The sequence below is a fragment of the Silene latifolia genome, chromosome 9 (genome assembly GCF_048544455.1).
Source record: "Silene latifolia isolate original U9 population chromosome 9, ASM4854445v1, whole genome shotgun sequence".
Taxonomy (NCBI): Eukaryota; Viridiplantae; Streptophyta; class Magnoliopsida; order Caryophyllales; family Caryophyllaceae; genus Silene; species Silene latifolia.
In genome coordinates, this window is record NC_133534.1 from 199,599,122 (window position 1) to 199,671,210 (window position 72,089).

General features: G+C 38.1%; 2 protein-coding genes and 1 long non-coding RNA gene across 4 annotated transcripts; 1 reads left to right on the plus strand and 2 right to left on the minus strand.

Moving 5' to 3' along the window:
• Positions 1–28,355: 28,355 nt before the first annotated feature.
• Positions 28,356–29,345, minus strand: LOC141602092 (uncharacterized). Its single transcript, XM_074422404.1, has one exon. The coding sequence runs from the start codon at positions 29,343–29,345 to the stop codon at positions 28,356–28,358; it is 990 nt and encodes a 329-aa protein (XP_074278505.1).
• A 13,185-nt stretch (positions 29,346–42,530) lies between these two features.
• On the plus strand, positions 42,531–43,654 carry LOC141598449 (uncharacterized). Of its 2 annotated transcripts, XR_012523520.1 has the most exons (4): positions 42,531–42,590; positions 43,211–43,280; positions 43,386–43,482; positions 43,598–43,654. It is a non-coding gene; the product is annotated as an uncharacterized LOC141598449 (long non-coding RNA). The 2 variants fall into 2 exon arrangements; XR_012523519.1 differs by lacking the exon at positions 43,598–43,654 and having other exon boundaries at positions 43,386–43,586.
• A 2,397-nt stretch (positions 43,655–46,051) lies between these two features.
• Positions 46,052–53,302, minus strand: LOC141602093 (uncharacterized). Its single transcript, XM_074422406.1, has 4 exons — positions 53,040–53,302; positions 52,579–52,957; positions 51,891–52,362; positions 46,052–46,068 (listed from the first exon to the last, which is right to left on the minus strand). The coding sequence occupies exons 1-4, from the start codon at positions 53,300–53,302 to the stop codon at positions 46,052–46,054; spliced, it is 1,131 nt and encodes a 376-aa protein (XP_074278507.1).
• Positions 53,303–72,089: the final 18,787 nt, after the last annotated feature.

Here is a 72,089-nt window from a genome sequence, read left to right on the forward strand (position 1 = left end):
GATTCGCCACACTTGAAGCATCCTCTATTAGCAAACGTATTCTTTGACTCGGAAGTTTTCTTATTGTAGGACTTGTTGTTGTTGAACGATTTTGCTTGCTTATTTCTGAAAATTCGTTTATTAAATTGTTTAGCAAACAAAACGGTTTCGTCCTCTATTTCTACATCTTCTTCTTTCTTAGCAGAAGCTTGTAGAGCCATGCTCTTATTATTACTGGACTCGGCCTCATCGTCATCCAGGATGAGTTCATGAGCCATGAGAGCACCAATAAGTTCTGAATAAGGAAGAGAAGTCAGATCTCTGACTTCTTCCATAACCGTGACCTTGGGACGCCATTTCATGGTTAGACTCCTAAGTACTTTTCTAGCAATATCCTCGGAGTTGGAAGTTTTACCAAGATTTTTGAGCTCATTGACTATAGTAGAAAATCTTGCTGACATGCTATCAAGTGATTCATTATTTTCCATTCTAAAAAGTTCATATTTTTGAATCAGCAGGTCAATGCGATATTTCCTTACAGCCGACGTTCCTTCATAGGCCATCTCAAGAACATCCCATATTTTCTTGGCCGAAGTGCAAGAAGAAAAACGATCGAATTCAGTCGATGTCATGCCGTTTTGTAACAGGCTTATTGTAACACCCCGTATTTTATTAAGTTGGATAAAATTCTTTTAATTGCTATTTTGAATTTAATTACATCATTTAACGATTTATATATATATGCTTAGCTAATTAATTAATTTCATCATAATTCGATACGTTAATTTTAATAATCATTAATAAGTTTATTTAAAGTTGATGCTGTCGTTTCTACACCAAAAATAAAATACCTAGATTACTGCTAACGAAGTCAGCGGCAAGTAGGGTCGATCTCCACAGGGAGGCGGTGTACTATCTATTTGTCTGTTTATCTGTCTAAAGTCACGATGGGGGTTTTGAATTGATTGTGAACTAACTAGAGACTAAAGCGAGGGAAATGAATAAGAGAAATTAACAGAAGAAAAGGGAGTATGCTAAGAGTCGGTCCACCGTGGCAGCTATCAGATCTATTATATCAGGAATATTAAGGCGATTAGACTATTGATAAGAAGAGCTATGGTCGTCACCTTTCGGTCCTTAAACCGCCCTAGAGTGTAAACAGCTTAACTTTCGCCCTCACTGCAATACCCTATTGTAATTAAGCAAGCCTTCCCTTCCAATCTTTCGATCTAGGTCGGGGTTAACTAGAATTATTGGTCTTTCGCATGCATTCATTCGACTAGGATAACGATTAAATTGCCTAATACAATTCCTATCGCAAGGCTAATCTATTTAATACAATTAAAGCATGCTACCACGGCTTCCCTAATCCTAACATACTAGGGGGAATTAGCTAGACATGGAAATAAGGGGAACCGGAAATAAATAAATAAAAACAATAAACATTAAATTAAGTTAAAGAGAGAAGAGAGGAAAGAATTACTAAATTGATGGATCCGGAAATGAAGAATAAAAGTAACAGTGTCTTCGAACCAGAGAGAAAAAGAGAGTATATAGTGTGTGAGAGAGTTTACATCGACATACTGACTCCTTATTTATAAGAAAATAAGGTTTATTAAACCTAATGACGGAATTAAACCTAAAAGCCCACCCGTAGCAAAATCCACTCGATCGAGCACTTAAGGCTCTCGATCGAGTGATATTCCTTAGCATTCCTCTCGATCGAGAACAATTCCTCTCGATCCAGAACTTCTTTCCCATTAATCACTCGATCGAGTAGAAGTAGCTCTCGATCGAGCAAATGGGCTCTCGATCGAACAGAAGTAGTCCTCGATCGAGCACTTCTCGACGCGTAATTCCGCTTCGCGCACCAAACTTCAAACGGCTGCCATTTCTTCGTTACTTGGGCAAACAGGGCGTGGTTGGTGGCGTTGGAAAGCTAAAAAGACAAACTTTCATCTCCAATTGGAATCACCTGAATATCTGTTGTAGAACTCGAGATATGGCTCTTACAAGCAGGAACTAGCAAATTGAAGCACTCTCTTGGCTCGCCTAACTTCCTTACTCCAATGCGCATCTCAAAATAGCTTCATTCCCGCTCCAAATTCACTCTTCCTCCAAATGCATGCTAAAAGGATGGTAAAAGGCTTGATTTCACTACTTTTGGGTTCATTCCTGCAAATAAGACAAAACAACCCAAAGTAGCATATTCGGGGCATTTCGTAGCATAAAACCACGATAAAAGCATATAAATACGTGCATAAAATAGACCAATAAGACTATATAAAATGCACGTATCAAATCTCCCCAAACCAAACCTTTACTCGTCCCCGAGTAAACTAAAATGCAACTAAAGGAACGGAAAAAGATAACTCAGAGCTAGCTACAAATGCCCACTTAAGCCAATTTAATGCAAGCAAACTAACACCTATAGCAAATAGTCAAACGCAAACGAGTTGTAAGATGTTTATAAATAAAGCTGAACCGTCGACCTTGCAAGACCTTTAATAATGGACTCTCACGGGTCACTCTTCTCTCATGAAGCAAAGGGTGAACATATATATGTAAGAGAGAAAGAAAAATAGTCGCTCACCTAGACTACGACCCACGTAAACATGCATGCAACTAATATATGAGACAATTCTAGCTACCGTATATACATTCCAACCAAACAAGGTCCTGTCACAGCCGAGGGCTTACAAAAATATGGTAAAGTGAGGCAATGGGTAAGAAAAGGCAAAACATTTATGGGAATGTGGAGGTATAGGCGGCCAAGCTAGTACCTAACAAAACCATATGAAACAAATCCAATTCTCAACTCAATTATGAAATAAGCACAATGCCCTTCATTTGGCATAAAACTCACCAAACCAAACCAAACATACTCCTCAAATAATGTAAGATAGAACATAGGAGTAGAAACCGTCAACTAACAACATCTTTTTTTCTTTTCGATTTTTTTTTCTATTTTTTTCTTTACTCACGGTTTCTTGTTTTCTTCTTTTTTGAATTTTTTTTTTTTTTTTCTTTTTCACGTCATTTTTTTTCCATCATCCTCCTTTTCTTCATAAAATACCAACTCCGATTCAATAGAATATGCGCCAATATTTGATACAATGAAATATATACCGCAAAACAACAATCTAAACTAGCTTGACAAGGCAGGCTAAATTTGGATGTAGCTAAAGGGTCAACTGGCAAATTTGGCTAATGTGGAGTTAAATGGGTAAAAATGAAAGAAAGGGAAAATGTAAGCACCTCCCTGCATGTGACACCAACCACTAACCCGAATGTATGACGGCAAAAAGCAATTGAATTTCATATATGTGCAAATTGATGAACATGTTATGCAAGGAGTAACTACACACAATCCTACATGAAACTGGTCATAAATGACACCAGTTTATAAGGCTCTAAATCTTAGAAATTATAAGTAGGTTGCCAAAATTTCAGGTCAAGTCTATTCGTTCAGCTAAATTTAAACATTAACTCGTAGATATGCAATAAGACAAAGCTAGTAAGATAATTAATTCAATGCAAGGCTTAAGCAAAAAGACAAATATAGAGCAATTTCATCATTGAAATCTACCGTTCCGACTCAACCTATATGCCAAATTAGACGTGAATTTTTTTGAATTTTAACAATTTTTCAAATTTTTATTGAATTTTGAATTTTTAACAAGAATAAACAACAATGCAAACATAAAAATTAAACGTGATAACTGAAATGCAGTAAAACAATATGCATACACAGATATGGATGCATAACCTCCCCAAACCAAACTGTACAATGCCCCCATTGTACCCAAACATGGAAAGGAAATGCAAACTGAAGGAGAAGAGAGAGTAAATGCGGAAAAACTCACAAAATGCGCGAATAAGGGGACCTCCCCAAACCGACCATGAAATGGGAGGTTGCTAAGGGCCCAGGAAACCGTCTCAGGAAGCTAATCCAAGTCAATAGCACTCGATCAAGAGGAATAGTGGTCGATCGAGTGAGTGGGCATCCAAGAGCAGCTCGATCGAAAATAAACTAGGTCGATCGAGTGGTTTCTTACTTTGCAGGTACTCGATCGAGTAGATATTAGCTCGATCGAGAGGATTTGGCAGCACAAGTGCTCGATCGAGTACAAAAGGTACTCGGTCGAGTACTTCTCATCGTATTTCTGCAAAAACGCAATAAGAACAGCCCGCAACTGACAAAAACAAGCATACCGAGATAGTCTATGGTATAAAAACCATTTATTACAACTGAAATAAAATAAAAAGCAAAATAAAATCGCCGGGTTGCCTCCCGGATAGCGCTAGCTTCAGTCAGGTCCCAGCTCAACCTTCTTTTCTTCGAGCCACTCAACTAATCACAATCAAAACAGCTCAAAGCGCGCAGCAACCTGTCAAATAGCTGCGCATGTGCTACACAACAGCATAAGTAGCACCAAAGTGGAATACAGAAATAGGAAATAAAAATATAAGACCGTTTAAGTCTAACAAATTTCCTATGAGCGCTCCTAAACTTATCCACAAAATAAAGGAGCGCGGGAGCGATCGTCAATACATTATGGTTTAAATTCAAATTAGCAATTTTGAGATGACATGTACGGTGAAAATCAGTTAAATTATATGTCCACATGGAAGGGGGTAAAGCATTAGAAGGACATGCATGAATCAGACGAGGTAATATACAAACAATAATAAAATTACCGTTTACTACCTCAGGTTGGTTGCTCTCAACGGAGGAATCACTGACAAAGGAATGTAATACCTCATCTGTGCTAGGAGCAAATTCTGACTCAGCTGCTTCTTCATCAACCTCCTCAGTGGAATCCATCCCGTAGATCGCAGCTTCAAGTGTATCCGACTCGGCTGTGAATAGGGGAGGTTCACCGTAACCTTCATCATCGTCAGACTCGTCATCCAAATCAAACCAGAATGACGAACCAAAGCTCCCAATGGCCAACTCAGTCGATCGAGCAGAATAATCACTCGATCGACCAACTTCCTCCTGAATTCCACTCGATCGAGCAGCAATTTCACTCGATCGAGTTTGTTTCTCTGGAAAATCACTCGATCGACTAGTATAAGTCACTCGATCGAGTGATTCCTCCTGTACAGCGCTGAAATCCTCGTGTGGGGCAATGAAATGTGATAGAAACTCGTCGTCCGAGTCATAAAAGTCATCCTCAGCATTGGGCAACACGGTTTTTTCATGGGAAAAACCGTTCTCAGCAAGGTATACCTCTTCTGGTTGCCAATTATCCGACTCAGCTGTTAACTGAGCAATTTTAGACTCCAGCTCAATGATTTGAGCATCCGCACGTCTATCACTCTCTTGCCTCACTCGATCATAATTCTGTATTTGAGATGCAAGTATCTCCATTAAAGACCTCGATTCGCAACCTCTTCTTCTTGTATCTCACCGCTAACCGAGCAATGTCGTTTCGAGCTTTTCAAGTCGCGAAGAAGTGCGTCTATCATGATCTTGCCTCTCTCGGTCACGATCTTGCAATTGAGATGCAAGTGTCTGCAGTAAGGATTTCAGCTCCGCAATCTCTTCTTCTTGTATATCAGGAGGATCTTGTTGCGGTGGCCATTGATAGGGTGGATGTGGCGGCACAACTACGGGCATTGTGCTCAGAGAACCACATCTCCGTAGAGATCACCGGTTGTTCCATATAATGGGACATCGGTGATGGGTCAAAGGTACTCAAGCCTTCCTTTGATGTCTTTCACCTAGAACTGTCTAGGTAGTACCTGTAAGGCCTATCAAAACAAAGACTCAAGGAAAAAGATCGGGAATGGCCTCAAGGGAAAAATCCCCTGAGGCTAAAAACAGATAAAATTAAACAAATAAATAAATAGATTGCCTCCCCGGCAACGGCGCCAAAATTTGATGCTGTCGTTTCTACACCAAAAATAAAATACCTAGATTACTGCTAACGAAGTCAGCGGCAAGTAGGGTCGATCTCCACAGGGAGGCGGTGTACTATCTATTTGTCTGTTTATCTGTCTAAAGTCACGATGGGGGTTTTGAATTGATTGTGAACTAACTAGAGACTAAAGCGAGGGAAATGAACAAGAGAAATTAACAGAAGAAAAGGGAGTATGCTAAGAGTCGGTCCACCGTGGCAGCTATCAGATCTATTATATCAGGAATATTAAGGCGATTAGACTATTGATAAGAAGAGCTATGGTCGTCACCTTTCGGTCCTTAAACCGCCCTAGAGTGTAAACAGCTTAACTTTCGCCCTCACTGCAATACCCTATTGTAATTAAGCAAGCCTTCCATTCCAATCTTTCGATCTAGGTCGGGGTTAACTAGAATTATTGGTCTCCTGCATGCATTCATTCGACCGGATAACAGTTAAATTGCCTAATACAATTCCTATCGCAAGGCTAATCTATTTAATACAATTAAAGCATGCTACCACGGCTTCCCTAATCCTAACATACTAGGGGGAATTAGCTAGACATGGAAATAAGGGGAACCGGAAATAAATAAATAAAAACAATAAACATTAAATTAAGTTAAAGAGAGAAGAGAGGAAAGAATTACTAAATTGATGGATCCGGAAATGAAGAATAAAAGTAACAGTGTCTTCGAACCAGAGAGAAAAAGAGAGTATATAGTGTGTGAGAGAGTTTAGATCGACATACTGACTCCTTATTTATAAGAAAATAAGGTTTATTAAACCTAATGATGGAATTAAACCTAAAAAGCCCAGCCCGTAGCAAAATCCACTCGATCGAGCACTTAAGGCTCTCGATCGAGTGATATTCCTTAGCATTCCTCTCGATCGAGAACAATTCCTCTCGATCCAGAACTTCTTTCCCTTTAATCACTCGATCGAGTAGAAGTAGCTCTCGATCGAGCAAATGGGCTCTCGATCGAACAGAAGTAGTCCTCGATCGAGCACTTCTCGCGTAATTCGCTTCGCGCACCAAACTTCAAACGGCTGCCATTTCTTCGTTACTTGGGCAAACAGGGCGTGGTTGGTGGCGTTGGAAAGCTAAAAAGACAAAATTTCATCTCCAATTGGAATCACCTGAATATCTGTTGTAGAACTCGAGATATGGCTCTTACAAGCAGGAACTAGCAAATTGAAGCACTCTCTTGGCTCGCCTAACTTTCTTACTCCAATGCGCATCTCAAAATAGCTTCATTCCCGCTCCAAATTCACTCTTCCTCCAAATGCATGCTAAAAGGATGGTAAAAGGCTTGATTTCACTACTTTTGGGTTCATTCCTGCAAATAAGACAAAACAACCCAAAGTAGCATATTCGGGGCATTTCGTAGCATAAAACCACGATAAAAGCATATAAATACGTGCATAAAATAGACCAATAAGACTATATAAAATGCACGTATCAAAAGTTAGTTCGCGTTTATTGAAGTTAGTTCGAGTTTATTTATTTAATAATTTCCGTTTCTTTACGAGTCCTTATGAAAGTTGTTTTAAGTGAAACCGAGATGGATTTTGGGAACAAAACCGTCCAATTAGCTATTTTGAGCTTATTTCACTAAATTAGCAATTTTTATTAATATCCGTTAGTTTCGTAAAAATCGCTAATAATTCCGATTCAAGCTGATATTGTATTATTTACGTTAACTAGCTGAGTTTATTTTATTTTCATTCATTAAATTTATTTATTATTGAGTATGTTTTATCTCGAAAAACTTTACTAAAATCGCTTCTATTTAAGTCGAAACGGTTTTAATAACTATCGAAGTTTCTTAACGACGAAGAAACGTACGTATAATAAATAGTAGGCTGGCAGGCTGCTGCCTCATTTTGATTTCGGCACGCCTCTCTGTTCTTCAATGTTCTTCTTCTTCTTTTTCCCATTTCAATTTTTCTTTCGTAAAATTGATTTTCGGTCGTCCGTTTCTCGTCCGTTTTCGACGATTTTCGTTCCATAGCATTCCTCTCGTCGTTTCCGTCAATCCGTTGTAAGTAAAATTCATTTTCGTCATGTATTTTTACAAACCCATTTATACTTTCAGCTTTATTTATTATAAGACGGTTGTATGTACTAAAATAGACGGTCTGGTAGAAGATTTGTTAGTCATTAATGATTAGTTCAATCGGAAAAAGGTAACAATGATAGGTTACTCGATATTACTTATAAAATATGTTTATTTCGAATGCTGGTTAGTCTGTTTTATATTTGAGACGGGGTATAATTATATATAGGGATCCTTATGGATGTTAATTAGTCAGTTGTATAGTTGAGACGGTGTATACTGATATGTGGAGATGATTGAGACGGTGTATACTGACCTCTAGGGATCATTTGGGATGCTAGCTAGTAAGTGGTATATTTAAGACGGTGTATGCTGACATGTATGGATTGTTTTGGGTGCTAATTGTTGTCTTTTATAGTTGAGACGGTGTATACTGACATGCAGGGATTGTTTTGGGATGCTAATTGGGATCTTGTTTAGTTGTGGTATTGTGCAGTAAATTAGGACTGTTTTTGAGTCCGCTTTGCAGGTACTTTGGGACATTTTTGGCACTGTTTTGACTCGGTTTAGGACTGGTTTAGGATTGATTGAACTCTGTTTTGGTACCAGTTTTGTGCAGCCTTCAGACTATTTTGGGACAGTCGAAATGGAGGCCGTGTGGGCTATTTTGGCCTCGGTTTTGGGAGCCGTGACAGGCTGAGTTGGGCTCAGTTTTGGGACGGCTAAAATGGTGCTTTATGGGACTGTTTCTAGGACTGTTCATAAAATGGTTTATGAACATAAGACAGTAGCTAATGAAAATGTTTACATGTTTTGATTTAAATTAATTCCCGTCTCATATTTTATATAACGATAATTCGTTAATATCGTCCTTTCACATATTTATTTTAGGTGGCTCATATGTGGTTGAAGATGAAGAGTAATTTTGGGTTTTAGAAGCTGTCTCAAGGGTTATTTGTCTTTTTGCTAGCTTAAGGTAACTATTCCGAGTTACTCGACGAATTAATGTCACATTAGTAGTTAATGTTGTGCTTGTTGTTTGTTAAGTGTTTAGGTGATTGATAATGTGTTACTTTCGTTTTTCACATGATAGAAATTAGAAATAGCATGAGAATAATATTGTGATAAATTTTGTGATTTGGGCCAAAGTAGGCCAAGACTCTGAGCTGGGCCAGATTGACCGAACGAGTTTGGTCAAACTAGGTTTAAACCGGTCAGCCTCGATTTGACCGATGACCCGTCGCGGGACTCGGGTCGAGGGTTTGTCTTTGAGGTAAGATTGGTTGTTATTGGAGGTTTTATGTTATGCCTTGATATTTGTAATTATCATTTCACATGTTGGTTGTTGGATGCTTTGGATGCCTTATACTTGAGTCTTCTTGCCTTGTTGCCATTTTAGCTTGTTCTCATGAATTATGAGATTAACGGTTAGCTGGAATTTGGATTATTATTGATATTGAGGATATTGTTGGATTGTCTCATTTGAATAGACATTTATATAGCCTTTCACATGATAGAATGTTAGCATTTATGTTGGTAAGTTGGACTCTTTGCCCTCTTATGGTTAAGTGGGTGTCCTATTTGTCTTATGTGGTGTGGGCTAAAATATTCAAGCTGGGACCTAGATTGGTTTTATTTAGGTCCTAGGTGAGTATTTCGGCCTTCATCATAGATAGGTCTTTATAATCTTTGACGAGTGTATGTTCACTGCTTAATAGCCTTTGTGTTCCTGACTTGGTGGGTTTATATCCAAGTTGGGGCATGACCTCGTTACTTATTTTGAGAGTAAGTGGTCAGCTTAAGTACTAGCCAACCCTTTGGTGGACTCCTTAGGGTACTCACTTGGTTTTATAAAATAGTGGGTCTTGGGTGCGGTGGTGTGTATCCGCATGTCTAGGTCTGCGCAGATTTAGGACTAGGGTTGTGTTGTGTCTTGGCCATGTTTTGATAGAACCTCTGAGCCAAGATACCGGTTCGATCACTTTCCCTACCTCGTGGTATAGACTCGAGTTACAGAGTGACTATTGACCGTGCTAAGAACTTTTGCCTGTCTCTAGATATATTGTCCTTTCTTGTTTGATGATTCTATGAATCATAGAAGGTGAGATGCAAGCCGGCTATGGTTGATAGAGTTTGGATTCCTGGATGTTATGTGATTCACATGATAGTGTAGTATGAGTCGGTCTAGTATTCGCATGCTAGGACTATGTGTTGTTATATTGTTGTTCACATGATAAGCACTATTGTCTAGCATCTATATGCTAAGGCTATGTGTGATTCGTATTCATATTCTTATGTTTACATGTTATATTAATTACGACATTTCTTGGCTGGGAGAACTCGGAGTTACTCCCCACTGACTGTGGCTTTCGTATTTGTATAAAATGCGATTGACAGGTAGGTGATGCATATATGGGGTACACGGACGAGCTAGCGAGTAAAGTAACCCTGGAACCTAGATTGGTTTTATTTTATTGTGATCCTTAAACACTTTTTATGTCACATACATTTTAGGGACATATGTCTCCCTCTTTACATTTGGTTGTATATTTTGCTATTCGCGACTTTAGCGATGGTTATGTTATGAAACTTCTATTTAGACCTTGTATGTTTGTCACCTTCCAATTTGGATATCTTTATAACAGGTTCAGGTTTTAAAAATTACAGGTTTTTACCCAAATGAACCTATTACAAATATATCCATGAAGTTTTATTCTAGAATTACGTGTTTACTTTTCCACGATAAATGAGGGTGTCACACTTATCGCTTTCGAGTTTTTCTCAGCCTTCTTGTAATCAGCCTCAACATAGTCTTCTTCCTTTTTCTCATAGGTAGTGCCTTCCGAAGATGCGACCAAAATTTTATGTGGTCCGTTCTTTATAATCGTCCAGCACTCCCAATCATGTCCTTTTATGTAGTGTGTCATCATGTTTTTCCAAAGTCCATAATTCTTCCCATCAAAGACGGGACACTTAAGATACTTGGAATCCATTTGACACGTGTAAGGCAGTGGAAAAAATAAAATAAAAAGATAAAAAGATAGACGGATCTAGCCTCTTTGCGGTTAGGCAATCAAGAGCACGAGGCTCTGATACCAATTGAAGAGTCTATCACACCCGAAATACTTGAGAAGGGGGGGGGGGGGGTGAATTGAGTATTTAAAAATTATGCCTACTTTTTATTTTATATCAAAGTAATTAATTACTTAAAGTTTATTGATTAAACTTTAACTAATTAACTAGATCATTATTAACGTAATGAAATGAACAAAAACGAAAATGCAAAGACACACGGTTTTGAAGTGGTTCAGCTTCACACGTCGAAGCCTACCTCCACTATTCTCGATTAATAATTTTAGTACCTTTCTCCGGATTACAAGATTATCAACCCAACTCGTATAGCTAACTCTAGCTATAACTCAATTTGAATATCACTAGATATTCGGTTTTGACTATCTTAAGTTACTAAGAAAGTACTTGATTGTTCTTCTAGGTGTTCACACAATTGAACGAGTAAGAAACAATATGAAGCACTATTATCCAATAACGTAACTTAAAAATTATTTGATTAAAGAACAACACAACTTTTCAAAACAATTTTCGATTGCAAAATAATGATAAACTTAATTTGTTTGCAACGATATTTTAAAGCCCAAAGTTGAAAAATAATTTGAAAGAATGAATAAGTGCTTGTATTTATAGTAGAGAGGAGATCTAGGTTTAGGAAGAAACCCCTAGATGCCGTGTGTGTGTCGTGAGAGGCAAGAAAGAGATTATGTCAAATCTTCCTTAATCTTGGAAAGTAAGAAGGAATAAAAATAATATAAGAAGATAAGAAATCTCTAACAAATATTATTTTTATCTACGTTTTTTTGGTGAAATGTAAGTTTCCATTAAGCACAAACAAAGGTTTTACAACCTATCAATTTTACATACTAACAATTTCAAATAGGGACAGACCCCTATTTACATAAATCAATGCTCTCTAACCATGATCTAGTACAAAGATCTAACTGACTACTGAGCACATTAATTCTCAATTTTGCACTACACTTAGCCTGATGGAGAGCAACAGCCGGTATGGGTAAATATAACTCCACCCGAGCCCTGTTCCTCATCATCCAGATATGATAATAACAGGCCATGAAAGCACACAGCACAATCCCTTTTCTAGCTTTGTCCCATTTCTGATTCCATACCCACTGCAAAATATTCACAGATGGGATATTAATCTGACACAACGTAGCCATTCCCTGCAGAATACTCCTACTATAGACACATTGCTCAAACAGATGCAAATGTGTCTCAGTAGTACCTCCACAGAGCAGGCAAAGATCATCAGGGCTAATACCAAGCTGAAACAGCTTGCTTTTAACCTGCATAGCATTCCTGACCATCATCCAACAAATAAACCTATGTTTTGGCACACACCACCAGTTCCAGATAGCCTTATGCCAAACCACAGGCTGAAACTTCACACGTAACAGCTCATAACCACTCTTCAAGGTGTACCCCTTAGTATCCAACACCCACTGCCCCTGAACATAGCTATGGCTCATCTTGTCTCTGACCCTACAAACAGATTTCCACCCCCAGCTCAGATCTCCACTGGGTTGATAATCAGGCCAAGCTTGTCCCTTTAAATAAATCTGGCTAACCCATTTAACCCTACAGCATATCTGGATTAAAATAGATCCACCACACTAGCTTACCAATAGCAGCAGTATTCCACACAAAACTATCTCTAATGCCTAGCCCACCTTCATGCTTTGGTGAACAAATTTTCTCCCAACTGACAGGAGGGACTCTGATATGATCAATGGTCCCATCCCAGAGAAATTTTCTGCAAATGGAGTTCAGTCTACACAATACTCCTTTGGGAATGATAAAAATATTCATCCAATAAGAATACAAAGAAGTGAGGACTGAGTTTATCAAGACCAACCTACCAGAATAAGAGAGGTGTCTAGTGCCAAAGCTCGTAATCCTAGCATTGAGCTTTTCAATCAACACTTGACACTGAACTCTGGTCATTCTACCAGCAGTAATAGGAATTCCCAAATACTTAAAAGGCAAACATCCTTCTTGGAACCCTGCTATCTGCAAAATATCAGCTTTAACCCCCCCCCCCCCAGGCACACCATTGAAATAGGCATTAGTTTTGGATGGACTCATCTGCAAACCAGATGCCCTGGAGAAAGTGGCAAAGGCTCTCAAAAGAACCATAATAGAGGCTGTATCACCCTTACTGAATAAGAGGAGGTCATCAGCAAACATTAAATGAGAGAGCTTAAATTTACTACAAAGGGGATGATACTTGAAGCCCATATTTTCAGTTACATAAGAAAGAACTCTACTCAGGTATTCCATAGAGATTGTGAAAAGGAGAGGGGACAAGGGATCACCTTGCCTGAGCCCCTTTTGACCCTTGAAAAACCCAAAGGAATTTCCATTAAGAACCAAGGAATAACTGGCAGTCCTAACACACTCCATAACCAAGAAAACAAAAGGCTCAGGGAAATCCAAGGCAGCCAACATCCCTTCTAAGAAATCCCAATTGACTGAATCATAAGCTTTCTTCAAGTCAACCTTCATGAGAAACCTAGGAGAGACTGACTTCCTATTATATAATCTCCCAATATCCTGACAGATAAGAATATTTTCTACAATACTCCTACCTTTGATGAAACCCCCTTGGTTATCACTAATAATATCAGGCAACACCTCAGCAAGTCTATTACAAAGCAGTTTAGAAATGCACTTATAAACCACATTGCAACAAGAAATAGGCCTAAACTGAGTCACATTTTGAGGCATTGCACACTTAGGAATGAGGGTGATGAGGGTATAATTGAGTTGCTTAAGCATCTTACCAGAGTGGAAGAAATATTGAATAGCCTTACACACAGACCCCCCCCCCCCCCCACAACATCCCAAGCATCCTTAAAGAAGGCACTTGAATACCCATCAGGCCCAGCAGCTTTATGCCCAGGAATAGAAAACATGGCCTTCTTAATTTCATCATCAGAAACTGGAGACATAAGTAACACCCTATGATCAGAAGAACACACCTTCCCCATTCTGACAACATTTTCACTTAGCTTTAACACATTCTCAGAGGTCCCTAGAAGCTTGACATAAAAATCCAGGAAAGCATCCTGAATCTTTGGAGGCTCCTCACACACATGCCCATAGGAATCCTCAATTTCTATAACTTTATTTTGAACTTGCCTGCCTTTAATGATGCTATGAAAATACCTAGTATTGTCATCTCCTTTGTCAACCCAGGTGGCTTTAGATTTTTGCACTAAAAACTCATGACAGGCTTGCTCCAAATATCGAACACTGCCACTAGCTTCCAATTCTTGTTCAATTAACTGAACATTCATAGGATCACCCCTGAGTTTTAACTGGATAAACTCAAGGTTCAACCTAGCTCTAGCAGTGTTATTAACTACATCATCAAAATTATCCTTATTGAGCTGCTTAAGGGGCCATTTAAGGCTTTTTAATTTCTTGACCAGATTAAACATATGAGAACCACCCCAATCCTTATGCCAGACTTGACTAACACAGTTCTTAAAATCAGCAGCCTTACTCCACATATTATAGTATTTAAAGCTCCTCCTTGGTTTATCAAAATCCCCAATAGTTTGCACCACAAAGGGAGTATGGTCAAAAGTACCTTCAGGATAGAAATGAGCATAAGCTAAGGCATTATCCTGTAGCCAAGAAGAGTTCACTAGCATTCTATCCAGCCTACTAAAAACTCTTGAAGAGGGCTCCTGCTTATTGGACCAAGTGTAGTAAGATCCAATGGCAGAGCAGTCAGTAACCCCACAATCAGCAACACACCTCTGGAAATCATCCATCTCTTCAAAAGTAGAATTACCACCTAATCTTTCAGAAGGGACCAGAACAGTGTTAAAATCCCCACAAATGACCCAAGGACCCTTTAAACTTCTATTATAAGCACCTAAATCCTCCCATAATGTCTTCCTTTCAGTCACATCATTGAAAGCATATATCATGGTACAGAAAAAAGAATAACCAGTGCCTAAGTCTTTAACCTCCATATGAATAGCCTGAGAACTATAATCAAGAAAATTAACACTAAACATAGTAGGATTCCACAACACCCATATTCTACCACCTTTATGATAAGAAGAATTAGTAGACAAACTCCAGGAAGCACACAACTTATTCCTTACATTATTTAGAGACAAAGGTTTAACCTTTGTCTCAAGGAGACCAAATAACCCAATCTGATGCTGATTCAGGAACCACTTGATATTGTTTTGCTTAGATGGGCTATTCAATCCCCTGATGTTCCAAAATCCAAAATTATACATTACCCCCAGAGGGAGGTAATGCACTACCATTTAAACACACCACACCAATTCCAGTAACAAGAGTAGCAGTATTCAGTGATTCAAGGAAAGTATCCTTGCCAAACTTTCCTGAACTCTGCCCCTTATCAATCAGCTCCTGCCTACTAAACCTTATGATCTTTTTGGCTGGAGTATTGACAACATGATATTTCCCATTCCTTTCCCAGGACACTTGAAACTAGTTGGGTTTTTCCAGAGGTGTAACCAGACCAGTCTCAGTAGGAGAAACATTAGAGACAGGCAACACCACAGGAGCATTTGGACGCCCCTGTGAGACCTTTGGCCTCCATTGCTTCTGAACCTCCTTATTCTGCTGAGGCTGGCTAGGTTTTGCTTTCCTACACTTCTCAGATTCATGACCCACTCCCTTACAGTGCTTGCAAAGGGTAGGTTTCCATTCCCACATAACTTTAATGGTGACCACCACACTATCTTCATCCATAAATTTCACAGACCCAGGGAGAGGTTTACCAAAGGGAACTTCTAGCATCACCCTAGCAAACCCTAACCTAGTCTTGTCCTTAGTAGCCACATCCATTTGAACAAACTTACCCAACAAACCAGCAATTCTAGGTAAACATTTCCCCCAAAATTTTAAAGGTAAATGTTCAAGTCTGACCCAAACTGGAATCTCCTTAACATCATCTTTGTTTAGTTCAACATCAGGACTTCAGGGGCGTACAATCAAAGGTTTATTGTCAAAAAAGTAATGTCCTTGCTGCAAGACACGATCTTTCGCAGCTTTCGTATTAAACCTAACAAGGAACACCCCATTGGGGAGGAAAGATACCTTGTCAATTGGAAGATGCCCCCAGATTCGCTTGATGAAGCCGTCCACCACCTCGACAGGAGGATTAGCCCCTAGAATGAAGCAAAACACAGAATTTTGCCAATACTCTAGTTCATCCTTTACGTCCTCAGCAGTAAACCGCAACAAATCCAAAGGCTCCTCCTCAATCACAGTTAATGGTGATTTGCCCTTACGCTTCTTCTGAACCTGCCATTCCTGCTCCTCCTGAATGGAATCCAGATCATAAGGTTGCACACCAACTATTTCATTCACGTTCTTAGTCTTCTGCACGTCATCCGCACTAGGCCCTCCAACTACAGCACCCACTGGGATTTCTGGCACAGAATTTTTGGAACTTGGAGCATGTTTCGATACAGAAGAGACTAGAGGAGGGAATTGTTCAACATCTGAACAATTAATCGACATATTTTTAGAATTTTTAGTGGAAAATTAAGGATTTTTGATTGATGTTTTTGTAAGTTTTAGGTTTTAGGGTTTATCGTTCTAATATCGCACGCTCTCTCTCTATCTCTAACATTCTCTTGTCGTTTTCGGTTGTTTATTATTTTTATCTACTTTAGTTTTTATCCAAGTAAGAAAAAGATCTTAATCCATTTACTTATTCTAATAATATCTTACCAAAAGATATGGAATAAATATAAGGAGATAAAATATATTTAACAAATATTTTATCTAAGATCTTTACCTAAACCCTAGATCTCGTGTAGATTAGGAAAGGAATAAGATCTATCTTTTTTGTATTTTAATCCAACACTATTTTAGATAAAAGATACAAAATAAATAGAAAGAGATAAAATATCTCTAACAAATATTAATTTAAGATCTTTACCATAAAACCCTAGATACTATATAGATTACGTGTGAAGTATATAGTAAGTAGGAGATCTAATTTTAACCTAATAATATCTTTATATAATGGAAAAGAATAAATCAAATAATATATGAAGATAAAATATCTTAACCAAATATTATTACTAAGATTTATTCCAAAGCTTAACTTGCACAAAGAGTATTCGAATAAGGAGGAAAAACGGCTCATAGGCCGGCCACCCAAACTGAAACCCTAGCTAAGATATTAGGTTAGATAATTAGGGTTTAGATATGAATTAAAGGAAAACCCTAGATAGCATGACAACTCATAAGTTATTTTACTAATCAATAGGATAATCTCAAACTCATTTGATCTAATCATGTCCCAAATCTCACTCTACTATAAACATACTTTTCTTTAAAGATTTTATTATTTAAGCTTTGAAAAATATATTTTAAAAACATTAAAATCGTGTTCTTCATATTGCAGCTCAAAGTTATAGTAGAATCACCTATAGCTTTAAGTTCAACTAGTAAAGTTATAACTAAAACAGCTATAACATTACTTGTCAAAATTACTTCTAAAATTACCGTTATCGAATGATGACCTATACTAGCTAATCTTCCTGGAGATCTTCAGTAGTAGAATCATCTCTTCATCTTGATCATAAGCTCTTCATCTTGAGCTTGTTATAGACTTGATCAAGCCTTTTGCTTGAGTGATCATCATACTTGAAAATTGTTACAGTTTCTATGACGCTTTAAGAATCTTCAATGTTATAGCTCAAGCCGCTATAACATTACTTGAATGATGCTTCACAAATCTTCAATGTTATAGCTAAGGATGCTATAAACAATTACTTGCTAAACTTGTAACCTAAGTCAATCTAACACAGACTAAACAAACGATTACGAGCAGGAGTATATATAAAACGAAGCACACACTTGTCATTATCAAAACTTAATCATATATCTATATGGTCCAACATCTTTGCTTATAGTTTCAATGATGTTCAACTTCCCTACAATGAATTTGTTTTGGATCACTTTACTCAAATTTGAACTGAGTTGTTACATATTTTTGGCAACACTTTTATAGGTAATTGGTAATCAACATTTAAGCCAATTATTGAAAATATGCTTTTATGAAACAAGTACAATACTTTTAAGGTAACCTTAAAGTCGTAACTACCGTTCTACATTGCAAACAACCCTCAATATGGAGGACTTGTGCCACTTATGATTCAAAATTTTCAATTAAGGATGATTACTAATTTATAGAGGCAACACTAATAATAATGACATGATTCTAGTCTAACAAACGGCTAAATCTTCATAATATATTTTTATTTATCATTAAATTGCAAATGTACAACAATACTATAGTTCATAAAGAACATTTGTGACCAAGACACTACAGGATAAGGGATAGATGGCTAACTAACTCAATGATTAAAAAGAACAATCATAATAGTTACGATGAACTGAAGTAAAATAAGATACTAAGATCTAAAATATAGATTAACAACTATAGTTATTTTGGTTACATTTGTTGTCCTTATGCTTTTGGTGCCAATCTCCGAATTATATAAGATTCTCCCTTTATATATGTAGCATCTCGATCCAAACCTAGGGTTGGGAGCGTTCACTCATGATAGCTAGCGAGGTTGTATACATGGCCCACAGATCAACACGGGTCTTTTCCAACGCATCTTATGTAACACCCCCATTAATTAGGAAGCTAAGCCTTTAGCACGGCGTTCCCGAGGTAATCAGTATAACTCAAAAACTAGGGAGGCAATCATTATAAATAATTTCAAACGTTTAGAGAAATATAATATAAGTCGAATACTTCCAAAACCAAATACTAAAGTTATACAAACCTAACTATAATCCAAACCAATACTCAAAATCGTAGCGAAAGTATCAAAACTACTAAGGCTAAGTGATGACGCTCTATGTGAAAAACAGCTCCGAGCCTCTGACCCGCCGACATTGAAAACTACTAAACCTCTCAATCAACTGGTCCCCATATGACAAGAAATATCATATGTTTCACCATAGATTCTGAAAACATTAAAAGATCAGTCTCAATAATACAAGTGTTCATGAGATGATATGTGTATATGAATATCAATGCAATAATGGAACGCATGAATCATAAGTCTCCTCCAAACACAACTCCAACTCCACTCCACTCGGTGCGGCATCAAAACACCGCAACCAGCCCGTCGGACCATAGTCCGAAAAGGTACCTGTATCGTAACACGTTGTACCGAGCCTAGTTGCTACACGGACCGCTGCCAGATTTGGATCGCAACACGAATCCCCCTTGTCAAGTCATAAACGGGCACAACCTAGCTCCTTAAAGTAGGAAACTCCAAGGAGCGACCCGAGCGTTAGACGTTCTTTCGAACCGCTTCACGTATCCTCAACGCCACAACACAATCCCAACTTCACCAATCATCCACGAACACCCACATATAACCAATATGCATCACAATATGCCAAGTATGTAACACCCGCGCTTTTCCTTATATTTTAAATAAATTTTTAAGTACTTTTTTATTTAATAATTATAATTTAAAACCTATTTTTATAGAATATTGCCGTAGTCGTATAACGGTAGTAATAGTGTTGATTGTAATAATAATATTCTCCGTCTTGAGTTATAGTAGGCTTGAGACGAAAATTCTAGTAGAAATCGACTCATTTTGAGTTATTGGGCTAATTTTGACTCATAGGCCTTTTTCCTTCTCTTTTCTCTTCACAAACCCCACCTAAAGCCCACAACTTCATCTCCTTCACCCCTAATTTCTAAAATCCCACAACAAACACAGCACCATTGTTGAACCATCTCCATTCAACCCTAAAATCATCATATCTCACTCAATTCTTCACCAATTTCGTTCTTTTTCACGCCATTCTCCTCCTTGTCACGTCCTCCTTCTTTCTAAGTAAGAAAGTTGACGTCTTTCCTCATATTTCGAAATTCTCATCTTACAAGATTATGGATTCTTGACTTAACTCTTTCATTTTTGTGCTTAGGGGAAGATTTAGACAACCCGGAAGAGGATAGCTACATTATTTACGACTCATTAGAAGATTGAAGTTCAAAAAGGTAACGGTGATGGGTTACTCGAATTTTATGTTAAAATTGTGTGACTTGTGTAGTATTAGACTCATATGAATGTTAAATTTGGTGTCTTTCATGATTTGTGGTGATTTAGTGTTGGGTAGAATACTTGTATGATATTTCTCATATGTTTAAGGTGTAATTTCATGTCTTGTTATAATATGGTAAAATATGAGACTGTATTAATGAAATTCCCTCATAATTACATGATTAGGTCTTGTATTAAAGATTCATAATCATCCCTATATGCTAGTTTCATCTTGAATGTGGTAGTTTTTCCAAGTATTCATCATATTAGAGAAGTATAAGATGATCGGATTTAAGATGGTTGAATTTGGAAAACTTTGGATGGTTATTTGTTGGGTTTTCGTGTGCATTGAGTCCCTGCCGGTGGGCCGGCAGCCAGCCTCCCTAACCGGCAGCGTCGCCTTGTAATTCTGAGTTGGAAAAATTGGGAAAATAGCCTTAGTATGTCTCTGCCGGTGGGCCGGCAGCCGCTCCACCAACCGGCAGAGAGTCCCTTATGATTTTGCTAAGTTCATATATTAAGATGTATGTCCCTGCCGGTGGGCCGGTAGCCGGCGGTAGTGAGTGTATGAATTTCTGGTGTCATTTATAATGGGGTGTGTTTCCTGCCGGTGGACCGGCAGAGAACACACATTAAGCATTCTTGAGCGTGTTTACCATAGCAGGTGGACCGGCAGTCGGTGGACCGGAAGAGAACACACATTGAGCATTTTGGCTTTGTTTTGACTTGGCATGTACCATGTGCCGGTGGGCCGGCAGCCGGTGCCCACACCGGCAAGGAATACCTGATTCTTATTTCCTTCTTATACTCATATATGCTTCAAATGAATTATTTACGTTATGTTTATATAATCATTTTTACTCTTATTTGTGACTCAAGTATGACGTTTTACATTGTGTGACTACTTGCCATTCCTTATTTACCCTTTCAGACCTTTGGTTATGGATATGTGTGCCATGTTTCCGGATTGGGTTATCCTTCCGCCTTTCTTCGGACCTTTGGTTATAGCTATGTGTGCCATGTTTCCGATTTAAGGTTACTCGACCTTTGGTTACGGATATGTGTGCCATGTTTCGAGTCTCGGATACGATTGGTATATCGTTTGTCGAATCGGGTGACGTCCATCCCGAGAGTCTGGATCCAGGTTTAGACTAGGACCGTATTATTATCATCGTCCTACCAAGAGGTTGAAGTCTAGGTGGTTGTCTTGTGAGTTCATACTAAATATATGTCTTACACTTGTTGAGTCGAGTCAATATGAAATTGGTTGATTTAGCCATTCCACTTTCTTGTATGCATATTTATTTTAATGTATCATGCCTATTTCATTATGTATGTATTATGCCTATCTCATCGTGACTTTCATTTATATCCCCTTATTCTTTATCGTTCAAATATGTTGTATCATCAATATGTTTAATTAAGTGCTTGTTTACTTGTATTTTGACATATTGTGGATGGGAGAACCCTGAGTTACTCCCCACTGACTGTGGCTTTCATATTTATATGATTGACAAGTTTGTGACGAAGCTTAAGTGGGGGAGACCGTGTGAGCTAGCGAGTTCTTACCCTGGACCTTATTTAGTTATCTATTAGACTCACCTCTTTTATTTGTACGTATTCGTGGGATATATTTTCCCCAAAACGTTTCTTTGGATCGTAAAACTTAAACTTACACTTATCGCACTCTATTTTATTTTTGTCAAGTGAATTTCGTGCTTTGAACTTAAAAAGTTTTTGAAAACCCGTATTTTCCGCCGTTTATTTGTTAACGTTATGTGGTTTTATCGCGGGGGTTCACAGTTGGTATCAGAGCATTAATGCTCCCGACGCACACATGTGCACCCCAACATAAATTTTAAACTTGACCTTGAATAATGAATGAGAGATGGGTAGAATTAAGGACCTAAGTTGGTAGTCTTCTTGTGTATGCTCTATGTTAGGTTCTAACGTGATTGAATTTTGTTGTTTTGAGAAGATGGTGCGACCAAACAATGTGGAGAATATTATCTTGGAAGCCATTACTCAAATTCTTCAAAATCAACAAAATGTCAATGTTCAAGCCAATCCCGCTCCACAAGTGGTGGATCGTCAAGGATGTTTTGCTTGGATTGCAAGTCAACTAGCAAGAAATAAGGCTAGGACCTATGGTGGTGAGGTGAACCCTATTGAGCTCTCCGAGTGGTTCCGACATAGAAAATAATTTATCTCTTTATGATGTTGAAGAACAAGATAAGGTGAAGCTTGCTTCTTATTTCTTAGTGAAGGAAGCCGATCGTTGGTGGACTATGACCGGACCATCCGTTCTCCAAGACCCCACACAGTATACCTAAAAAATATAGGTGTTGTTTAACACACAATATACTTAAAATAATAGGTGTTGTTTAACACACAATAAACCTAAGATAATTAGGGGATAATATCACAACTAAAAAAGAAAATAAAGACATTAAGTTAATGAGACGAAGGAGTAGGGTTTATTATTACTTCTTCAGTGAGGAGAAGCCGGTCCCGGTATGGCGATGACGGAGGGGATGACAGAGGAAATAGGGATGGCGACGGCGATGACGAAGACGGCGGCGACGGCGACGGAGAATAGTAGTGGTTCTAGGGAAACTCAGTGTTCTAGGGTTTTAAGTGAGTGAGGAGAAGGTTTGCATGTGTGTTGGTTGAAGAATTATTTAATTGAAACTAATAAACACGGGTTAAGCGAAACCGTCTTCTGTATTTTGCAATATGACCACGGCTTACTATAAACCCGTAATTGTTTTCATTATAATACATTGGTTGGTGTGTAACCGTTGTCATTTATTTTTCATTGTCTCAAGTTTTTCCAGCAAAAACAAAAGCATCTTCCATATTTGATACTCCATATTAAGTTAGTACAAACTTCTTTCCTCAATTAGGCAACTGGGATAGCAAGTGGGGGAAAATGGAAATTCAAGACTAAATTATACACAACCCAATGTAATTAATGCATATATTAAAATCTTCTTTCCTCAATTAGTTTCCTAAATACAACCCAATGAGCAATTAATAAACATACATTAATCAAATAACCCAAAATACACTACGTCATGGACAATATCTCTTCCCATTAATGATGGTGTAGGAGTCTATTTCAACTCTGGCCTTTTCCTCCAAATCCGACATCACTTTCGATGACCTAAACCACCATTGACGCCAAGCTTTTGTTGCTTCACTCACGCTAGATACATACCAATCGCATCTGGGTAATATATATCCCACCATAAAATCCTCAGAAGAACCAACTTCGAAAGCCGATGAATTCTCATCTGTACCTTCAAGAATTATATGTTAAGAGGGGAACTTAATGAAATGGAAAGGACATTGTTCCTTTAACCTTTCTCGTAACGCATCCATTTTCTTCTCGCTTTCAGTATAGCTCGGTTGATGATGCAATTCCCTTAATCTTTTATTTTATGCTTCTTCTGACAACTTACGATCCCTCTGCACCCATGGACTCATAATATTTTTACCTTGATTAACGACCATAATTTTGGAACAAAATTAAAATTATACAATCACCCACCAATAATGCAGTGTTGACCCACCAATAATGCAACGTCGATTCAATAAAAAATAACTGAACAGTCTGTGCATTGCTCAAATCAAGAATAATGAGAAATATTAGCCACGGCTTAAAAAATACTGTATGGTCAAATAATTAATTATTTTTAATATATTGAGTCGTATGGTCATATCTTACATGTATTTATTTTTTTAATATATTGAGTCGTATGGTCAAACAATTAATAAACGGTGCATGTTGAAGTTAGAAAATCACGATTGACAACGGTTATAGGTGAACCGTTGTTAATGAAAAAATTTACAACGGTTGTAGTTGTAGGTGAACCGTTGTTAATGAACCAATTGACAACGGTTGCAGGTGAACGGTGAACCGTTGTTGATGAACCAATTGACAACCGTTGTAGGTGAACCGTTGTTGATGAGTATTATGTAGCAACAATCTTGATCTTGATTACTGACTGATCTATGAAGTTCAAAAAATGGAAGCAAATCAAACAAGCATAGCTCAACACTTTCAAAATGATCATTTCATTTAATTTTAAACCAAATACAATACAACATTTATCAGAAAGCAAAAGATGTACAATAAGCCGGAACAACCCCGGTTAAGAGTAAAAAGCGCTTCTCAACCTACCACTAATTATGCCACTCTGGTATACCGCTAACTTCCATGTCATTGGCTTCATATTTTGCAATAACAGATTGAATATATGCAAGGACACGACTTGCATGTGGAGATAAGGTTGGAAGAGTACAACTCAACATATCTCTCGTTGCAGCCAAATTGCGAGTAATAGGCTGACGAGGGTATGAAGATGATGATGATGATGAGGCTTGGTTGACAAGCCGGACTGCTTCATGCCTCTTAATCCAATAATTTCGTTGATGTTCAAGGGATGCTTTGATTAATAGGTGTTGATCGGCGGGAAGCCCGACGAGAACCTTCCCATCATCTGCAATCGTTTGGGTAAGTCATTCTTCGTTGTTGATAAAATTAGGGTTCATTGCCATGTTGTTTCAAATTTGTGTAATGGGGATGAAATATTAAGATATGATTAATGAATGTTAGTAAAGGATGCTTTAACATTTATAGTCACATTTATAATTTTTTTCAAAACCGTTGGTAATTAATTTAATGTAAAAGTTGACTTATTAACAAATATTTTAAACCTACGTAACTTGCAATAAATATTTAGAAAATAAAATACACTACCACGCATATATTCAAGAAAAACACATACATAACAAGAAATTAAAAGACGCGCGGTTTTAACAACATTAATTAGAATTATAATAATAATTAATCAACATAATCTTCTTTTAATTCCCCTGCGATTGAGATAAATATTGGGAATTCAATATGTGGATTATTAGGAGACACTTGTTCCGCCTCCCATGAACGAGGCACTGTGTCAATATAGTGTCGATATGTTCTTAATAGATTAATGTCACAATCGGTTGCAATCCATAAATATTACGCTTGTAACACATCATCCGTATAATAATTTTTCTTTTTAGCATCATGATCCTCGTATCTTGCCTGGAGTTTTCTCGCTTGACGAAAAGATTCCAGCTTCTTCCCAAAACCTTCAAACTCGATCATTGCGTAACCAAGAAAACCATGAACTTTAGTCCAAGCTTGGTGGAGCTTTTTAACGTTCGTATAACCACCTTGACGAAGCATATCTCTCATCCAAGTAAAACTTCTCGAAAAAGTCTTACCATTGTCATCATATTGGATTGGAAGGTTGTGTATAATACAGGTAATAAGATGGATATAGCGGGTATTTGATTGTGATTCCGCGGGTGTAGAAGACGACGACATGGTGATCGAAGTGTAATATTTTAAACTAAATTATAGGCTATTATTAATTGAACTTTGATTTGGTGAATATGGTTAATTGATCACATTATAAGTGATATTTATAGGAAAATATGTATGCATGTGTGAATATAATAATGGACGGATAGTAATAATGGTCAAACAAAATAATGCATGCAACGGTTCATTATTTAACATACATGGATCGGTTGAATATTAAACATTGGAAAAAGTATATAACGGTTATTTTTAACCAGTAAATGATAAATAACAATGGGTACAGAGGAACCGTTCTTTCATAATTGAAAATGATAACGATTACAAGAAACCCGTAGCTATAACATTACAACGGGTATAAAAAACCGTTGCTGGTGTTAATTTAGTAACGGTATTCGAAACGCCGTTTTCTTAAACTGATAACGGTTATCTAACAACCGTTGATAAGGGTGATTCTAAAACCAGTGTCGTTATTAAATGCATTAAACTGTTGTGATACGCTTCTTATTGATGGTCAGATTTTGCGTAGTGTTTGGCTGGTTATTTAAGGTCTTTTTTTCGGTTCTATTAAGCCTATATAAGGCGAGATAGACGATGCTGTATTTTTACACATTGAGTGATTAATAAGAAAACCAGTACTTTGCAGTTTGCAATTGTTAGATTCGGATCGACGTTTTTCGTTCCAACCGTAATTCTTGTATGACGCGTTCAAGCATTAACTCGATTGTCTAGCAATAGGTCTTGCAAAAAGAATCACCAATGAATGATCTATAGATCTAGATTGGTCATATATACCTTTTATTTTCGTTGTTCAAAAAAATCAAAAACACCAAAAAAAATTATTGTTCACGTTACTGTTCACGACACTATTCACGACACTGTTCATCGCATTTTGTTCGTGGCCAGATCAGGTCTGATCCGTTATTGTGTTCATTCGTTCGTAATCACAATATTGTTGTTCATCTTTGTTATTCATTATTGCAAATGGTTCTGTTCGGCATTGTTGTTGTTGTTTCCATTGTTGCCATTAATATCGCATAAAGCTTCGGACTTACCGGGTATTCCAGAATTGGTGATCAAATTAGTTCACAGGTATTGTATTGCTTTCGCGAATTAACGGATGCTCTTAACTTTCGTATTAGTCTACATAAAGAGAATACATGTATTCTGATAAAGGTTCGCCAAGCCTACCTCATTTAGAAAATACAACATCTAAAATATGAGGCTGAGTGTTTGGAAATCAAGTCAGATCTGGGGATTTAGAAATCGGGTTATTTACTAAGACGGATCAATTAATTAAAGCAATGGCTGGAGGTAAGTAATGATCTCTTTTATCGCTTGTGTATTCAGTTTATACATGTTCATTATAAGACGAGAACATACTATGTTAATTTAGATTATAAAACTTAGAGTAAATTAGATTTTACTCCCTTTTGAAACCAACTTTTTTAAAATGACTCCCTTTAAAATTGTTTTTCAAAATTACTCCTTTAAGTTGCATTTTTTGCTAAAATTACTCCCTTAAATTGCATTTTTTCCTAAAATTGCTTCAAAACTCTAATTTAAGTTGACTTATATCATCTGTTTTTGAACTGCCCCTACATTTGTCTACATAGTTATACCTTTCAAAGTATAGCTTGACTAAGCCACAAGCTGAATAAGTTCAAAAACAGACGAAATAAGTTATACTTAAAGTGGGATTTGGAGCAATTTTAGCAAAATATGCAACTTATGGAAGAAAGTTTAGCAAAAAAATTTCAAAAGGGAATAATTTTAAAAAATTTACTTTCAAAGGGGATTAAAATCTAATTCTCTCTAAAACTTATACTATCAATAACCATCCGTGTGCTATGGAGGTGAGTCCAACTATCAATAACCTTATTCCCATGTAGGGGCGTCTTAAAGTAAATGGAGGTCCGGTGCATCAGAAAAAAATGAGGCATTAAACATGAATGACAAGTGTATTATATGTCGTGATTTGTATTGAATTTCATCAATAAAGCCTTTAAATTCAATGGGCAAAACTGGAGGCCCGGTTCCGCTGCCAATGGCTGCCCCTAGCCTTAGACACCACGGTTCCCATGATTATTGTCTTGTTGGTGGGACATTATATGTTATTGTATGGGCCATGATTTCGTGGCCTAAGAACTATTTTTCAAAATGCAATACAATATTTTTATATTTGTATCTTATAACCGTCTATACTTGTATAGATTCTATAACGCAAATTCTTATTTGTGACGGAGGGTATCCGTCACAAACAAGAGACGGGTACCATATTGTCTCACAAAAAACCCATAGGGGGTGAGAGAAGGAGCACATGGGGTGGGTGCCCACCTTGTCCCCTCTACCCATTTCCACTGACAAAATACCCGTCGTAAGATCCGACCCGTCACAAGGGAGACCTACTAATTCTATAATTAGTACACCAACAATATTTCCTAGAATCGCTGAAGAGCTATGTTGTTGTGATGACAACTCATGCCATAGTAGTTTTTAGATCATATCGTATGATTAAGAAAATGCTTGTATTCCTAGATAGAACGTGCTATGAAAATGCAAGATTGATCGTCATAGTTTATTACAAAGTGTTTAACAAATACCTAGAGAATCTTATAATGTACAACTTTATATGGTCCTGCTAAAAATTTCAGGAAGTCACATACTCACATAGACAATAAAGTGTTTTAAGTCAACCAGACAAGAATATCAGAACACGTAAACAATAATCAGCATTAGCATATGCATATTATGAGACAGTACGTTTTTTTTTTTTTTTTTTTTTTTTTTTTTTTTTTTTTTTTTACAGCAACAAATAGCATAGCTTACAAAAGCGCTTCTTGGGCAAGATTATGAGTTATCCTATTCACCCCCCAGGACAGAAACTAAGAGAGCAACAATGAAAACAAGACGCAATAGACTTTAAATCATCGATAATGCACTTAACAGATGCAATCGCCTTCTCCGCTTCAGCAACTTGCATAACCAAGATAAGGCAATCTGTAACAAGTCTAACATGAAGGCATCCTTCGTCCAAGGCCCATTTGAGTGCCATGATAGCTGCATGTCCTTCGGCATGCAGGGCAGAAGATGCAAACGAGCGAGCGTGAGCAGTATTCCTTAAGGCCCCATTGCCATCCAATAAGCACCACCCCATGCCAGAACTTCTATCGGCCCTCCAGGCAGCATCACACTTGATAGTGCAAACATTGCCACACCCAGGTCCACCAACAATCCAATAGGGGAAGGAGTTTCTAATTCTCTTATCTAATTCAAAAACTGGAGAGGAGTCCAACAAAGGCGCTCTAAGGAGGCTAGCATCCTTACTACACACAACCTCATTCATGCATTGGATGTCACCGAGAATAGAATTGAGAGCACTCAAAGGCCAAGGGCGACGGTTTTTAAAGACCATCTCATTCCTACAACACCAAATTCTCCAGAGGGTAGCAATAAGGGGAAGGAGGAGGGAGTTAGGATCTGGGCCAATTAAGAAATAAGTAACCCAGTTTATGACCCACACCCTAGCATCAATGTCCACCCCTCCCGTGATTCTAAGTCCTAAAGGACAACCAAACCATAGAGCCTTTGCAAAGCTACAATATCTGAAGAGGTGAGAAATAGATTCCACACAAGGAGATGATTCATCACAAAGAGAACAGGAGGAGCGCCAATTCATTTGTCGTTTGAGGAATTCAGAGCCCACTAGAAGCGCTTTAGCCATAAATTTCCACAGAAACACCTTTAGTTTGTTAGAAATAGGCAGCTTCCAGAGCTTTGATTTGCAGAAGGCCACAATTGGTGTAGACATTCTAGAGCGATCAACATTCGAGGTTAGTCCATTAGATAAGGCCATAGCGGCAACATAGTATCCCGACTTAACTGTGTAAACACCATGTTTAGAGAAATTTCAGTAGAAGGAGTCATCTGAGGGTTGACACGGGATATAAGTTGCGAGGATTTTCTTTGTAATTCCCTCCCCCGGATCGAAGCCAAGAGAAGAGAGATCCCATCTTCTATGATTATCGTGAAGCTCACTAACCAGAAGCGTGGAATCAGTGGCAACATCAATAGAATCCCCACACAGATCATGAAGACTATAGCCCTCAATCCATTTACTCTTCCAAACATTAAGGCGAGAAGAGGATCCAATGGTCCAAGCAATATTGTTATAGATAAGATCGGAGCCCTAGACAAGGCTTTTTAGAGCCCATGATGACGCATGGGTAGCCTTCCAACGGTTTTGAAATAAAATATCATCTTGAACACCAAGCTTGGGACTAATAACTTTGCTAATAAGGCTTCCTGGAACACATAAGATTCGCCAAGCGGACTTGGCCAGAAGAGCTTGGTTAAAACATCCAATGTTGCGAAGTCCAAGACCCCCTTCTCCCATAGGCCTACTAAGGAATTCTTTACTGCACCAATGAATAGACTTATTAGTTCTAGTTCCACTCCACCAAAAATACACCATCAAGGATTGAAGCTTTGATGTTACACTTACCGGTATGCGAAATACCGATAGAAAGAAAAGGGATAGTGAAGAGAGAACGGAACGAATGAGAGTCAATTTACCAGCCGAAGAGAGAAGAATGTTATTCCAGGAGGATAGCCTTCGCTTAGTCTTGTCAACAAGAAATTTAAATAACTCCCTTTTTGAAGACCCAATACTCGTAAGTAGGCCAAGATAGTTGCCAAGATCATGCTTAGGAGCAAATTTAAACTCAGTCAGGCACTTCTTGACCGTCATAAGTGAGCAATTTGGACTGAAAAGAATAGAGGACTTATCTTTATTGAGGCATTGTCCAAAGGCAGAATAATATTCATGTAATACTTGGGAATTGTAGGAACGCTGTTGACCGATCTTGTTGACCAAACAGACCTTAGGGATGATTGGGTGAGGGATCAGACTGGTAATAGGGGGCGTATAAGTCAGTCACTCGACCTAGCGGAGGCCACTCGGCCGAGTATCACCAATACTCGACCGAGTGGAGTCTACTCGGCCGAGTATTCCTATACTCGACCGAGTATGACTGCTGTCGACGTGTTATTATAAATGCGTGTTCGCGAGATTCATCTCTATTTTCTCATTTCCTCGACAGTTTCTCTTTCTCTAACCCTAGAACATCTCCCTACTCTATCACTCCATAGCCTCAAACCTAAAAGGGATTAGCTTAAAACCCTAACATGGGAATGTTGGGATTCGCGGAGCAAGGAGGACGTGGGTGGTGGTTGTTTATGTCGTCACCGATGTGCAAGGTTAGGTAAGTTGCTGCCTTGTGTCCTTTTGATTGATTCTTTGAGTATAGTCGTGTAATAGGACATGGTTATTATTGTTAGGGTGCTTATTGGAGTAAATGGCTGTAGTTGGAAGTCTTTCATGCTTTGCAATGAGGTAGGGTCTCCCTACTCAGTCTACTGTTAATTGAATTGAATTTATGATTGTATTGTGATTCATGGCTATCCGCTGATCATCGGAGTATAGTGGTTGTGGTAATGATGACGTTGTCATGTGTCAGCTGCGATGTTGTGATTGAGATTGTGGTGGAGTCACTTGCGGGAGTGGCTCCACACCCTAGTTCGCCCTCCGTGGAACCCGCCACGGGAGGGGATGTGCACATTAAGGGACAGGGACTGTTAGTCGCTCGTTGAGGAGCTGGACTAGGTGGGGATGGGCTGCGGTCACCCACTGGCGGCGAGGATTACCTGTTGCGATGGGTAATCTGGCAGGGCTACACACTTCGGGTGTAGTCGGTATTGGTACGAGGTGATGAGTGTGGGATAGTGGATGATCAGCTATTTACTTTATTGTTTTATCTTATATTTGATTAGTCAGTACTGACCCCGTGTTGTGTTGTGGTATCTGCGGTGATCCATTCGAGGATGGTGAGCATTTGGTTTAGCAGGTATTGTTGATTACTGCTGCTAGGATTGGAGGGATCGAGTCATCACGCTACTAGTCTAGAGATGTAGAATCACAGGTGTTGTAATTGAATTGTACTTTAGGGAACTTGAATAGAATGGTAATGTAATAGATGTTCTAATGATATAATATTGTTCTTATATTGTCTAATTTGATCTACCTCCTCGGGAAACCGAGATGGTGACACCGTCATATACTGGAATGGTCCTTGGTAAGGCGTTCTGGTGTACGGGGGTGTTACAAAGTGGTATCAAAGCCGACGATTTTGGAACCTGAAATAACGAAAATAATGAACATAGGGTGTCAATTAAAATGAACCTGGTGTATGTACGTTGGGAGCCCCAGCCGATGCTAGATTTTGGGTGAGTAGGCGCCCTCATTTCAAAATCATGGCCCCATCGGACTTAAGCCAGACACGGGAAAAGGGTAGATAGTGTGAGTTATGGATTGCTAAGTGTTGTGTGTTGTGTGCATCTATTGTGTGAGTATCTTCTACTAGAGGGGTATGTGTTAGTTGGATGTGTAGGAAAGTGGAAGTGAATACGGAATTGTTGCAATGTGTGATCAGTGACAAATTAATCAATTTGTTTTATGTTGAATGGGTTAGGTGTGAAATTATTGTGTTCCAAATGTGAATAAGGTATGTCTGGTGATTAGCAGAAGTAGAAATGATGTGATATAGAGCTAAACCTGATAGTTACCGTAATTAGATTGTGACATATGCTATATGGGTACAGTAAAATAGTTTCTTGGTATAGTGAGGGTTGAAGGTAGAAGTGATGATTGTTTGGAGATGAATATACGGATGTACGTATTGTTATGTGTTTAAGTAGTAGGAATCAGTTTTAACTGTGACGAGCCGGAATCCCGGAACTCCGAACAATATTATTTGATTTTGCAGGAACAGTGAAAAGTTACGACTCCTTCTTTATCTCGAACAATATTATTCGATCGAGTAGATGCGAGTACTCGACCGAGTAGACCAAATTCGGCCGAGTATCAAGCTACATAACCGAGTACCCATTTTGTTAGAATAATAATCGATTCTGGTCTCTAAAACTCGACCGAGTAATAATAATACTCGACCGAGTAATGCACACTCGGCCGAGTATCCTAAACACTCGACCGAGTAGTGAACACTCGGCCGAGTATTCATAACACTCGACCGAGTATTGCTGTAGTAGGCTATTTACGGGTTATACAAAAACCCTAATTTCGTGCCTTTCTCTCTTATTTCCGCCTCCCATCTTCATCTTTCCTTCTCTCTAAAACTCCATACTCTTCTTTTCTCAAGCTTTTGGGTAACATCTTGGTGTCACACTTATTCTTGCTTGTCCTAAATCGGTTTAAGGTAAGATTTAAACTCAATCCCTTATTTGTTTTCAAAGACATTGTGTATTAGCATGCTATATACATATATATATTTCGATTGCTTGTTCAAAACGACCAAAATTTAGTCTTAAACTTATTGATTTTCGAATTCAACCACATATAAAACTTGTGTATATTTTGGTTGATTGATTTCATGAGGAAAAATTCAATTTCTGAATTCTAGGGTTAACAAAAACGAAATTCTTCTTATTGTTGATGAGTATTTCCTGATTTGAGGCGATTTGAAACTTGGAACTATGTGAATTGTAAATACATGGTGATTTCTGATAGTTATCTCACAAAGCTTATTACAAAATCGATATACAAGTGAAACAGTCCGTCCGTTGTGTTAAGAACTTTCAAGTGTCAATCCTTTGTTAAAAATGATTTTCTTGCAGTATGGTGAAAACTAGAGGTTTACCCAACAAGAGACCTCGCGCGAATGTCCAACTCGAGGCTGGGCAATGTAGCAGTGGACCGGTAGTACCGCCGGTGGAGGCACATCCATCGGTAATTTTCGCTAACTTCGATCATCGTAAGGCTTTTGTGGCTCTTATGCGCCGTCCTTTTCGCCCCACCCGATGTGTCAACCCTAGTATACTTGAGACTTTGGGGATTCAAGAGGACATAGTTCACATTTTCAAGATTTTGGGCATGGAGGGGTTGTATCACTTGAGAAAGAAATCATACCCCCACTTGACCTTAGAGTTTTTGAGCTCTTTTGTTTATGATAGGAAGGGCAAGACCGTCTCTTTTCGTCTCATGAACGAGGATCATGAGCTTACCCTTGATGAGTTGGCTGACCATTTGGGTTTAGAGGCCGAGGATGATGACTACCTTAGTGACGTGGCCAAGAACAGTGGCGCACCTCAGTACCTTCCGTATTTGACTGGCAGACCCGCCCCTACCGTCAGTGCCATGTTGATTAATGATATCCAGCACGTTTCCCTTCGTATGTTTCTGAGGATGTTGACCTGTCTACTTTACTCGAGAGATGATGTGAGTAAGCTCAATTCTCACGAAGTCATGCTCCTTATGTCTTACCTTAACCTCCATCGCCGGAAACCGTTTTACTACAGTGCTCCTGGTATAGTGTGCTCTAGTTTGGAGCGCATGGCACAGTCTGAGACCCGATTTATTGCTTGCGGGGCCATAGTGACCCGCCTAGCTCGGCCGATCGACCGACTTTGAGGCCCCACCTCCTGAGGGGAATGAGTATGTTGAGGTTGTACCCACCATGGACGCCCAGTACTGGCGTCAGAACCGATGGTTGAGGAAGATGGATGATGGGTCGTATGCTTGGAGAGTGAGGGGAACTATGTGGATGGTGCTTCCGGACCCAGCTCATCTCCCTGTTGTTGATCATTTGGCTGAGTGGGAGCCTTGTGGCATCCCTAGACCTGAGCCCCAGTCCTACCTGATCGACCCGCGGATCTTCCTAGACTTACCTGAGCCCGTCACCGTACATGAGGGACAGCAGCAGGCACCTCCCCCACCTAGGGAGCGTCGTGGAGTTAGGCAGCCTAGGGTAGACCCGGTTGTGTCTGAGACCTCTTACTCGCCCCGACTCTTACCCTTACCACCCTTATCGCACTCGCCGTACCCTACAAAGTGCATGACCCTAGGATGCGGCCTCGCGAGTGGGCCGAGCGGATCTCTTCTACTTTGGTGCTCCGCAACCTTCATGAGATGACCCTTAATCGGGGCATCGGACCGATTTGGCACACTTTGTATGGTGGAGAGGACCGGGAGTGGATACGAGAGTGTTCCACAGTTATGGGGTGGACCCGAGTTTCTGGAGACCTCCAGAGGAGACCGAGTTCGGCTACCTCGCGGGACCGTGGGGAGCCAACTCCGGGAGTCAGCTGGGAGGGGACTACTCAGCAGCAGCAGGTTTTCCAGGTGCAGGGAGTTCAGGTGCAGGTACTTCTGGCGCTGGCGGTGGTGATGACATGGAGGAGGGTCCTCATTGCTGATCTTGGATGATGTTTAGTTGATTTCTTAGATGTTAAACTTATTTAGTGGTGATGAACTTGTTTTGTTGTGTCGGATTTATTGCCTCTTCTTTAGACGTTGCTTTCAGTATTTGGTGTCTTCTGTTGGATGATTGTATTAGGCCATAAGGCCGTTACTTGGTTAACGTTTGGAGACGTGTTTCATGTCACTTCAGGTAGGAATTAGTCATGTGGTAAACCATTGTGAAGTATTGTTGCAGAATTGTTGCAGGTTGTAGTGATAGCCAAGTGATATCGACAAAACGCTCTCAGGCGGCATCACTCGACCGAGTATAGATTACTACTCGACCGAGTAGAGCTTACTCGGCCGAGTATTCCTATATTCGACCGAGTAGAGCATACTCGACCGAGTAGCCTTTCATACTCGGCCGATTATTGCGACTTCAGAGGGACATTGACCGTTTGTTGTGAAACTTTCATAATTACGTGATAATTGTGTGACAAAGCTTGTTAGATACTTGGTTACTATGTTTTAGTAGATAACGTCCTACAGATGGATCATTATGGTATCATGGATTTGTGAGTGTTGGTATCGGCTATAAATTTATGAATGTTTTGTGGTATAAAACAGGTTAGTTATTCTAAGGGAGGGGGGAGATACCCTAGATATTTAATTATATGAAGGTAATACTTTACTCATATCACGTGCTCACGGTGAGAAATTTTTATACGCATGTATATGTTTGGTTACAATGATAATTGTTTCAATGAGGGTAAGTATAGACCTGTTTTTTTTTCAGTTATTCTAGATGTTAACTGTCGCTATAAGAATATATATGTTGGTTGTTGAAGTATTTGGTTTTTATAAGTCATTAAAGTGTAATGTCGTAAAACAAGTTGAGCTACATGAGTTTATAAGTAATGTCACCGTCATGTGGTACGTTTTAGCGTTGGGTTTGGGAAAATGATTACTGGTGAACTTCGGGGACGAAGTTCCTTTAAGAGGGGAAGAGTAATGTCGCGGTATTAAGTAATTAATTATGTAAAATATGTGTTTAGTTATACCTATGATTTTGATATGTGTTTAGTTATACCTATGATTTTGGAATTTCATGTATGTAGTTAACATTCGGAATTTATGTTCATGTTTCTTGAAGCGATAGCTATGTTGTATTCGGAGGTTATACTATGATGTCTCAACTAAGTTTTATGACAAGTATTGTATTTATGAAAAATGTATCTTCTTCATGTGTAAGTATTTAATTTTACGAGATATTGGGAATCATATGTATGTTAGGTACGCTCACATTCGGGATTACTGAATTACAATTATGTTTTCTTTATGCTACATCTATGTTGGATGCAAGTAATATGAAAATTTTAGGGCGCAAGAGTGTCAAGTAATGTGAAGAGTCGATTCAATTGATGATAATTGGTATACGTGTTCGGAATGTGGTGATTGTGTACTTCTGTACTTTACAATGGTGTGTCGCTTTGCAATTGTATATTTAATATAAACGTATGGAACGTAGTAGTTACAAGGGTGTATGGTTTTCTTACATTGTGTAAAGCATTTCAATTGCATACTTGTGTAAGTATAGAGTTGAATGCCGTTTTGAATAATCTCCGTATGTATATGTGTAAGTTGTGAGTAGCATTGTTTGGGAAGGTAGCGGGGTAAGCGATTGTTGTTGAATAAGATGGCTTGTTGTTGAATAAGACGGCTTGTTGTTGAATAAGATGGCTGATGATAATTGATGGATAGTGTGAAGTTATATACCTTTGGGTAGGTGGTTAAGGCCATGGTACCTTTGTATCGTACGGGCTGAACTTCGGGGACGAAGTTCTTTTAAGGGGGGAAGATTGTAATACTTGGGAATTGTAGGAACGCTGTTGACCGATCTTGTTGACCAACCAGACCTTAGGGATGATTGGGTGAGGGATCAGACTGGTAATAGGGGGCGTATAAGTCAGTCACTCGACCTAGCGGAGGCCACTCGGCCGAGTATCACCAATACTCGACCGAGTGGAGTCTACTCGGCCGAGTATTCCTATACTCGACCGAGTATGACTGCTGTCGACGTGTTATTATAAATGCGTGTTCGCGAGATTCATCTCTATTTTCTCATTTCCTCGACAGTTTCTCTTTCTCTAACCCTAGAACATCTCCCTACTCTATCACTCCATAGCCTCAAACCTAAAAGGGATTAGCTTAAAACCCTACCATGGGAATGTTGGGATTCGCGGAGCAGGGAGGACGTGGGTGGTGGTTGTTTATGTCGTCACCGATGTGCAAGGTTAGGTAGTTTTTGCCTTGTGTCCTTTTGATTGATTCTTTGAGTATAGTCGTGTAATAGGACATGGTTATTATTGTTAGGGTGCTTATTGGAGTCGTGCGCGGCTGTAGTTGGAAGTCTTTCATGCTTTGCAATGAGGTAGGGTCTCCCTACTCAGTCTACTGTTAATTGAATTGAATTTATGATTGTATTGTGATTCATGGCTATCCGCTGATCATCGGAGTATAGTGGTTGTGGTAATGATGACGTTGTCATGTGTCAGCTGCGATGTTGTGATTGAGATTGTGGTGGAGTCACTTGCGGGAGTGGCTCCACACCCTAGTTCGCCCTCCGTGGAACCCGCCACGGGAGGGGATGTGCACATTAAGGGACAGGGACTGTTAGTCGCTCGTTGAGGAGCTGGACTAGGTGGGGATGGGCTGCGGTCACCCACTGGCGGCGAGGATTACCTGTTGCGATGGGTAATCTGGCAGGGCTACACACTTCGGGTGTAGTCGGTATTGGTACGAGGTGATGAGTGTGGGATAGTGGATGATCAGCTATTTACTTTATTGTTTTATCTTATATTTGATTAGTCAGTACTGACCCCGTGTTGTGTTGTGGTATCTGCGGTGATCCATTCGGGGATGGTGAGCAGTTGGTTTAGCAGGTATTGTTGATTACTGCTGCTAGGATTGGAGGGATCGAGTCATCACGCTACTAGTCTAGAGATGTAGAATCACAGGTGTTGTAATTGAATTGTACTTTAGGGAACTTGAATAGAATGGTAATGTAATAGATGTTCTAATGATATAATATTGTTCTTATATTGTCTAATTTGATCTACCTCCTCGGGAAATCGAGATGGTGACACCGTCATATACTGGAATGGTCCTTGGTAAGGCGTTCTGGTGTACGGGGGTGTTACAATTCATCGATAATATTCATTAGAAAATCCAAATTCTCATAGTCACCACGGATAAACAAAAGAGAATCATCCGCGAACAATAAATGAGAGATTTCCGGCCCGTTCTTGCAAATTTTGATACCCTTAATGAGATTGCTATCCTGGGCATAGAGAATCATTTGGGATAAGACTTCCGTGCAAAGCGCGAAAATATAGGGGGATAAAGGATCACCTTGCCTAATCCCACAAACAGATTCAATAGTACTCATAATATGCTGAACCATAGAGCCCGACAGATTTAAGTAAGAGAGCACCCCTCTAATGAAATTCCAGTTTAGCCGATCATAGGCTTTACTCATATTCGCCTTTAAAGACATCATACCCATCTTGCCATAACTCCTGTGATTTATGGTGTGGAGAATTTCTTGGGCAATGACAATATTATCTGCAATACTTCTATTTGGGACAAAAGCACTTTGAAAAGGACTAACAAGATCATCCATAACCCCTTTTAATCTATTAGCAATGCACTTTGTGACGACTTTCATAATAACATTGCAGAGGCTAATCGGCCGAAAATCCCCAACTCTCTCCGGGCAATAATTTTTCGGAATAAGAACAATAAAGGTTTTATTGAAATCCTTAAGCACAGTACCGAAATTTAGGATATTGATAGATCCTTTAATAACATCATTCTTAACAATAGCCCAATACTTTTGGTAAAAAGTGTTAGAAATCCATATCTCATTATACAACATATTCATATATGTTACAATTTAATTTAGTCATAAAATTAAATACAAATCTTATGCATGCAAACTAAATAAGAAGAGATAAGAAAATCAATTTCTCACCATCTAAATTTCGGTCATCATATGGGCACCAACAAGATCTCCTTCTTGTTAGTTCTTGAGCTTTCGAATAATGGATGAACATAGATTCAAGTATAGAATCTCTCCCAAAAGTGAATACCCAAGGAATACATCTTAAAGACTAAAATAATATGATCTAGTATTAAGATTAGTCTACTTAAAAATTGACACAAAAATTTATTTGTTCTCTTGAAATATTTCGGTCCAAGAGGAGGAGATTTTGTGGTTTTTATTTCTCTAGAATTTTTACAAATTGTAGAGAGTATATAATTTTCTTACTCTAGGAAAAAATAGGTGAAAAGAATGAATAATGGAGAAATCCATATGGTTGCACACCCATAGGAAAACCGGTTGGGGGGGGGGGTCTTTATTGGGGAGCCAATGCATGGTCTTGGTCTTCTCAAGGCAAGAGTAGGCATGCATGGCTAGAGGTAGTCTTTTATCATTATGTTTTCCACTAAGATAAAAAACACAATATCAACCCAACAATCCCTCCATTTTTCGGCACCCTTAAATAAAATGGGAGGTCCATTTTATTTTTGTCATTTGTCAATTGTAACATATGTGACATGTTACTTGACATATGAAATTGTAATGTATTTTTAACATATTAAAAATCAACATACTCATAAAATATGTCATATACAAAATCGACTCGTAATTCGTAATTACATGTGCCAAAACGGTTTATCAAATTATAAATTACAACGTCTTGTATTTATAATAAATTATTCATTCAATTTCAATTGTTTCGTAAACAATAATTTTATCTAAGTAATAAAACAATTCGATTACTTAGACCGTATCTCATTTAATCAAATTACAATAAGACACGTTAACTTTACTCACAAAATCATCCGTCAATTTTAAGCAATTTAATTAACTCGTATCGGCATACGATTAATTAAATAATCAATTAAGAGTATTTCCCTATAGGTATGACCTAAGGGGATCAACTGATCACCACCGTCGCACGACAGTAATGTCAAACTCTAAGCACCCAATCATTACCGATAAGTGTGGACCCGTTGACTGTAAAATATTACATCCCACATGTATTCTCAAAATGAGATTTAAACATGTGATCATCATGATTGTCAGTTGTGATCGCATTATTGTCGGAGGACACATATTCCAACAATCTCCCACTTGTCCTCGACAAGTGTGCGTCACCGATTCTCTTGTCCTATTACTATCTCCCACTCAATGCAAGGTGTCTTTCAGGTCGTACTTGCAAGTGATCATATCGAGAGTGGTTTCCTCGATCTGGAGAATAACTGATTGACCGGATTTATCTACCATAGATATCTTCCGAGCGTGGCCACGCATTTCCAGTTCATTACTCCTCGAGTGGCCCTGAGATAATGTTTTAACCCTGACAAAGGGGTGGACAATTCCTATCGCACTTATTCCCTTCGACTAGCCACAGCCATCATAACCCAAAATATGCCCATTTGATCCCATTTACGAAGGTCATAGTAACACAAATCAAAGTTAATCTGAAACTGTGCCACCTTAGGCGAACAGTCTTTAGTCAAAAGAATCGACTCATTAGAATACTATAGTAGCTCTCGCCACGACCAGGCTATATAAATTTGCCAGAACTCTATAAGCGGTCATAGGGCCCGACAAAGTGTTCCTAACAGTCTGCCTATGTGATCGACTAGTCATCTCACATGACTCTATGGCACTTGAACTTGCCATCAATCGCATCACACTCTAGTCACTTCGAGACGTCACCTCATACAAGTGACTATAGGCGAATACAATGTTAATCCGGGTTCACTTTAACGGAGTTCAATATTGTCTCCATAACCCGTTTGGATGCAACAAGGTATAAAAGGAGTTTTTAGATTTTAAAAACTCGAACGACAAATGTGATTATTATATGAGTAGTCAATACTTGATTACTACTTGATATTCTATGATCCAATTTAGATCTTGTATGTAGTTGTTCATCTCAATTTAACTGAAATGACATGACTCATCATGTTAAGCCTATGAGAAGGCTTTGGTTAGTAGGTTTTATCAACTTCTTGTACCTTACTTAACCTTACTACATACTCGTTTTCCTTTGTAATGTTTACATTTGCATTACAAAACTTTCTGATTACGTGTCGTGATCCAATCAAGACATCGGCCCTCTAGCCTTAGAATGGCTCCCACTGTTTTCACAGTGTGCGGGACTCATCCTTCTTGCACATCTCATGATTGCAAGTGTACTCAATTTCCGTTGTAAATATTTCTCATTGTTCTTTATTTCCTAGAACGATTCTAGAAAATCTATTTCTTAAATAACATAGCCACAATGGTATCTTAACCATCCTAATGTGTTTTGATTATGGTTTTGTCGGAAACCATGCGCAATATCAATTGTCAATTGTCACTTGTGTAACACCCTTACACAAAATTGCATCAAAAACACTTTGCATTACATCCTTAATGCTTCTGCAAACACTTAAGGGTAATCTTTATGGCTTACTTGGTAACTATTACTTAAATTCGATTTGAAACAATTCATCATACTCAAAGTATATGAAGTGTTATACATCATTTCCTATTTAATTGATTCGGCAGCGGAATCAAATAGAATCAATCAAATATGTTCAATTCGATTGAACTAGTCATGAACCTTATCAACATAAGACTCCTTATTTGACATTAATATCATGTTGATTTATCTCCATAAATCCGGATATTTAGATGTATTATTTTTCTCCTAGTCTTAAATCATTCCCAATAATCAATATGTCATCTTCATATAAGACAAATTAGAATTTCCGTAACTCCCACTAAACTCCATGTATAAACGCAACTTCTCCACTTATCGAGAAAAGTTTTATAACATGATCAAAACAGTGATTCCAACTCATGGATGTCCTACTTAAGACCCTCTCTTAAGTTTCACATTATCTTAGGATCGCAAGAATCTACAAAACCCAAGACATGTATTGAATACATTCCTTCTAATTGAAGAAGTGGGTTTTAGATTCACTTGCTATATGTATATCATCATAATGAAATACAATCCCTAAGAAGATCCAAATAGACTTAAGCATTTTAACTAGTGCAAAACCCTTTGCCACCAGTCAAGCTTTGATATCTAACAATTCACTTGGAATTTATTTCGGATTTTCATGGCTCTAAGCCTTGTATTGAGTTGTGACTTAAACACTCTCATGTAAGTCATATGTTCATTACTTTCCAGAAGTAATCAACTTGAATCAAACAATTTCTTTGTAAGTTGTAAGCTCTTTACTTTCTAAAAGTAACACAAATTCATCATCTTCAACAAGTGATGACTTTAACCTCCTAGGTTTTGAAGAAACAACGTCTTACACAAAACGTCTCATGCACTAGTAGAATTAAGGTGATTGGCATCGCCACAATGGCATAGGTCTTACAAAGAACCGATGGCAATTGTAATTTTGAGTGATATTGGCATCGGTTGTTTGTAAAAAACCGATGTCATTAATGTTCTTGAACAACTGGCATCGGTTATAAAGTTGAAACCGATGTCAATCGTTGTTAACCACGATTACATAAACATACACATACAGCCACAAACTTTCCCATTACTTGACCTACCCACCCTCCTTGCAACCGCCCGGATGCCGCTCACCAACGCCAACCACTATGCCACTCACCACCACCACGTTGTTCTTCTCTTATTCATTATCACGTCGAACACCTCGCTCGTTATCGACTACCGCACTTCCCTCGCCCTACCCAACCACCTGACCATCCTTTATCACCATTCGAACACTGTCGCTCAAACCCTTCTACAAAGTGAGCAGGTATTTTTTTTTTAAAATTTCAGTTGCTTTAATTAATTTTCTAAATATATGATTATACTGCCTTTGTAAGCAAAATTTCGGGATTTGTGGGTGTAACGAAGGTGTTCGATGAATTGCCTACTAGAAATATTTTTTCTGAAATTGACTCTGGTTATTGTGTTCTTAGCAGGTTCAATTTAATTGCAATTTTATACTCAATTAGGGTTACTTTCTTAATCAGAAATCTAAATTTTCTGGCCAAATCGAATAGGTGATGATTGTTGTGTAATGTTTGTATTGTTTCGAATTATACAAAATTGGATTGTTGTGTAGTGTTTATTTTGTGATTTGAAGTTAAATATAGCATAATTTATGTTTCATTATAAGTATTTGGCTTAGACCGAGTGGATTTGATTATTAGGGTTGATGAAATTAGGGATTTTCTCTTCAATACAAATTAGAGATTTCTGATTTTTTGATTTTAAAGTTGGTTTATTAACTGGTTTCATCCTCATGATAGCATATTTGTCTTGTGTTTGTGCCTAAATGCATCATTTCCCAGAAGTAATGCCTCTTTATGTTTCGATAATTTTTACGGACATATCTCCTGAAACTAATCCCTCTTATGTTTCCATTTTTAGTCGATCTTTAGTATCCTGAAGCGCAAAGTGCAGTGCTATAAGCATCCCCTAATAAGCAACGAAATTGAAGGTGTTCATACCTCAAACTTTCTCTTTGAACCATGAACTGTGTATAAATTAGGGTTTGTCAATCGAGGCATTTTAATCATTAACTCTAAATTATGTTCACATGAAGTCAACAGGGTATATGGACCAGCATGAAGTCAACATTCTCGCTCGATAATACTCTGATATCATGAAAAGAAAGAGCAAGCCTATTATATTGTCACACCGTATGCTTTGTTTTCTCGTACTCACATAATTTGCGACAGTGTCTTGAGGTCTTTGCATTATTCCTTTCTGGTGTGTTGACTAACAAAGTAGCTTTTCTTTGTTGTTTAACTACAGACATGCTTCCAGGCTTACAACAAGGGCAAGAAAAGATGGCAAATTCTGAAGCATCATATTCTGCAATCTTCATGGATGATGATCAGGTTTGTGATAATAGATGTCATCTTTACTGTCATTGTACAACTATTTATTAAAATTCACTGGCTGTAATTTTTGTTCGCTAGATAGAGATAAATCGTATACTTGTACATTCAACTGTTTTGTACCCTTTTTTTTCCACAGGTTGAAGTTAATGTGAAAATTAAAAAGGCTTATTGCCCCCAAAAAGTAGTTAAAGGAAATCCTTATCTGGAATACCTGAAATACATTTTGTTCCCATGGTTCAAGGAGTTATCTGTTGAACGCAAAGCTGAATTTAGTGGAGCTAAGTAAGTCCTTTTCATGTCAGAAATAGCTGAATTTTGGCAGAATTTTTATGATTTGTTTCTATCTTTTCCTCCTCTTTTCCTATTCTAGGTATTATATCTCACTTGAATAATTTCAGTTTAAATGGCTAGGGTTTTGAGGAAAAAATTGTTCAATTCTAAATTAATTTGTACACTACTAAATTAGTTAATATAGGCTGTTGTATGATGTTCTTGCTGTTATTTTTTTTATAACTATAGGATAATCGTTGTTGTATTTTAAGTATTAAAGCTAAAATGATTAGTTCTGATGACTAGGCTCTTTGAAATTGGGGTGAGTCAATTCGAGTTAGATTTAATTTATTCTAATTATTCTTATAGAATTATGTTGAGTGCTCTTGATAAGGTTATGTGGTTTTCGGGAATTATATTTATTTCCATTTTTTAGCAATCACTTGTATTTCGTATAGTAACTGTGCCATTTTATAACCGTCTGTTCGAACAATCGCTGATGGAAGTGAGAAACAATAGTGTTTTAGCTATCTTTCTATCATTAGATGTCTTATTTGTTCTTTGTTAAGGAAGTCATTTATAGTCCATTCAGTACATCACCTAGTTTAGACAGGTTTTTGTTTTGTTCATAAGTTTTGCTCAATCTTGATTTGGAGGATAATCAACTGGGCAATTTGATTATACTTGTTGTTGTACATCAACTTTTTTTGAAATTATATGGTGAGTTACCTTTCTATGAAAGGCAGTGGGTGGTTGTTCACTTAGTGAGCATCTTATCTTATGTTTTGTGTGTCGTGGATTGAAAGCTACTGATATGTTTGTTTCTGGTGTTGTTTTAAGTAAATATTTTTGTGCAACTTGTCGAAGAATTAGCAGGGTTCTTTGTAAACAAAAGGGATGCCTATGTACAAATGTTCTAATGTTTGTAAAGATATGGAAATGGTGTTGTACACCGTCAGCCAAGGGTGTGTGTCTGTGTGTTAACTTCTATTTAAAAGTGATTTGTTTGGACATGCATGTATTCATGTAATTCTACTCATGGACATCAAATGTTTGGTGAAACCCCTATGTTGTTTCATGTTTCATAGGGCTTGGTTCATATCTTGCACAAATTATTATTGGATAAGAAGGTGATTTTCAAATAATCACCATTTCCTCCAATATATCTTTAATGTTGCGCAACTCGATAACTTCGCTCAATCGCCATTGATGTGTAACTTAGTTGATGTTTTTGCTGAAATCAACTAAGCTACACTTCATTTTGTTTGATATGTGGATTCATCAAAATCAACTCCTGGTTATTTTAAACACGGAGATTGTACAACCTTCTAGGCAGCAAACAATCTCTTTATTTTATACGGCTATTTGTCTCTTATATATGTTTCTTGTTCTGATGCAATGATGCTTATGTTCGTCTATTGCAATTGAGGTACTTCTACTACATGAATGCATACTTGAAGAGGATAGGCAAACAAGAATCAACATGACTGATAGTGTTGTCTGAAACTGGGGGTATAGTTTTTGATCTCATTTCTCTTGAGTTTTATATTATGTGGATAGGCAAAAGAAGGTCTTGTATAATGATATACAATTTCAAACCTTCAAAGGACTATTGTTCTTGTCTGGCCGACAAGGTTTATTTTGTTCTTCTTGTGAAAAAAAAAGACCCCTCGAATAATAAGATATTTAAAAAAATAAGAATCGTACCACAACCGCCTGGTGTTAGAGTTCGTTGCCATTGTGCTTGGTAAAAGAATTGAGGTCAGTGTACATCAATTTCTTCAACGATGATGTAAGAATGTAGTTTTTGTTGTTCAATTTAGTTGAGTATTTGGTTGTCATTCACAAAATCCTTATCATTAATCATGATAGTATGCCATTGGTGTTGCGTATAGGTTTTTAAGAAGCCGTACATGTGATCAATTTGGCATTTGCAGGTATTTATCTTGTTATAAGGCTTTTTTTCATGCCCTTATTTACCAACTACGCTTATGTTGTAAGTATGAATATCTCTGATATATCTTATTAGTTTTCGCTATTTTTTCATGCCTTTATTTACCAACTACGCACACCGTTAATATTCTTTAGGGGGGTATCACAGAAGAACAGATGCTGCAATACATGGGGCCGAACACACGCAAGATAACACCACAAGCAAAGCAGCTTATTGAGGTCTATATATGAGTGAACGGTTGATCTAGATACTCGAATAGTTAAAGGTTTATATGTATGTGATTTTGTTGCCGGATACAATTCCTTGAATGGCTGTATTTTATTTGGATTTGTTGGTATTGAACTTATAAAATTTGGATTGCTCAATTTATAAATTGTCGAATTTTCTATAGCGTTTAGAAATAAAATAATGTAGGTATGATTGTCGAATTTCTATAGCCAATAACTTATATATTGGCTAGGCATAAATTTTTTTTATTGTTGTAATTGATGATTGACATCGGTTCCTAAGTTACAACCGATGCCAATAATGCAAAAATTGGCATCGGTTTTTATGGTACAACCGATGCCAATATGAGTAAATTGGCATCGGTTAGACCGATGCCAATTGAATAACAACTGATGCCAATATGTGTAAATTGGCATCAGTTCATGAACCGATGCAAATTAAAATAAATGTCATTGGCATCGCCCGCATTGGCATCGGTTGGAAACCGATGCCAATCACTGTTTATAACCGATGCCAATTGCATTAATTGTACTACTAATGTAGCCAAGAAAGACCAGTTTCTTGAGACATAACATTCTTTGTGGCTCTTTAAATAATTTCTCACACTCTGTCTTCTAGAAATAGACTTGTTTTCTAGTAAGACAGTTTCACGAGCCACAAACCCGTTGTACTCGTGATTATTGTAAGGAAAAATGAGCATTTGTTTCTTGTGAAAAATTACAAACATGGTACCCTACCATTTCATATCTCATATGAATCGTTTTAGATTTAGTGGAAAAATAATTTAGACAAAAATGATAAATTCCCCAAAAGGATCAAGTAACTCAAAGTAACTTGATCGAAGTCCAAACCATATCGAATAGCGTTTGATTTCTTATCCAACCACACATTATCCCATAATGTGTGTTAAGAGAGATTAACTTGTGATACTATATCATATTTCATTTGGCTTATATCAAAGTCTTCACTTTGATAATCCCATCACGACTACTAAATCGCGATTCCTTGAACTCTTTGAACTTCTTCAAAGATTTCTCTATTTACCTTATCAAGTGAACACATTAGCGTCAACTTAAATATTTGTTAAAAGAAAATGATAAACCTACTTTGGATCAATGATTTACAACCTCGATCTCCTTTTCAACCAAAAGGCACGAGACATCTTGCTTTGAATACAAGATACGCATATACCATAAGATGTAATGGTTTCAAGAGTACTCGATAACTCTTTGCGTTCATCATTCGAGAATTTAAGGTTTAATCTTGGGTTACCAATTTGAGTCTTGCATCATCTACATGATATATCATTCTAGTCTGGTTTAGAATATAACCACCTTGATAATGGGCTAGCCATACATCAAATCATAGGGTCACAAAAGTGAAACCTCTTTTGTATCTTAACAAGTTTATATTCTTATTTAGAGTTTATGCACTTAATAGTCACAATTAAGTACAACTATAAACCCAAAACTAGATTGGTTACACAATGACTCTATCTCTCAACATCATTGTTGCTAGTCGTCATATTCTAATCATCCTATATATCAAGTACAATGATGAAAACCACCACCGGTTTCTAATATTGACGAAGTAGTACTAGCAAAATTTATGTCAATCAAATAATCATTTAAAGAACAAGGTACCATTAGATGTCCCACAACTAACTTGTTGATTCTTCAATAATTTGGGGTAGTTTCCTTTCTAGCGTCCAACAATTAAGACAATGGAAACTTTATCGGTCGGGATTGATAGGTTTAGTATTGTTATTCTCAATAACGTTACTTTTAACATTACCTTGTATCAATTCCATTCTAATTTTACTTATTTATAACCTTATCCTTTTCTTAACGGTTAAAGAGAATGCTCCCACTCATTTCAATGAGTCTTTGCTTTGAGAAGCAAAATTTGAATCTTATGAAGACTACTCTTCAATTCAATTGTTTTAGTCTTAAAACTTTCATTGAAGTGGTGCGTTATTATGGTCAATTTCGATTTCTATCAAATCTAATTACCGAAACAATTTACCGTTTCAAGGTGCTTAACTCAAATAAGCATGTGAGAAACAATCCATTGTAAGTAGATGTGTTAGTCAAGTATCAAAAACCTGTTTGATAATGAATAACTTTTATCTATACTCTTCACAAGAGATCCTTCCAATGGATAATTCGAGGTTTTTAGACGAAAATTCAAATTTTGTCTTTAGTTACGATTTTTTAATGGAGTTTTGAATCGAAATGATATCGTATAAAAATTGTGGTGAAGAAATAGAACAATATGATAACGGAATAGTTGAAAAACTTAACATTTATCGTTTTATTAATACTTGTAAACAAGTATAGCATTTACATAGTGACCTCTACCCAACTACGATAAATGATTCCAAGATCCAAATTCATATTAACTTGGGCACGGTAGGGCCGATTCATCGCTTATCAATATAACTCGATGTATTAACTCTTTAATCGATTATACTTTTAGAACTCTTGGTCGATAAAATTACATTAATATTTATCTTTAGCCCGGAACACATGCGACTACGGTCACGAATACTTCCGTTGAGCTCAATCCAAATTTCGAATAAATGTGTCCATGATCCAAATCCACATCAACTTGGGCACGGTAGGGCCGATTCATCCCTTATCAACATGAATTCGGTGGATAGACATTTATCACCCACTTCCCCTACGTAACAAGGTTTCTACCCCGGTATGGCCGAGTGCACTCCCTCGCGAAATAGGTTTTCATGGTTTCTACTTTTTGGTAAGGCTAAGTCTCAATTGTATATTTTTAGCGAGAGGTCATGTCAATTTATTATCTATCACGTTTTAAGTGAACTAAAGCGGTGAACTACGATAATTGTAATTGACACGGTCGATATACTCGATTTAAATGATAATGCATGTTTTAGTTATGGCGATTTAGCGATGCATGCGATATATAAATAAAATGCAAAACATAAATAAAATCCTAGTATGGCCTTCCTAAAATAGAAAATCTAATTAACTATTACATATTCGGAAACCAACTCCATTGGTCCCTTGAACTTCGGTTTTGGCACGCATCTCGAGGTAACACCGTCTTTATGTATCGCCTTCTTGAGTGGCACCGTCTTCAAGGAACTCCGGAATAAATAAATTACACAATTTCCTATTATACATTTGTAATTAAAATAAAATAAATCTATTAAATTACAAAACGGTGATACGAGATCACAATAAATTACAACCGAATCGATATTCCCATACATTTCGGGTAATACCAATTAAAAACTAAGGCCATACTAAGTAAATTACATAAAATAAAATTATGACAATCATAAATAAAATGCAGCATTATAATATGTTTGAACATGCCCAATTTTATGCTAAATCGCCTTTAAGGAGCCAATATCGTATATTAAACGGATTTTACGGATTTGCGTGATTCAACCTTTTAAAATCACAATAAATTACATAAAATCATATTTATGCACAAGTTAATTACCCTAACCAACTTATGACTCACAATTAGTCTCCACTAACATATTGACAATAATTAACTTTTATTTCTTAAAATTTGTTCATTAATGGACTTAAAATAACAATAAAATACCATAAACTCCAAATAAATCATAAAAACTTCAAATAAATTCAAACTTTGAAATTTAAATTCATGAACATTCTGGAAAAATACCATGACACTCATAATATTCAAAAACGTAGGTTAGAAATTTCGAAATTTATCGGGAAAAACAATGTTGCGGTTTATCGGATTTATCAATTAAAATCATAAAAACATGAGAAAAATTATTTTTTATCAAATTTTAAATTTTAGATCTGAAATAAGAGATAAAATGCAACATGTGACGTTTTTCCTTAGTCATGAAGTATGTTTTAGCAATTTTTACTAATTAAAGTCACTATTTATGCTATTTTTCATCAAAAATTCATAAATCATGCATAATGACTTAATTATAGCCTATTATTTTACACACATCTTGTACAATTGCATGTCACAACATACTAAATTTCTATGACCAGATTCGAAATATAACTCATATTAACCTATTTTCTCATTTAAATTCGAATTTAACATGAAAAATCCATATTTCAAGCATAACAACTCATAAAATTATGAAATTTTACAGGCCATCAGAATATAATATTTGTGAAAACATATCCAAAACCCACCAGAAAAATCGAAGTTTAGATATTTTTCATCCAAAAATGACATTTTTATCATAAAAATCACATTTTAATGCCATTATTATATAAAATAAACAATAAAATCCATAAATAAACCAAAGTATCCTAAAAACATTTTAGGACCAGAAAATTTAACATGCATAATAAATTTCGTGATATATCATAATAAACACAAATTTATAAGTTCTATATGTTAATCGTATAACTCGGAAAAACAATAACCGATTTGCATGCAAACAACCTAAGGCTCTTGATACCGCTTGTTAGAAATCCATATCTCATTATACAACATATTCATATATGTTAGAATTTAATTTAGTCATAAAATTAAATACAAATCTTATGCATGCAAACTAAATAAGAAGAGATAAGAAAATCAATTTCTCACCATCTAAATTTCGGTCATCATATGGGCACCAACAAGATCTCCTTCTTGTTAGTTCTTGAGCTTTCCAATAATGGATGAACATAGATTCAAGTATAGAATCTCTCCCAAAAGTGAATACCCAAGGAATACATCTTAAAGACTAATAATATGATCTAGTATTAAGATTAGTCTACTTAAAAATTGACACAAAAATTTATTAGTTCTCTTGAAATATTTCGGTCAAAGAGGAGGAGATTTTGTGGTTTTTATTTCTCTAGAATTTTCACAAATTGTAGAGAGTATATAATTTTCTTACTCTAGGAAAAAATAGGTGAAAAGAATGAATAATGGAGAAATCCATATGGTTGCACACCCATAGGAAAACAGGTTGGGGGGGGGGGGGGGGGAGGTTTATTGGGGAGCCAATGCATGGTCTTGGTCTTCTCATGGCAAGAGTAAGCATGCATGGCTAGAGGTAGTCTTTTATCATTATGTTTTCCACTAAGATAAAAACCACAATATCAACCCAACAATCCCTCCATTTTTCGGCACCCTTAAATAAAATGGGAGGTCCATTTAATTTTTGTCATTTGTCAATTACAACATATGTGACATGTTACTTGACATATGAAATTGTAATTTATTTTTAACATATTAAAAATCAACATACTCATAAAATATGTCATATACAAAATCGACTCGTAATTCGTAATTACATGTGCCAAAACGGTTTATCAAATTATAAATTACAACGTCTTGTATTTATAATAAATTATTCATTCAATTTCAATTGTTTCGTAAACAATAATTTTATCTAAGTAATAAAACAATTCGATTACTTAGACCGTATCTCATTTAATCAAATTACAATAGGACGAGTTAACTTTACTCACAAAATCATCCGTCAATTTTAAGCAATTTAATTAACTCGTATCGGAATACGATTAATTAAATAATCAATTAAGAGTATTTCCCTATAGGTATGACCTAAGGGGATCAACTGATCACCACCGTCGCACGACAGTAATGTCAAACTCTAGTCAGCCAATCATTACCGATAAGTGTGGACCAGTTGACTGTAAAATATTACATCCCACGTGTATTCTTAAAATGAGATTTAAACATGTGATCATCATGATTGTCAGTTGTGATCGCATTATTGTCGGAGGACACATATTCCAACAAAACGCTGCCGGAATACCGTCAGGATCCGGAGATTTAAGAGGTCCCAATTGGAACACAGCCGCACGAACATCATTTTTCGAATATACACGACCCAATTTTTCTCTCTCCTCCATACCCACTTTGCGCTTAAGATTATCAAATAAGTAACCAAACTTATTTAAGTAATCTTCAAAACACGCAGGCTCAGAATCTGACTTGAAGATAGTGGAGAAGTGTTTATGAAACAAACCACCAATCTCCTTCATATCAAAAGTCCATTCATTAGACGCCTTCTTAATACCTAAGATAAGATTAGCACCAGACCATCCTTTAACCCAATTGAAGAAGTACTTAGTGCACGTGTCACCTTCACAATTCCATTTCAATTTGGTACGTTGACGCCAATAAGTGCCGGCGGCAAGGGAGAATTCCAAAAGCTTTTTGTGGCATGATTCGTAATTAACAGAATCACCACCATTCTCAATATCCAAAAGATAGGACTCAAGATCCTGATCAAATTCACTCTACTTTAGACCCCATTCGTCCTTTTTGTTACATGCCCAAACTCTGAAAGCGGTATTTATACGACGAAGTTTTTCCAAAAGAACATGAGTAGCATCACCCATAACTTTTCTTTAACAACTTTCTTTAACTAGACCACTACATTTGGCATGATCAAAACACCACGTCTCTAGCCTATACACTTTCTTCTTGGTGTTCAGAACCATATTTGTATCAAGGATTATAGGCGCGTGATCCGATATTTGAATAGGTAAGTGTTTGATAAAAGTATTTGGGAAAAGAGAAAGCCAATCATTGGAAGCAAACCCCTTATCAAGTCTTTCGTATATTCGATGTGGACAATCCCTATTATTGCACCAAGTGATTCTCGGTCCCTTAAAAGGGCTATCCATCAGACAATGTAAATTCTTCCAGTATGAGAATAAGTTTGCTCCTCTAATTAACTTATCACTGCCACCTAACTTATCAGAAGAGAACTCAACTTGGTTGAAATCACCTATAAGCAAGAAGGGTTTGTCAAGGGAATTAACAGTGATCGGGTTCACCATAAACACAACACAAATACCACATGCTACCCTTACACTGGTTCACCAAGAGGATAATAAGATTACAACTGATAAAGACACATTCTAATTTACAACTACTTTTCCAGCCGACCCACAACCCCCCCTCCCCTAAGCCATCAGCATCACATCCAGCAGACTGAAGGAACCCCATAGGTCGCAGAAGAATATCAACTGAAAGAACATCACACTTAGTTTCAGAAAGGAAGATGAAATCTAAATTATTATGAAAAGACCTACATAATGCTCTAATTTTTGGAATAGCAAGGGCAAGCGGGTCCTTAAGACCCCTGCAATTCCAAGCCAAACCTTTCATTGGGAACAATGAGGTTGAGACCACCGCATCCTGGCCACCCAACTTCATTGCCACACTCCGACTTCACCCTACCCAGCACATCTCATACGAAAACCCCAACACCCGTCAACACACTAGTAGAAGCACCATCATCGAACCATCCAACCCAACCGAAGCACCCAAAGCAAGACCACTCGAACGACCTAACACCCAGACTTGCCAAACCGAAAAGAAGGAGGAAGGTTGATACGTGCATTTTATATAGTCTTTTTAGTCTATTCATGCGCGTATCTTTATGCTTTTATCGTGGTTTTATGCTACGAAATGCCCCGAATATGCTACTTTGGTGTATTTTGTCTTATTTGCAGGAATGAACCATAAAGTAGTGAAATCAAGCCTTTTACCGTCCATTTAGCATGCATTTAGGAGATGAGTTGAGTCGGAGCTTGGAAAGTACTATTTTGAGATGCGCATTGGAGTAAGGAAGTTAGGCGAGCCAAGAGAGTGCTTCAATTTGCTAAATCCTGCTTGTAAGAGCCATATCTCGAGTTCTACAATAGTTATTAAGGTGATTCTAGTTGGAGGTGAAAGCTTATCCTCTTAGCTTTTCAACGACACCAACCACGCCCTATTTGTCCAAGTAACGAAGGAATGGCAGCCGTTTGAAGTTCAGTGCGCGAAGCAGGAATTACGCGCTGAGAAGTGCTCGATCGAGAACTATGTCTATTCGATCGAGAGCCCATTTTCTCGATCGAGAGCTACTATTGGTCGATCGAGTGATTAAAGGGAAAGAAGTAAATGGGCTCTCGATCGAGAGCTACTATTGGTCGATCGAGAGCCCATTTGCTCGATCGAGAGCTACAATTGTTCTCGATCGAGAGGAATGCTAAGGAATATAACTCGATCGAGAGCCTTAAGTGCTCGATCGAGCAACAATCTTTTACGGGCTGGGCTTTTTGCTCTAATTCCGTCTTTAGGTTTAATTATACTCCTATTTTCTTATAAATAGGAGTTAGGACGTCAGTTTAAACTATCTCTTTTTATCCGGAGACACTCTGACTCTCTCTTTTCTCTTGGAACGATACACTGTTACTTTGCTTTTTATTCCGGATCATTATTTCAGTAACATTTCTTCCCTTTTCTTTCTTAATTTAATGTTTAATTCTCTTTTAATTCTTGTTCTTGTTTATTTTATCATGAGTAGCTAATTCCCCGTAGTATGTTAGGATTAGGGAAGCCGTGGTAGCGATGTTTTAATTGACTTATATATATTAGTCTTGCGATAGGAATTGTATTAGGCAATTTAATTGTTATCCGGTCGAATGAATGCATGCAGGAGACCACAAATTTAGTTAACCCCGACCTGGATCGAAAGATTGGAAGGGAAGGCTTGCTTAATTACAATAGGGTATTACAGTGAGGGCGAAAGGTAAGCTGTTTACGCTCTAGGGCGGTTTAAGGACCGAAAGGTGATGACCATGGCTCTTCTTATCAATAGTCTAATCGCCTTAGTATTCCCGATAGCATAAGATCTGATAGCTGCCACGGTAGACCGACTCCTAGCATACTTCCTTTCTCTTTTTGTTAATTTCTTGCGCTTATTCCTCTCTTGCCTTTTCATTATTTTAGTTCAACAATCAAAACCCCCATTTCCTGTGACACCCTGACAGATTGAATTAAACAGAAAGATAGCAACTTTGCCTCCCTGTGGAGATCGACCCTTCTTACTGCTAGCTATTAGTTAGTTGTACTTAGGTATTTATTTTTGATACGAAACGACCGTGTCAAATTTTGGCGCCGTTGCCGGGGAGGCGACGCTTTTTATCTATTTTAATTTGTTTGTCCTTTCGCCTCAAGGGAAGACTAAGTACCTTGAGGTCGTCTTATCTTTTACGTTAGTGCTGTTTTGATAGGCCTACAGGTGTATTAAACAGGCTACTGAGGGAGATTATCGAAGGGAAGGCTTGAGTACCTTCGATCCCTCTTGCCAAGATGACATCTGTCTCCCGACTAATTGCCCAGTTTGAAGCCCAAGCCGAAAACCGCTAGTTGGGAAAGGAAGAAATCTTGGGGATGTGGTCTTCCGAGCACAATGCATTTGTAGTTGTGCCGCCACATCCACCCCATCAATGGCCACCGCAACAAGATCCTCGTGATATACTGAAAAAAGAAATCGCGGAGCTGAAATCCTTAATTCTAGAATATGATAGATATATGGGTGCTCAAGTCACTGAGCTGCAGTCTTAAATTGCTCGGTTAACAGCTGGGTTGGATGATCGGCAACCAGAAGAGGTGTACTTGATCAAGAGCGGTTTTTCCCATGAAGAACCCGCGTTGCCCAATGCTGAAAATGGTTTCTATATTTCGGATGACGAATTTCTATCGTATTTCCAGAGTTTATGCGAGGATATCATTTGTCAGACGGAAGGAAGTCCTCGATCGAGTAATATCTCTTCTCGATCGAGTGATATGCAGGAGGATAGTTCTCGATCGAGTGATTTTGTTACTCGATCGAGTGAGATGCGGGAGGAAAGTGGTCGATCGAGTGATTATTCTGCTCGATCGACTGAATTGGCCATTGGGAGCTTTAATTCGTCACTTGGGTTCATTTTGAATGACGATTTTGACGATGATGACGGTTACGGTGAATCTCCCTTATTCAAAGCTGAGTCGGATACACTTGAAGCTGAGATTTATGGGATGGATTCCACTGAGGAGGTTGATGAAGAAGCAGCTGAGACGGTAATCGCTCCTAGCACGGATGAGGTAATGCATTCCTTTGTCAGTAATTCCGTCGTTGAGAGCGACCAACCCGAGGTAGTAAGCGATAATTTCATTATTGTTTGTTTTAACGGTATATTGCCTCGTTTAATTTGTGCTCCTTCTTTTAATGCTACACCCTCTCATATGTGGACGCATAATTTAACGAATTCTCACCGTCCTTATCATTTCAAGTTCGTTAATCCAAAACGAATCCCTACCTTATTGACAATTGCTCCCGCGCTCCTATATTTTGTGGATAAATTTAGGAGCACTCATAGGAAATTTGTTCGACTTAAAAAGTTAAACATTTTTACTTCCTATTTTGCTACTCCACTTTTGTGCTACTTATGCTTTTGTGTAGCACATGCACAGGTTTATGATTTAATGCTGCGCGCTTTGAGCTGTTTTGATTGTATTTAATTAGAGAGGCTCGAAGAAAAAGAAGGTCGAGCTGGGACCTGACTGAAGCTAGCGCTTCCCGGGAGGCAACCCGGCGATTTATTTCTGCATTTTTATTTACTTTCAGTTGTAATAAATGGTTTTTATACCATAGACTATCTCAGTATGCTTGTCTAGTTAGTTTGCGGGCTGTTTTTCATCGCGTTTTGCAGGTACTCGCTGAGGATTACTCGATCGAGTAGTTTTTCTACTCGATCGAGCACTTTTGCTGATGAATCCACTCGATCGAGTGAAATACTTACTCGATCGACCACCTGCAAGATGAGAAACCGCTCGATCGACTACAATTTTCTTCGATCGAGCTGTTTTTGGATGCCCTTTCACGTGTTGACTTGGATTAGCTACCTAAGACGGTTTTCCGGGCCCTTAGCAACCTCCCATTTCATGGTCGGTTTGGGGAGGTCCCCTTATTCGCGCATTTTGTGAGTTTTTCCGCTTTTACTCTCTTTCTCTTTTAGTTTGCGTTTCCTTTCCATGTTTTGGTACAATGGGGGCATTGTACGGTTTGGTTTGGGGAGGTTATGCATCCATATCCGTGTCTGCATATTGTTTTTATTGCATTTCAGTTATCACGTTTAATTTTCTGTTTGCATGGTTATTTATTTCATAAAAATTCAAAAAATTCAATAAAAATCAGAAAATTGTTAAATTCAAAAAAAAATTTCATGTCTATTTTAGCATATAGGTTGAGTCGGAACGGTAGATTTCAATGATGATATTGCACTATATCTGTCTTTTTGCTTAAGCCTTGCATTGAACTGTTATCTTTTAGCTTTGTCTTTTGCATATCTACGAGTTTATGTTGAAATTTAGCTGAACGAATAGACTTGACCTGAAATTTTGGCAACCTACTTATAATTTCTAAGATTTAGAGCCTTATAAACTGGTGTCATTTGTGACCAGTTTCATGTAGGATTGTGAGTAGTTATCCTTGCATAAGATGTTCATCAATTTGCACATATATGAAATTCAATTGCTTTTCGCTGTCATACATTCGGGTTAGTGGTTGGTGTCACATGCAGGGAGGTGCTTACAAATTCCCTTTCTTTCATTTTACCCATAAACTCCACATTTGCCAAACTTGCCAGTTGACCCTTAGCTACATCCAAATTTAGCCTGCCTTGTCAAGCTAGTTTAGAATGTTTTGCGGTATATTGCCTATTGCATCAAATATTGGCGCATATTCTGTTGACTTGGAGTTGGTATTTATGGAGAAAAGGAGGACGAAAAAAAAGAAATGAAAAAAAAAACAGAAAAAACGTGAAAAAGAAGAAGAAACCGAAAAAAAAATATAGAAAAAGAAAGGAAAAATTAGAAAGAAAAAAAAAGATGTTGAAAAAAAAAGATGTTGTTTGATGAGACGGTTTCTGCTCCTATGTTCTATCTTACATTATTTGAGGAGTATGTTTGGTTTGGTTTGGTGAGATTTTATGCCAAATGAAGGGCAATGTGCTTATTTCTATAATTTGATGAGAATCGGATGTTGATATATGGTTTTGTTTAGGTACTAGCTTGATCACCTATACCTCCACATTCCCATAAATGTTTTGCCTTTTCTTACCCATTGCCTCACTTTACCATATCTTTGTAAGCCCTCGGCTGTGACAGGACCTTGTTTGGTTGGAATGTATGTACGGTAGCTAGAATTGTCTATCATATTAGTTGCATGCATGTTATGTGGGTCGTAGTTTAGTTGAGCGACTATTTTTCTTTCTCTCTTACGTATATATGTTCACCCTTTGCTTCATGAGAGAAAGAGTGACCCGTGAGAGTCCACTATTAAAGGTCTTGCAAGGTCGACGGTTCAGCTTTATTATAAACATCTTATAACTCGTTTGCATTTGACTGTTTTGCTATAAGTGTTAGTTTGCTTGCATTAAATTGGCTTAAGTGGGCATTTGTAGCTAGCTCTGAGTTATCTTTTTCTGTTCCTTTAGTTGCATTTTAGTTTACTCGGGGACGAGTAAAGGTTTGGTTTGGGGAGATTTGATACGTGCATTTTATATAGTCTTTTTAGTCTATTCATGCGCGTATCTTTATGCTTTTATCGTGATTTTATGCTACGAAATGCCCCGAATATGCTACTTTGGTGTATTTTGTCTTATTTGCAGGAATGAACCATAAAGTAGTGAAATCAAGCCTTTTACCGTCCATTTAGCATGCATTTAGGAGATGAGTTGAGTCGGAGCTTGGAAAGTACTATTTTGAGATGCGCATTGGAGTAAGGAAGTTAGGCGAGCCAAGAGAGTGCTTCAATTTGCTAGTTTCTACTTGTAAGAGCCATATCTCGAGTTCGACAATAGTTATTAAGGTGATTCTAGTTGGAGGTGAAAGCTTATCCTCTTAGCTTTCCAACGCCACCAACCACGCCCTATTTGTCCAAGTAACGAAGGAATGGCAGCCGTTTGAAGTTCAGTGCGCGAAGCAGGAATTACGCGCTGAGAAGTGCTCGATCGAGAACTATGTCTATTCGATCGAGAGCCCATTTGCTCGATCGAGAGCTACTATTGGTTGATCGAGTGATTAAAGGGAAAGAAGTCCTCGATCGAGAGGAATTGTTCTCGATCGAGAGGAATGCTAAGGAATATCACTCGATCGAGAGCCTTAAGTGCTCGATCGAGCAACAATCTTTTACGGGCTGGGCTTTTTGCTCTAATTCCGTCTTTAGGTTTAATTATACTCCTATTTTCTTATAAATAGGAGTTAGGACGTCAGTTTAAACTATCTCTTTTTATCCGGAGACACTCGACTCTCTCTTTTCTCTTGGAACGATACACTTTGTTACTTTGCTTTTTATTAGGATCATTATTTCAAGTAACATTTCTTCCCTTTTCTTTCTTAATTTAATGTTTAATTCTCTTTTAATTCTTGTTCTTGTTTATTTTATCATGAGTAGCTAATTCCCCGTAGTATGTTAGGATTAGGGAAGCCGTGGTAGCGATGTTTTAATTGACTTATATAGATTAGTCTTGCGATAGGAATTGTATTAGGCAATTTAATTGTTATCGATTTCGAATGAATGCATGCAGGAGACCATAAATTTAGTTAACCCCGACCTGGATCGAAAGATTGGAAGGGAAGGCTTGCTTAATTACAATAGGGTATTGCAGTGAGGGCGAAAGTTAAGCTGTTTACGCTCTAGGGCGGTTTAAGGACCGAAAGGTGACGACCATAGCTCTTCTTATCAATAGTCTAATCGCCTTAGTATTCCCGATAGTATAAGATCTGATAGCTGCCACGGTAGACCGACTCCTAGCATACTTCCTTTCTCTTTTTGTTAATTTCTTGCGCTTATTCCTCTCTTGCCTTTTCATTAGTTTAGTTCAACAATCAAAACCCCCATTTCTGTGACACCGATGCATGAATTAAACAGAAAGATAGCAACTTTGCCTCCCTGTGGAGATCGACCCTTCTTACTGCTAGCTATTAGTTAGTTGTACTTAGGTATTTATTTTTGATACGAAACGACTGTGTCAAAGGTCCCGACGATCACCATGACAAACAGCAAAGAACCAAAACCATCGGCATCCACACACACCAACACGGCCTAACAACCATGTCTCGAAGACTCGAAAACTCAAAATACACAGAAACAACAAGGTCACTCTTGCAAGCAGAAGGAGAAGGAGCAGGAGATGAAGACCCACCAACAAGACAACAGGGTGTACCAAGACACCACAAGGACACCCGAAACACCAGAGGACACCTCCCCGGACCACCGCCAAAACAACCAAACATACCATACAAAGGTACGACACTGATCAACATAAGGGAAAAAGAAAAGGGAACGAAAGGTGGGGGAAATGAGGGGATCACCTTATCAGACCCACAAGACAGCTGCTTAGGAGAGCAGCATACCAACAAAAGAAATAATCTCAACAGACAAACCAGGGGTGGGGGGAATGGGGGGATCACCCCTAGATTGAGGACGAAAAAACGGCGGTGACAGGACAAGGTACCGAAGGGAACGGACAAACCACTCTTAACCTAAAAAGAGGACCGTGGCAAGACACCTTTATGATGAATACCAAACGGAGCATCTCACATAATGACATCAAAACACCATTTCTATTAATCAAAAACAAGATCAGATGATAGCCTATCATCAAAACCAGAACCCAACTCCACCATTAAGCAAATAGGCCAATAAAACCCGCAACAGACCCAGCAAGGAGGATAAAAGCATCACACAAAGTGGAAAACAAGACATGACGCAAACGAAGACACAGGCGAAACTGCCGCCATATGAAGAGCTATAAACGTGACCGTCAGAGGAGCAAAGACGATGATAAAGCATCTTAAAGCGCAAAACAAACAGGCTGGTCACCAGAAGGAACCAAAGACATACGATAAAACCATCGGAGCGAACCAACCAAAAGAGGGGTCCAAAAAAACAACCCGTAAAAGACGGGGCATACCTTCAAAACGAACAAGAGCATTGCCAGTGTACCGGTAACAAACAATAGAGAACGAAAACTAGACCGTCATCGGGTAAAGACCAGGGCGGACCCGTCTCCGGCGACAAATCAGTGGCGAAACGGGAAAAAAATGAAAAGGGGGGGTTTCTGGAAAAAGGGGGTTTTGAGGTATGAGATTTGTCGAATCGCCGGAGATAGGCTAAGGGACCAACCTATCTCCACCGATTAGGTAGGGGAAGCAGAAGGAGGGGAAGTGTGGATGGTGGTGACGGCGGAGCAGCGAGATCTAGGTTAGGGTTTTTCTTAGTTATTAATTAGAGAGAGGATGGCTTTGTCTGTTCTCCAGTACGTTGTTTTATAACACTGGACTAGCAGATTATTTTAATAGTATCTTTTATATGAGTGCGATTGAATCCATGATTTTAATCTTGTTGTAACTGACGAAAAATCCGTATTTATTCGCTGCATCTTGGACTAAAACATAATCCTAAAAATAAGGTTAAGAAATAATACAGATGGCGTTACTCGTTGAGAATGAATTCATTGGTGGAGCTGTGAATTGAAATACTACTTAATTCAGATTTGAGAATATACTGAACAGTAAAGCTACATGTTTAATTACCAATGACATTTACTTGTATAGGTGAACGCTTTGTTACGTATTCGACCCCAAATATCATCATTTTTTATTCTTTTAATTGTCTTTGCTTATATTTTCAATGATGTTCAACTTCCCTACAATGAATTTGTTTTGGATCACTTTACTCAAATTTGAACTGAGTTGTTATATATTTTTGGCAACACTTTTATAGGTAATTGGTAATCAACATTTAAGCCAATTATTGAAAATATGCTTTTATGAAACACGTACAATACTTTTAAGGTAACCTTAAAGTCGTAACTACCGTTCTACATTGCAAAAAACCCTCAATATGGAGGACTTGTGCCACTTATGATTCAAAATTTTCAATTAAGGATGATTACTAATTTATAGAGGCAACACTAATAATAATGATATGATTCTAGTCTAACAAACGACTAAATCTTTATAATATATTTTTATTTATCATTAAATTGCAAATGTACAACAATACTATAGTTCATAAAGAACATTTGTGACCAAGACACTACATGACAAGGGATAGATGGCTAAGTAACTCAATTATTAAAAAGAACAATCATAATAGTTACGATGAACTGAAGTAAAATAAGATACTAAGATCTAAAATATAGATTAACAGCTATAGTTATTTCGGTTGCATTTGTTGTCCTTATGCTTTTGGCGCCAATCTCCGAATTATATAAGATTCTCCCTTTATATATATAACATCTCGATCCACACCTAGGGTTGGGAGCGTTCACTCATGATAGCTAGCGAGGATGTATACATGGCCCACAGATCAACACGGGTTTTTTCCAACGCATCTTATGTAACACCCCCATTCATTAGGAAGCTAAGCCTTTAGCACGGCGTTCCTAGCAAATGAGAGGGTTATACATCTCGTTTTTCCGAGGTAATCAGTATAAGTCAACAATTAGGGAGACAATCATTATAAATAATTTCAAACCTTTAGAGAAATATAATATAAGTCGAAGACTTCCAAAACCAAATACTAAAGTTATACAAACCAAACTATAATCCAAACCACTACTCAAAATCGTAGCGAAATTATCAAAACTACTAAGGCTAAGTGATGATGCTCTAGGTGAAAAACAGCTCCGAGCCTCTAACCCGCCGACATGGAAAACTACTAAACCTCTAAATCAACTGCTCCCCATATGACAAGAAATATCATATGTTTCACCATAGATTCTGAAAACATTAAAAGGTCAGTCTCAATAATACAAGTGTTCACGAGATGATATGAGTATATGAATATCAATGCAATAATGTAACACATGAATCACAAGTCTCCTCCAAACACAACTCCAACTCCACTCCACTCGGTGACGGTATCACAACACCGCAACCCGTCGGACCGTAGTCCGAAAAGGTACCCGTATCGTAACACGGTGTACCGAGCCTAGTTGCTACACGGACCCCTGCCGGATTTGCATCGCAACACGAATCCCCCACGTCAAGTCATAAACGTGCACAACCTAGCTCCTTAGAGTAGGAAACTCCAAGGAGCGACCCGGGCGTTAGACGATCTTTCGAATCATTTCACGTATCCTCAACGCCACAACACAATCCCAACTTCACCAATCATCCACGAACACCCACATATAACCAATATGCATCACAATATGCCAAGTATGTAACACCCGCGCTTTTTCTTATATTTTAAATAAATTTTTAAGTAATTTTTTATTTAATAATTATAATTTAAAATCTATTTTTATAGAATATCGCCGTAGTCATATAACGGTAGTAATAGTGTAGATTGTAATAATAATATTCTCCATCTTGAGTTATAGTAGGCTTGAGACGAAAATTCTAGTAGAAATCGACTCATTTTGAGTTATTGGGCTTATTTTGACTCATAGGCCTTTTCCTTCTCTTTTCTCTTCACAAACCCCACCTAAAGCCCACAACTTCATCTTTTTCACTCCTAATTTCTGAAATCCCACAACAAACACACGACTATTGTTAAACCATCTCCATTCAACCCTAAAATCATCATATCTCACTCAATTCTTCACCAATTTCGTTTTTTTTCACGCCATTCTCCTCCTTGTCACGTCCTCCTTCTTTCTAAGTAATAAAGTTGCCGTCTTTCCTCATATTTCGAAATTCTCATCTTACAAGATTATGGATACTTGACTTAACTCTTTCATTTTTGTGCTTAGGGGAAGATTTAGACAACCCGGAAGAGGATAGCTACATTATTGACGACTCATTAGAAGATTGAAGTGAAAAAATGTAACGGTGATGGGTTACTCGACTTTTATGTTAAAATTGGGTGACTTATGTAGTATTAGACTCATATGAATGTTAAATTTGGTGTCTTTCATGATTTGTGGTGATTTAGTGTTGGGTAGAATACTTGTATGATATTTCTCATATGTTTAAGGTGTAATTTCATGTCTTGTTATAATATGGTAAAATATGAGATTGTATTAATGAAATTCCCTCATAATTACATGATTAAGTCTTGTATTAAAGATTCATAATCGTCCCTACATGCTAGTTTCATCTTGAATGTGCTAGTTTTTCCAAGTATTCATCATATTAGACAAGTATAAGATGATCGGATTTAAGATGGTTGAATTTGGAGAACTTTGGATGGTTATTTGTTGGTTTTTCGTGTGTATTGAGTCCCTCACGGTGGGCCGGCAGCCGGCCTCCTCAACCGCAGTGTCACCTTGTAATTCTGAGTTGGAAAAATTGGGAAAATAGCCTTATTATGTCTCTGCCGGTGGGCCGGCAGCCGGTCCACCAACCGGCGGAGAGTCCCTTATGATTTTGTCAAGTTCATATATTAAGATGTATGTCCCTGTCGGTGGGCCGGTAGCCGGCCTACCCAACCGGTAGCGAGTGTATGAATTTCTGGTGTCATTTATAATGGGGTGTGTTCCCTGCCGGTGGACCGACAGAGAACACACATCAAGCATTCTTCAGCTTGTTTACCATAGCATGTGGAGCGGCAGTCGGTGGACCGGCAGAGAACACACATTGAGCATTTTGGCTTTGTTTTAACTTGGCATATACCCCTGTGTGGTGGTGGGCGACATGCCGGTGCCCACACTGGCAGGGAATACCTGATTCTTATTTCCTTCTTATACTCATATATGCTTCAAATGAATTGTTTACGTTATGTTTATATAATCATTTTTACTCTTATTTGTGACTCAAGTGTGACGTTTTACATTGTGTGACTAATTGACATTCCTTATTTACCCTTTCAGACCTTTGGTTACGGATATGTGTGCCATGTTTCCGGATTGGGTTATCCTTCCGCCTTTCTTCGGACGTTTGGTTACGGCTATGTGTGCCATGTTTCCGATTTGAGGTTACTCGACCTTTGGTTACGGATATGTGTGCCATGTTTCGAGTCTTAGATACGATTGGTATATCGTTTGTCGAATCGGGTGACGTCTATCCCGAGAGTCTGGATCCAGGTTTAGACTAGGACCGTATTATTATCGTCGTCCTACCAAGAGGTTGAAGTCTAGGTGGTTGTCTTGTGAGTTCATACTAAATATATGTCTTACACTTGTTGAGTCGAGTCAATATGAAATTGGTTGATTTAGCCATTCCACTTTCTTGTATGCATATTTATTTTAATGTATCATGCCTATTTCATTATATATGTATTATGCCTATCTCATCGTGACTTTCATTTATATCCCCTTATTCTTTATCGGTCAAATATGTTGTATCATCAATATGTTTAATTAAGTGCTTGTTTACTTGTATTTTGACATATTGTGGCTGGGAGAATCCTGAGTTACTCCTCACTGACTGTGGCTTTCATATTTATATGATTGACATGTTTGTGACGAAGCTTAAGTGGGGGAGACCGTGTGAGCTAGCGAGTTCTTACCCTGGATCTTATTTAGTTATCTATTAGACTCACCTCTTTTATTTGTACGTATTCGTGGGATATATTTTCCCCAAAACGTTTCTTTGGATTGTAAAACTTAAACTTACACTTATCGCACTCTATTTTATTTATGTCAAGTGAATCCCGTGCTTTGAACTTAAAAAGTTTTTGAAAACCCGTATTTTTTGCCGTTTATTTGTTAACGTTATGTGGTTTTATCGCGGGGGTTCACAGTTGGTATCAGAGCGTTAGTGCTCCCGACGCACACACGTGCACCCCAACATAAATTTTAAACTTGACCTTGAATAATGAATAAGAGATGGGTAGAATTAAGGACCTAAGTTGTGTTAGAAATCTATATCTCATTACTACACATATTCATATATGTTACATTTTAATTTAGTCATAAAATTAAATCTAAATCTTATGCATGCAAACTGATGCCCGTCGTTGTGTGCACCATAGATAAAATTTATAATTCAAAGTACTACTATAGCTAGTGGCGGTCGGGTCGAACCACAGAGAAGCAGATGCAATTATTAGTTGTCTAGTTCTAGTCTAAGGGTAACACATGTGGGGGTTTTAAATTGAGTTGATCTATAACTAAGGCAATAAATGAAAAAGTAAACTAAAGAAATGGATGAAATCAAATGTTAAAAGGGTGCTAAGATGGTCGGTTCACTATAGTTTCGGCAGCAGCAGCTAAGTAAGTCTAAAACAATCACGTGAGACGGGAAACTAAGAAGTCCTCTCGGTCCATTCTGAACAGGTAGCATCTTTCGATCTAGCTACAGGTCCCTAATATCACTAATGCTAACTTTCGTCCTGAAAAGTGACTAAAATGTCTAAATTAACTTATCTTTCGATCTCATTAATCTACTTGTCTTAATTAGGTAGGCTATCTCCCTTCCTTATCTCTCGATCTTTATTGGGTCGGTCAATTCCTAGGCATTCAACTAGTCGCGTGCACTCGATTCGTCAAATATGGAAATTAAATTAATTAAAACGAAGCATATCTCACGAGGCCAGTCGATTGACCATGGCGCGATTTAGGTCGTACTATTCTAATGCCGCCTACTTCTACAGATTCCCTACATCCTAGCACAAGAGGTTTAGCTACTCATACTGGAAATAATAACAACAATAAACTTAACAATTAAAACATTCGAATTCATGGTTAAATTGATTAAACGAACAATTAACATAAAACAATAAATTGGCTTCGGGAGATCTAACCTAGCAATTCTATACTACGAACGAAAGCAATAAAACTGAATATAAGAACAGAAGAGTACCGTGTAGAGGAATTGTAAAGGGAAGATCAAAACCGAATGCCAAAAATAGAGACTTTATTGACGGAAAATAATCTAAACTAAAGTATGTGTAGAACTTAATGATAAAACTGAATTAAAGCTTGATGATTATTCTGAAAACCTCTGTTACGTTATATAGAATATCGCGTAACACTTATTCCTAAACCTAATATACAATGGGCTTTGGAAATCTCGTACTATTAACTCACGTCAGAATTAACGGTTTGGTCGATCGACCATTGTGACCGGTCGATCGATCGGATCGGTCTTGAATGAAGCTTCGTATATGTCGGCTCGTCGATCGACCATGAAGGCCAGTCGATCGACTGCTTTAGCTGAAAGCCCGCTTCTAATTCTTCATAAAATTATCTTTCAGACCTCGAAATGCGCACCAAGCTCGTTTCTTGAGTAAATACTTCACGTCAAATGCAATGCAAGGTACCCGGGGACGGATTTAGCTTGATTTCCGCTGGATTCTTCACATTTCTGCAATAATGTACAAAAACACGAAAGTAGACGGAAATAGGGAGAATAGTAGCATAAACTACATAAATGAGCTCTGAAATGCGCGTAAAATGGGGGTGTAAAACATCATATTTAGGACACGCATCAAACTTCCCCAAACCAAACCCTTGCTTGTCCCCAAGCGAGAACTAGACTCGATCCTAGAACCTAATGGAACGAGTTCAATCTCAGAGCGAAATGAAAACCGAATAGCCTAAAGCAATTTTAATGCAAGAACTAACAATCAATTAGTAATATGAATCATGCAAACGAGTTATGAAGTCGTTAGAAACTGCTGAACCGTCAACTGTAGAGACTTATCAAATCGGACTCTCACGGGTTGCTCATATCACTCAATAAATACGGGTGAGTATATGTAAAAGATAGAAAGAATTCATTTTGTAAAGACCCTCACCTAACTACGACCTATAAGAACATGCCTGCAATCTAATATGAAAATGATCTCTATGACCGTACATATGCATTCCAACCAAACAAATGACCATGACACATGCCGAGGTAAATATGGATATGTGAGGTATGGGTAAGAAGAGGCAAAACAATTATGGGAATGTGGAGGTATAGGTGATCAAGCTAGTACCTAAACAGAACCATGTGACAAAATCCAACTTCTTGCTCAAAATCAACAATAAAACCGGGTGCTAATTAGAAGCACAAATCTCGCAATCTCCATAATAATTTATCAATCAACTCCCCATAAGATGCAAATGCAGCATGGGAGCAAAAATCGCCATTTAATAAAGACTTTGAATTATGCGAATTGACTTTCTTTTCTTCTCGGACTTCAGTCGATCGACCAAGAAGGCCAGTCGATCGACCGTCCTCTACAGTACAACACGCTCTTTTTTTTTTCTTTTCTTTTTCCGAATCATTTTTTTTTTCACTTCTATTTTTTCTTTCTTCCTTTCCTTTTTTCATCTTCCCAACATCATCTCAAAACGAGCATATGCCACCACAAACGAAGTAACAATCCCAAGAACATAAACTACTAGCTTGACAAAGCAGGCTAAATGTAGGATGTAGTAACGGGACAAAAAGACTATTTTTGGCAGTGTGGAGCTTATGGGCAAAATGAATAAAGGAAAACCTCTACCACATGTGTCAACAAACCACAAACCGAATGCATACAGGTATTAAGCAGAGCAAGTTCATATTTATGCACATTAATATAACATGTCTCATAAGGAGTAACTACTCACATTTCTAGATAAACTGGTCATGAATGTCACCAGTTATAAGCTCTAAATCTCAGAAATATAAGTAGCTTGCCAAAATTCTAAGTCAAGTCTCAAGATTCAGCGAATAAATTAACGAAAACTCGTAGATTATGCGTATATGATTCTACTAATAACATGTCAATTGAGCAAGGCTTAGACAAAAACAGATGCAAATGCAATGTCATCATTGAAATACTACCGTTCTGACTCGACCTATATGCTAAAATAAACGTGCATTTTTTGGAATTTTTGAAATTTTTCAATTTTTTTGGATTTTTGTATATATAAGAAAATAAAATAAACAATGCAAACTGAAATGCAATAAACGTGAAACAGAAATGCAATAAAACATGTGAATGCTATGCAAAAACCCTTCCCCAAACCAAATCACACAATGTCCCCATTGTGCAAAATCATGTAAAAGGAAGCAGAAGGAAATGGGATTTTACGAAATTATAATTAAAATTGACATAAAGAAAGAACTCGGAAACTCACAAGACTTTAAGCGCAGCAAAAAGGAAACCTCCCCAAACCAACGTGAGCTAGGAGGTTTCAGTAGCCAGCAGTACTACCAATAAGTGCCTGAAAAGACAAACAATACCATGCGTAATTTTGAGAAACCAAAATTGGGACGGTAAACTTATGTGCGAAAATGAGAAAACGGAAGAAAACAAAAATTAAGCGGAGAATAAAGTGGAGAAAAGACTCCCTCAACTCCGCAAATCGACCAAACACAGCAGGGGAATGATCGAAAATAGGTACAGCAGCGCTGGGCGGTCGATCGACCACATCACCCAGTCGATCGACCAGGGTGAACAGGAACAGAAGCAATAAAAAAAGTCTTAAAAATGCAATAAAAGAATGTTTTTGAGAAATTCTTAATCAACTAATAGTTGATCAAGAACGGCCACGGAATGGCCCACTTGCTCGGCTTCTGGCTACAAGAAGTAGCCTCCACAGTGCTCATCTTCTCAGCTGCACTCTTAGCAACTCCAACATCCGCAGAACTCAACGGATTATCTCGGATATCTTCCCAATCAATGACCTCGTCTGGCTCATCAGAATCCAAATCGGACTCCGTCACTTTGACTGGCTCATCATCCGTCTCCTCATCTGTGCCATAGCTAAGACATCCTAAGCCGCCTCTTGAAACGATTGGCTCCTTCACAGCTGGAGCAACATGCGGCTCTTCCTTCCCCAAACCAGCTCCTGCAATATCTAAAACAGACGAATCTTCCTCCAATTTGCTCCCAATCTGGGGCGGATGTGTTACAACAGGAATAGGCATAGAGGCAGGCATGTCAGAAAGCACAAAATAGGATTTCTTTTCAGAAATCGTATTACAAGTGACTGGCCACATGAGGTCTTTCTTCTTAGCAGGCTGGGCAAAAATGATGGACTGTTTCCCTACTTTAAAGGTCAAAGTCCCTGAGCCTACATCTATAACTGCACCAGCAGTGTGCAGAAATGGTCTACCCAAAATGATAGGAATATGAGCATCCTCGGGTATCAAGTACAACGAAGTCAACAGGGAAAAAGACCTTTCCTATTTGCACAGGAATGTCCTCTAAGACTCCTATAGGCTGGACCGCAGAACGATCAGCCATCTGTACTGTCATGCTAGTAACTGCAAACCTAGTTAACTTCAGTTTCCTAGCTAGACTCAAAGGCATAACGCTAATACTGGCTCCTATGTCACATAATGCCTTCTCAATTGAAAAGGTACCAATATTACAAGGAACGGAAAAGCTACCTGGGTCAGCTAACTTATGTGGTGCAGTATGGGTCAAATAAGAACAAGACTCCTCAGTTAGTGCGACATTTTGCACATTATCAAGTGACTTCTTTTTGGACAAAAGCTGCTTCATAAATTTCGTGTAATCAGGCACTTGATTAACTAATTCAAGGAAAGGAACTTGTACATTTAAGCTACGAATAACATTCTCAAACTAATTAAATGATACCTGTTCTTTTGTCGGCACCAATCTCTCTGGATAAGGGCCTGTAAGAAGCAACTTAGCCCTCTCCTCTAAATCTCTCATGCCGGCGTCAGTGGATTTAAGCTGAAAATCCACTACCTTCTCCTTGTTGAAGCTCGAGCCTTATTCAGACCGTCTCAAAAATATACCATTAATCGTCATCGGGTCATACTTCGGAACCGGAACTGACCCATCAGCATTTGGGTCTTGCATCAATATTTTCGGAGTTGTCGTACCCCGAAACAAGTGGTCCCTCAAGTTATCTGGCATTGGAGGACGAAAAGGTTCACCTTCAGCAGCGTTTCCAGTCGATCGACCAGGTAGTGCAGTCGATCGACCGGATTCTACAGACAGAACTCTGGTTTGTCAGATGTCGCGGATGGTCGATCGACTAGGCATATCGATCGATCGATCGATATACCTGGTAATCGCCTTTTTTTTCCACTGTTCGTTCCAGCTTTCTTTTGACTCGGTTCCGCCTCATCCTTTTCAGCAATGTCCTCGACCATAGCGGGCCCATTGAGTGTAGACCCGCTCCTCAAAGTGATAGCATTAAGGGTCTCCTTTTGATCCGTCTGCGATGGTAAATGTCCCGAAGCTCTTGTTTCACTCTTGCTAGCCAATTGAGCAATTTGGCTCTCTAGCATTTTCATCCCGGCCTCTCTAGCTTGGGACTCCTTTTGCAACAAATTCTTCAACTCAGCAAGATCGGAATTTTGGGACTGCTGCTGCTGCTGTGGGGATATACGGAGGCTTTTGGTACGGCTGCTGCTGCTTATGAGGGGGCACATAATTTTGCTGTTGCTGCTGCTGTGGAGGTGGAGTTGGATTTAGGACAATTTGGCTACTCCACCTCAAGTTCGGATGGACATTCGGCTCATAATAAGTGTTTGTCTGCCTATAACGTGGAAAGGCAGCACAAGATTCATAGGGATTAGGACAATTATCTGAAACATGTCCTTCTCCTCCACATCTCTTGCAGACGAAAGGACCGTCTGAAACAGCATTCACATGGTAGATCCCTCCTTTTGAAGCTCCTCCCAACTCGTACTTATCAAATCTCGCCGTAAGAGCCTCTAATGCAGCTACAGAAGGGGATTCAGCACTCCTCCTTTGATTTCCCCTGGAATTTCAATACTCAGCTTTATGGGTGGCCAAATCATCAATAATTTTCCACCCCTTAGTGTAATACTCCGTATTTATGAGTCTCTAGGTACTCTATCGAGTAGGCGTTACTCTGTCGAGTAAGGGTGCGTTGCGTTTTAAAATAGTTTCTGACCTGTTGGGTACTCGATCGAGTAGCTAGGATACTCGATCGAGTAAGGGGGTACTCGATCGAGTACCTTAGATACTCGATCGAGTAGCCGGTTTACGGGGAGTTTTTCTCGGGTTTTGTTAATTATGCGATTAAGATATATAACCTTTTCCGTCATCATTCTAAACACTTTTTCAAAACCTAATTTACTGTCAAAGAGAGAAAGCAAGTACGTTCATCATCTTAATCGCATTGTTAGCAATCCCCGGAGTTTGGAAGGTCGGTTTTCATCGTTTGTTATACCGTTGAGATCCTTGCGTCGAGGGTAAGATCTATGTACCCTTTTTATTGTCTTTCCTTTAAGTTGGTTAAACCCTAATCTAGGGATTTGGGGGTTTTTGAGTAGTTTGTGATTTGGTAGCATTTGTATGTTGTATGAT

What these genes read in the sequence shown, in the direction of transcription:
- LOC141602092 (XM_074422404.1), bottom strand. Translation starts at nt 29,345, where the DNA reads ATGGCCTTATCTAATGGACTAACCTCGAATGTTGATCGCTCTAGAATG.
- LOC141602093 (XM_074422406.1), bottom strand. Translation starts at nt 53,302, where the DNA reads ATGAAGTTGGGTGGCCAGGATGCGGTGGTCTCAACCTCATTGTTCCCA. An exon ending in GATGGCTTAGGGGAGGGGGG is followed by an intron (nt 52,958 to 53,039) that starts GTTGTGGGTCGG and finishes TTGGTGAACCAG; the next exon opens with TGTAAGGGTAGCATGTGGTA. An exon ending in TAATCCTTGATACAAATATG is followed by an intron (nt 52,363 to 52,578) that starts GTTCTGAACACC and finishes GAATTTGATCAG; the next exon opens with GATCTTGAGTCCTATCTTTT.